General features: G+C 43.0%; 2 protein-coding genes across 2 annotated transcripts; both read right to left on the reverse strand.

The window, feature by feature from the left end:
• Nucleotides 1-10,299: 10,299 nt before the first annotated feature.
• LOC311136168 (fructose-1,6-bisphosphatase 1-like) lies at nucleotides 10,300-28,060 on the reverse strand. The gene is made up of 7 exons (XM_084170260.1): nucleotides 27,805-28,060; nucleotides 25,364-25,526; nucleotides 25,191-25,283; nucleotides 15,141-15,281; nucleotides 14,436-14,573; nucleotides 14,052-14,171; nucleotides 10,300-12,788 (listed from the first exon to the last, which is right to left on the reverse strand). The coding sequence occupies exons 1-7, from the start codon at nucleotides 27,972-27,974 to the stop codon at nucleotides 12,600-12,602; spliced, it is 1,014 nt and encodes a 337-aa protein (XP_084026386.1). The 5' UTR covers nucleotides 27,975-28,060; the 3' UTR covers nucleotides 10,300-12,599.
• A 2,402-nt stretch (nucleotides 28,061-30,462) lies between these two features.
• On the reverse strand, nucleotides 30,463-48,277 carry LOC311135681 (thrombospondin-4-B-like). The gene is made up of 22 exons (XM_084169704.1): nucleotides 47,999-48,277; nucleotides 44,722-44,919; nucleotides 43,972-44,219; nucleotides 43,335-43,434; nucleotides 41,916-41,998; nucleotides 41,764-41,815; nucleotides 41,374-41,525; nucleotides 41,120-41,257; nucleotides 40,299-40,376; nucleotides 39,869-40,021; nucleotides 39,185-39,289; nucleotides 38,818-38,925; nucleotides 38,089-38,248; nucleotides 34,735-34,853; nucleotides 34,526-34,578; nucleotides 33,969-34,162; nucleotides 33,052-33,230; nucleotides 32,901-32,949; nucleotides 32,591-32,787; nucleotides 31,695-31,867; nucleotides 31,432-31,571; nucleotides 30,463-31,256 (listed from the first exon to the last, which is right to left on the reverse strand). The coding sequence occupies exons 1-22, from the start codon at nucleotides 48,075-48,077 to the stop codon at nucleotides 31,195-31,197; spliced, it is 2,820 nt and encodes a 939-aa protein (XP_084025830.1). The 5' UTR covers nucleotides 48,078-48,277; the 3' UTR covers nucleotides 30,463-31,194.
• Between the last annotated feature and the right edge of the window lie 12,067 nt (nucleotides 48,278-60,344).

The raw sequence follows: 60,344 nt of genomic DNA on the forward strand, positions 1-60,344 counted from the left end.
TTAAAAATCATACAATGTGATTTTCTGGATTTTTGTTTTAGATTCCGTCTCTCACAGTTGAAGTGTACCTATGATAAAAATTACAGACCTCTACATGCTTTGTAAGTAGGAAAACCTGCAAAATCGGCAGTGTATCAAATACTTGTTCTCCCCACTGTACATACACTGTCACACTCTGGTTCTAGGACTTTTTGTGTTTAGTCAGGGTGTGTAGATTTCCGTGTGTTGTGTACTGTGGGTAGTGTCTAGGTGTTCGCGTTCTATGTTTGGTCAGTGACTCCCAATCGGAGGTAACGAGTGTCAGCTGTCGGCTCGTTATCTCTGATTGGGAGCCATATTTAAATGTCTGTGTTCACCTTGTGGTTGTGGGTTTTTGTTCATTGTTCAGTAGTTGTCACTGAGGACTTCACGGATCGTGTTTTTGTTTTGTCGTGTGTTTCAAAATTAAAATCATCATGTTCACTCCCAACGCTGCGCTTTGGTCATACTTCATTGGCGATCGTGACAGAAAAACCCACCACAACGAGACCAAGCAGCAGTTGGATAACGAGTGGTGGAGCCAGAAGAGCGAAGGTTGGGAGAGGACTATGGAGGCCTGGTCCACCGAGAGGAGAGACCCCCAGAAAATTTTTAGGGGGGGGCTCACGACGTCGGGGCAGAAGGTGTACGGCCCGGAGGAGTGCAAGAGGTTGGCAGATATGGCCGCCAGTTTAAGGGGGCCACTGGTTACGAAGGGGATGGAAAGTGTGGAGGCACGGCGAGAGGTACTGGGGGGTGTTTCCAGTCCGGTCCGGCCCGTTCCTGATCCCCGTGTAGGGCCAGGGGTGTGTGTCCCCAGTGCGGTTCTGTCTGTCCCTGCTCAACGCACCAAGCCTACGGGGTGCGTCGCCAGCCCAGCTCGGCCTGTTCCTGCGCCCCGCACCAAGTCTGTGGTGCGTTTCGCCAGCCCAGCCCGGCCTGTCCCTGCTCAACGCACCGAGCCTACGGGGTGCGTCGTCAACCCTGTCCAGCCAGAGCCGTCCGCCAGACAGGATCAGCCAGAGCCTTCCGCCAGACAGGATCAGCCAGAGCCTTCCGCCAGCCATGAGCAGCCAGATCCTTCCGCCAGCCATGAGCAGCCAGATCCGTCAGCCAGCCATGAGCAGCCAGATCCGTCAGCCATCCATGAGCAGCCATATCCGTCAGCCAGCCATGAGCAGCCAGATCCGTCAGCCAGCCATGAGCCGTCCAGCCAGGATCCGCCAGAGCCTTCCAGCCAGGATCCGCCAGAGCCGTCCAGCCAGGATCCGCCAGAGCCGTCCAGCCAGGATCCGCCAGAGCCGTCCAGCCGGGATCCGCCAGAGCCGTCCAGCCGGAATCCGCCAGAGCCTTCCAGCCGGGATCCGCCAGAGCCTTCCAGCCAGGATCCGCCAGAGCCGTCCAGCCGGGATCCGCCAGAGCCGTCCAGCCGGGATCCGCCAGAGCCGTCCAGCCGGGATCCGCCAGAGCCGTCCAGCCGGGATCCGCCAGAGCCGTCCAGCCAGGATCCGCCAGAGCCGTCCAGCCGGGATCCGCCAGAGCCGTCCAGCCGGGATCCGCCAGAGCCGGAGCCGCCGCCGAGGAGGAATGCCCACCCAGCCCTCCCCTGTTTGCTTGTAGTTAGGCGCGGTCGCAGTCCGCGCCTTTGGGGGGGGGTACTGTCACATTCTGGTTCTAGGACTTTTTGTGTTTAGTCAGGGTGTGTAGATTTCCGTGTGTTGTGTACTGTGGGTAGTGTCTAGGTGTTCGCGTTCTATGTTTGGTCAGTGACTCCCAATCGGAGGTAACGAGTGTCAGCTGTCGGCTCGTTATCTCTGATTGGGAGCCATATTTAAATGTCTGTGTTCACCTTGTGGTTGTGGGTTTTTGTTCATTGTTCAGTAGTTGTCACTGAGGACTTCACGGATCGTGTTTTTGTTTTGTCGTGTGTTTCAAAATTAAAATCATCATGTTCACTCCCAACGCTGCGCTTTGGTCATACTTCATTGGCGATCGTGACATACACACACACTTTCACACTCATCATATGCTGCTGCTACTCTGTTCTTTATATTTACTCTTATTATTATCTATCCTGTTGCCTGGTCACTTTACCCTGCCTTTATGTACATCTCTATCTCAAATACCTCATATCCCTGCACATTCATATGGTACTGATACTCCCTGTATATAGTTTAATTATTGTGTATTTTATTCCTTGTGTTATTATTTTTATTTTGTAATATTATTTTTTAACTATCCGTCGTTGGGAAGAGCTCATAAGCAAGCATTTTACGGTGAAGGCTACACCTATTGTATTCGGCAAAAGCGACAAATATGATTTGAAATAAAAATAAAGGCTACATTACAATCGTGGAAAGGAAACGTGCTGTGCGAGTGAAAAGCCCAGTTTGTAAGGACAACCATGCTGTAGATGGTTACACAGCCTGCACAAAGTGCAAGCGGGTAGGCCTATTTACTTTAGATAATTCTTATCAATTAATTATTACATTAATTCAGGCATTCGTTCATTAGACCATACGCAGGCCGTATAAAGTGTAAACCGTTGCGGCTGATAAACGTGTGAGTAGCCTACTAAATAAATGTAGCCTATTTTTGCAGCCAATATTAGATTCTGGGAATGGTTTATTTAAGTTTTAATTAGGCCTAAACTATTTGATTATCTAAATAATATTGAATGTAAAGGTATTGTTTTGTTATGTAAACTATACAGGCTTTCATTAGGTAAGAAGGCTAATTAGAAGGCTCTGTTTCTCAAAGCGATTTGAGTGACACATAACATTGTGAAAAACAATCATTCTTAACTCATGGAATGGTTTCCTTTTATCCAAATGTTGAATAGACATGCAGACAAATGAATTCATGCAGGGAAGGGGAATAGTAACAATAGCCTATTAATAATAATAATAATAATAATAATAATAATAATAAAGCCTACTACACTGGAGTCATAAAAACAATTAAATAAATTGATGTGACATGGCGGGTAACTGATCGGCTCTCGGAACAATTCTATGCGGGTGGGTTGGGTTGCGGAGAAAAATCTGTCCTGATGTTGAGTATTAGGTGGGGTTCGGAATTGATGTGGCTGGCGTGGGGCGGGTGCGGCTCCAAAAAACTGACCGGTGCAGGACTCTAGGTAGCTAGCTAGCTATCTGACCTGTTGCTGAATCAGAAGATGTTGCGACAACTGACAAGTAATGCACAGTACACATTCAAATGAGGGCAAAGGATGAAGTATGAACAAAGCATATCATTGGACACATTAATAAGGGTTTACTGTGAACCATCAGATCCTCCTCTCCACCCTCTCCGAGTTGGGCATCTCCGGCGCTGCTCACTCTTGGATTGCGTCCTACCTGACAGGTCGCTCCTACCAGGTGGCGTGGCGAGAATCTGTCTCCGCACCACGTGCTCTCACCACTGGTGTCCCCCAGGGCTCAGTTCTAGGCCCTCTCCTATTCTCTCTATACACCAAGTCACTTGGCTCTGTCATATCCTCACATGGTCTCTCCTATCATTGCTACGCAGACGACACACAATTAATTTTCTCCTTTCCCCCTTCTGATAACCAGGTGGCGAATCGCATCTCTGCATGTCTGGCAGACATATCAGTGTGGATGTCGGATCACCACCTCAAGCTGAACCTCGGCAAGACGGAGCTGCTCTTCCTCCCTGGGAAGGACTGCCACCATGGTGGAGCTGTGAGGGGAACGGCACTTCCTTACCTTCAGGCTCTGATCAGACCCTACACCCAAACGAGGGCACTACGTTCATCCACCTCTGGCCTGCTAGCTCCCCTACCTCTACAGAAGCACAGTTCCCGCTCAGCCCAGTCAAAGCTATTTGCTGCTCTGGCACCCCAATGGTGGAACAAGCTCCCCCACGACGCCAGGACAGCGGAGCCACTGACCACCTTCCGGAGCCACTTGAAACCCTACCTCTTTAAGGAATACCTAGAAGAGTATAAAGTAATCCTTCTACCCCCCCCCCCCCCCTCCCCTCCCCCACCCCCCCATAAAAAAAAGAAGAAAAAAAGTGGTTGTCCCACTTGCTATCATAAGTTTAATGCACCAATTTGTAAGTTGCTCTGGATAAGAGCGTCTGCTAAATGATGTAAATGTAAATGTTTACAGACGCTCCCTTCTAATTTAGTGTACCCTGCGCGCACAATCCATGTGGAATTCCAGGTTTCTGGAAGCGTTTGGAACTGCCGATCTGCGGTCAAGAACGCTGAGTTCATCTCAGCCTATGCTGCCCTTCAGTCCCTTGACTTTTTGGCCTTGACGGAGACATGGATCACCCCAGAGGACACTGCTACTCCAGCTGCTCTTTCTTCATCTGACTATGTTTTCTCTCATAGTCCGAGAGCATCTGGTCGTTGCCGTGGTGGCACAGGTCTACTCATTTCTCCTAAGTGGAGATTTTCTATTTTCTCCCTCTCTCACCTGTCCATCTCCTCATTTTAATTCCATGCTGTCACTGTCACTTGTCCACTCAAGCTTAACGTTATTGTCATCTATCACCCACCAGGTGCCCTTGGAGAGTTCCTCAATGAGCTTGCCACCTTGATAAGCTCATTTCCTGACGATGGCTCACCGCTCTTCGTACTTGGCGACTTCAACCTTCCGACATCTGCCTTTGATTCATTTCTTTCCAACTCTCTCTTTCCCCTCCTTGCCTCTTTTGACCTCACCCTTTCTCAATCCCCTCCAACTCACAAGGCAGGCAATATGCGTGACCTCACCTTTACTAGAGGCTGCTCGCCTACTAATCTCACTGCAACCCCCCTCCAGGTCTCTGATCACGACTTTGTTTCTTTTTCTGTCTCCTTTTCCTCCAACCCTAACCACTCAGCCCCTATCCAGATGGCAATGCGGCGGAGGAGCTATCATCCTTTCACTCCCTCCTCTCTACCTTCTCTTCCTCTGTTCCATTGCTAAAGCCACTTTCTACCACTTGAAATGTAAAGCTTCTGCCTCTAACTTTAGGAAACTATTTTCCACTTTCTCCTCCTTAATCCTCCACCCCTCCCCCTCTCTCCTCCCTCTCTGCGGACAACTTTGTCAACCACTTTGAAAAAAAGGGTTGATGACATCTGCTACTCATTCACTCAGCCTATTGAGTCCACTGGTCTCAGTCACACATAATTATACTACGCCTTGACCTCATTCTCCGCTCTCTCTCCTGAGGACATCCTGCGACTAGTGAGGTCTGGCCGCCCGACTACCTGCCCGCTCGACCCCATCCCCTCCTCCCGTCTCCAGACCATCTCTGGAGACCTTCTCCCATTCCTCACGTCCCTCATCAACTCATCCCTGACCACTGGCTGCGTCCCCGCTGACTTCAAAATGGCCTGAGTTGCTCCCCTCCTCAAGAAACCAACACTCGACTCATCTGACGTCAAAAACTATAGACCTGTATCCCTTCTTTCTTTTCTTTCCAAAACACTTGAGCGTGCTGTCTCTGATCAATTCTCTCGTTATGTCTCTCAGAATGATCTTCTTGACCCTAACCAGTCAGGCTTCAAGACAGGTCACTCAACCGAGACTGCTCTTCTCTGTGTCACGGAGGCTCTCCACACTGCCAAAGCTGACTCTCTCTCCTCTGTTCTCATCCTCCTAGATCTATCTGCTGCCTTTGACACCGTGAACAATCAGATCCTCCTCTCCACCCTCTCAGGGCTGGGCGTCTCAGGCTATGCACACTCTTGGATTGCATCCTACCTGGCAGGCCACTCCTACCAGGTGACGTGGAGAGGATCTGTGTCTGCACTACGTACTCTCACTACTGGTGTCCCCCAGGGCTCGGTTCTAGGCCCTCTCCTCTTCTCTCTATACACCAAATCACTCGGCTCCATCATATCCTCACATGGTCTCTCCTATCATTGCCATGAGGATGACACTCAACTACTTTTCTCCTTCCCCCCTTCTGACACCCAGGTGGCGACACGCATCTCTGCGTGCCTGGCAGATATCTCAACTTGGATGTCAGCCCACCACCTCAAGCTCAACCTCGACAAGACGGAACTGCTCTTCCTCCCGGGGAAGGCCTGTCCGCTCAAAGACCTCTCCATCACGGTTGACAACTCCACGGTGTCCCCTTCCCAGAGTGCAAAGAACCTTGGCGTGACCCTGGACAACACCCTGTCGTTCTCTGCAAACATCAAAGCAGTGACCCGCTCCTGCAGGTTCATGCTCTACAACATCCGTAGAGTACGACCCTACCTCACACAGGAAGCGGCGCAGGTCCTAATCCAGAAACTTGTCCTCTCCCGTCTGGACTACTGCAACTCGCTGTTGGCTGGACTCCCCGCTTGTGCCATCAAACCCCTGAAACTTATCCAGAATGCAGCAGCCCGCCTGGTGTTCAACCTTTCTAAGCTATCTCATGTCACCCCGCTCCTCCGCAGACTCCACTGGCTTCCAGTTGAAGCTCGCATCCACTACAAGACCATGGTGCTTACCTACGGAACAGCAAGTGGAACTGCCCCTCCCTACCTTCAGGCTATGCTCAAACCTTACACCCCAACCCAAGCACTCCAATCTGCCACCTCAGGTCTTCCCCCTGAAGCTAGGACAGCAGAGTCCCTGCCCATCTTCTGAAAACATCTGAAACCCTACCTCTTCAAACAGTATCTTAAATAATCCTCCTCCTCACCTCAACCCCCCCCCCCCAAAAAAAAAGAAAGAAAGAAAAAAAAAATACACTTAACCAGCACTTGTACTTGACCCCCCCCACCCTTCTAGCTCCGACTCTACTGAGCTATGTTATTGAGGAAAAATGTACTTTCTATGCCTGTGATATGTGGTTGTCCCACCTAGCTATCTTAAGATGAATGCACTAACTGTAAGTTGCTCTGGATAAGAGCGTCTGCTAAATGACTAAAATGTCAAATGTAATAATGAATAGCTAGGCTCACATAATCCTAGCTGAGGCAAATCGAATCCGAGTGATTAAGCCTCAAGTCAGGTCATTGGATTTTAAGATACAGCTCAACGAACAGATCAATAATATAGATTTTTCAGACTTTGGTGATACTAATTACATCTGCCTTAGTTCAAATTTGAATTAAATTCGATATAAATCACAGGTTTCACTGTACAACCCCTTTAAACACGTTCCAGGCTGGAATGAAGCACAGCCGTGCAGTAATTTGAAACCTCAACCTGGTACGGCGTACATACTCACCAGGGGCATCATGCCCCCAGTCCTGAAGTTGGATAATTTTCAATTTTTCAAACACCTGAAACAGCTTTTTACTGCAATCTAGAGCCATAATCATTATGCTGAATTCTATGTCAAAAATATGTATATTATTCTGCATATCTAAGCATACCTCGAGCGGCCTGTTTCCTCCTGACTGGTGGTTCTTTTTTTAAATACACAAAGTATTTTTCTCTGCATCTTTGCTAAAATCTTGGTTAAAGATTGTGAGTCTTATTCAGTACATTTAGTTATTGCTTGCTTTTCTAAAGTCTACCAACCTTGCCAGCAGGCATGTCAGTTAAGATAGTTAGACAAGCTAACTACTCTAACTTGATTGATAGCCTGAAATGGCTTCTTTGTAGCTAGTTATGAGGTTGGGAGATTGGGAACCTATCTGGGCTAGCTAAAGCCAATTTCATAAAATTCCTAGGTGGCTATTAGTATTATAGAGAGAAAAATAAATAAAAATAATAATAATAATAATTTAAACAGGAGAAATCTGAGGGGGTATGTGCCCCTGTGCCCCCTATGGGCATGATGCCCCTCATACTCACTACAGTAGCTTGTGTGACTTTGCTCTCACAATCAACAGTATGTTACGAGACCATCATTGTCCATCAGCGTTCAGTTTATTTCAAGCTTTACTTGATGAGATCAAGATCAACAAGACTACATTCTCTGTCAAATAAGAAGGCAGTTTGTGCTTACTGTTTGTATGTTTATTTGTTTACAACACTGTTATAGACACATGTTATATATACCCATGAGGTACAGTCTATTTTTAACTGGAGGCTTATGTGTGAAGCTGAGACCAACAGCCACTGAGAGTGATAAGACATTGAGGAAGACTAGAGCTCTGAAATGTCTGAGTTTGTCAGTGAAAGGCAGCGAAAACATGAGAAAGAGAGAAAGTGACAGCTGGGACTGTTTCCTCTGTACTATTCTTTATCTGCAGCTAGTGTTTGTTGAGTAAAGGTGCTGTACGGTCATGCTGGGACAAGAGCCTTCCAATCTCAGGGTCGTTAGAGGATCTTTAGGACATTCTGTTCAACGACACACACACACAGACACACACACTCACGTTTAACTAACCTTGTCGGGACACACAAATGATTCCCATTCCAAATCCTATTTTCCCTAACCCTAAACCTAAACCTAACCCCAACCTTAAACCCCTAACTCTAATTCTAACCTTAACCCCCTAGAAACAGCCTTTTTCCATGTGGGGACTAACAAAATGTCCCCAGTTGGTCAAATTTGTGTTTGTTTACTATTCTTGTGGGGACTTTTGGTCCCCACAAGTATAGTTAAACATGTCCATACACACACACACATTTATAAGGTTGAGAAAGTCACAAATGTGTAGCAAGGATAATTGAACACTTCATTTTATTAGTTTATTCATTTGGCTCCGGAACATTATGGATCTAGTAAAGTATATTACAGCTAAGAGCCAGAGCAACAGCCTTTGATATACCTGTTTTTTATGCAGGACACTGATACTTATGCAGCCTCTCGTCATACTCATAAAGTAAGCAGCAACCACTCCCCCAAACAGCTCACCATTCAAGATGCACCCACGTTTCCCATTCAATGTATTCTGGGGCTCCATGGGGAGAACACTCCATTCACATGAATGAGAGATTATGCTCTACTGTATTTGAACTGAATACATTCAAGAACAAATGAAAGAGTGAGAGAAATGTAAGACTGTATAATTCAAACTTAAAGTAGTATGTAAATGGTTATGTCATCAAGTAGTTTTGATCACAACATTTATTATGACATCACCTGATTAATACGACTATAATGTTTGTTTGGACGTATTTGTAATAGCAAAACAGAGCTGGTATTTTGTGGTTTTCACGATGTCATGCGATTGACTGACAACGTCTTGTCTAGGGGAAATGACTAAGGGGAAAAGGCTATATGCTATCCTGAATGTTTTTTTTCTTCTTACCCAATACCAATACACTCTCCTTCCTCACCATTTACAGACCTTTTTACGCTAGTCTCGCTTGCCAGAGAATGGCACTTGGTAAATACTAGCCATACCTTTGCAACACAAGGAACATACATGCATTGTAATGTTGTACATGAAAGCACCTGAGAGAAGATAGGATTTTATCTTATCGTCTAGTAAGGTACTAAGTAACTCATAAACCTAATTTGTATAGCAAGATCAACAACACCTTGGTAACAGGGCCCCTATTTGAATACTTTGTCATCATCACACATTCATAGGCTGATAATAGGCTTACATGATGACTACGATAGGCATTGTCCTGACAGGCCTACTTCCTCTGGTCTGGCTTTTCAACAGCGTTGTGATGATCGCTTGTCACAGGGTATGGGTTCTGCTTGTTCAGCTTCATGACTAATCATGCTAAAGAGAACACAAGAGAGCACACGCTGTCCTCCTGAATGCGCTCTTCCCGCTCTTCTACAGTGTCATGGTTCCTCTTACTGGATTAAAGGTTTTCCTCTTTTACCTTGCCAGATGCAGGGCTATATGACCACAACCTCATCACCTGGGCCCCAGGATGACGCGGTTTGGCTTCGGTCAGCTGACGGAGCGTGTAGCATAGTAGAGTTATGTGTGTGTTATATTGTGTAATCTAGAATCATGTGCCAAGCCTCGTCATGGCAAGCCACGTCCAGTTTTAGTCGTCAGTTTCACTTCTTTAAAAAAAAAATGTATTTTTGGCCTTTGTTTAACTTCCCTGAAGAAATTGCTATAATGTACAACATAAACCAATTATAAACAAATTAACATGATAGACAACATACATAGCTGTGGTATAATTGTTATTACCCGAGTAGGCCTACTCTACATTTTTTGTTTTTTTTATAACCTACAGTTTTCTTTTGCACCCACCACAAATGAGTATAGTCTGAGATTATTTTGGGATTGAGAACTGAGAGCAAAGAATTACCACTACACCACCTGGTGTTGATAATATTAGATACCAGTTTCTCATGGTTTGACACACTAATATGCTGTATGCCTATGAAGGAGTAATACGTCCCCCTGCTAGTGGGTCAGCAACACAACATGGACAACAAGTGGAGGGATTTTAACACTGGGTTTTATTCAAAACATATTTTAGGTCCACCAGTGCAAATGACACAACAATCCCACAATATACACTACATAATGAGGCTGAGGTAGGCCTAATATTTGTCCATGAGGGGTCTCTCAGTTTAGGGATCCAAACCAATTTGTAAGTCGCTCTGGATAAGAGCGTCTGCTAAATGACGTAAATAAGATGCTGGGGTGGGGGTTGCATCCCAATCATCTAAATTGGACTCCTCTCCTCTTTCCCCTATCCTGTCTTGCTAGATCAGCACAGTTATAGAAGGAGAAACGAATAGGGAAAGCAACTTTCAACTATTAAGATGTAGGCCCAGGTCATTGAAAGACCCCCCCCCCCCCCCCCTACTCTCTCCCCCTGAAGTATATTTTGTCCCAGATCTGGTTGGTCAGATGGGAGGTAAATTACTACTCTGCTTGTTCACAAGGATCAGCCGGAGAAAAGCACTCCACCATTTATCTGATCAACAAATCACCTCAACTTCTAAACTGGGCATGAGACATACATACATACACACACAAACACTACCGTTCAAAAGTTTGGGGTCACTTAGAAATGTCCTTGTTTTCAAAAGAAAAGTTATTTTAATGGACAGAAAATTACATCAAATTGATCAGAAATACAGTGTAGACATTGTTAAATGTTGTAAATGGCTATTGTAGCTTGAAACGGCTGATTTTTTATGGAATATGTACATAGGCGTACAGAGGCCCATTATCAGCAACCATCAGTCCTGTGTTCCAATGGCACGTTGTGTTTGCGAATCCAAGTTTATCATTTAAAAAAGGCTAATTGATCATTAGAAAACCCTTTTGCAATTATGTTAGCACAGCTGAAGACTGTTGTACTGAGTAAAGAAGCAATATAAAAACTGGCCTTCTTGAGACTAGTTGATTATCTGGAGCATCAGCAATTGTGGGTTCGATTACAGGCTCAAAATGGCCAGAAACAAATAACTTTCTTCTGAAACTCGTCAGTCTATTCTTGTTCTGAGAAATGAAGTCTATTCCTTGCGAGAAATTGCCAAGAAACTGAAGATCTCGTACAACGCTGTGTACTACTCCCGTCACAGAACAGCGCAAACTGGCTCTAACCAGAATAGAAAAGAGGAGTGGGAGGCCCCGGTGCACAACTGAGCAAGAGGACAAATACATTAGAGTGTCTAGTTTGAGAAACAGACGCCTCACAGTTCCTCAACTGACAGCTTCATTAAATAGTACCTGCAAAACATCAGTCTCAACGTCAACAGTGAAGAGGTGACTCCGGGATGCTGACCTTCTAGGCAGAGTTGCAAAGAAAAAGCCATATCTCAGACTGGCCAATAAAAAGAAATGATTAAGATGTGCAAAAGAACACAGACACTGGACAGAGGAAGATTGGAAAAAAGTGTTATGGACAGACGAATCGAAGTTTGAGATGTTCGGATCACAAAGAAGAACATTTGTGAGACGCAGACAAAATGTAAAGATGCTGGAGGAGTGCTTGATGCCATCTCTCAAGCATGGTGGAGGCAATGTGATGGTCTGGGGGTGCTTTGGTGGTGGTAAAGTGGGAGATTTGTACAGGGTAAAAGGGATCTTGAAGTAGGAAGGCTATCACTCCATTTTGCAACGCCATGCCATACCCTGTGGACGGCGCTTGATTGGAGCCAAGTTCCTCCTACAACAGGACAATGACCCAAAGCACAGCTCCAAACTATGCAATAACTATTTAGGGAAGAAGCAGTCAGCTGGTATTCTGTCTATAATGGAGTGGCCAGCACAGTCACCGGATCTCAACCCTATTGAGCTGTTGTGGGAGCAGCTTGACTGTATGGTATGTAAGAAGTGCCCATCAAGCCAATCCAACTTGTGGGAGTTGGTTCAGGAAGCATGGGGTGAAATCTCTTCAGATTACCTCAACAAATTGACAACTAGAATGCCAAAGGTCTGCAAGGCTGTAATTGCTGCAAATGGAGGATTCTTTGACGAAAGCAAAGTTTGAAGGACACAATCATTATTTCTAACCTTGTCAATGACTACATTTCCTATTCATTTTGCTATATTTCCTATTCAAAGTCATTTCATGTATGTTTTCATGGAAAACAAGGACATTTCTAAGTGACCCCAAACTTTTGAACGGTAGTGTGTGACATACATACATAACATACATTACATACACTGTACATCCACAGCTCCATTCATATGATACAAAGATTACTAGCTCAGGGTCAGGTCAAAGGTTGACCTTCGTGGACAAGCAGGTCATGGTGGATCCATAGAAGGCTCCAGCACAGTCTCACATGCGTGTCCTCTTGTAGATGGCGATGTACTCCTGGACGTCTTCAGGGGAGCCCAGGACCACAGGGACTCTCTGGTGGATGTTCTCTGGCTGGATGTCCAGGACATTAACCTCCCCCGTGGTGGCCATGCCTCCAGCCTGCTCGATGATGAAAGACATGGGGTTGCACTCGTACAGTAGCCTCAGCTACACAGGATGGGGTGGAAGAGAGACGATGGTTAGTCACTTCAATATATGGAGAAATGGTCTAGTTCATCCTACCTTTTGTCATTGATTGTTTGGGCACAGCCAGCACTCTACTTCTGGTTACTTCTAACATACATACATGTTCAACAGTTTGGGATCACTTACACATTTTTTGGTCCATTAAAATAACATCAAATTGATCAGAAATACAATGTAGACATTGATAATGTTGTAAATAGCTATTGTAGCTGGAAACGGCTGATTTTTAATGGAATATCTACATAGATGTACAGAGGCCCATTATCAGCAACCATCAGTCCTGTGTTCCAATGGCACGTTGTGTTTTCTTATCCAAGTTTATCATTTTAAAAGGCTAATTGATCATTAGAATCTCAGACTGCCCATCTTAATATTTTATTTTTAGTCAGATATGGCTTTTTCTTTGCAACTCTGCCTAGAAGGTCAGCATCCCGGAGTTGCCTCTTCACTGTTGACGTTGAGACTGGTGTTTTGCGGGTACTATTTAATGAAGCTGCCAGTTGAGGACCTGTGAGGCATCTGTTTCTCAAATTAGACACTCATGTATTTGTCCTCTTGCTCAGTTGTGCACCGGGGCCTCCCACTCCTCTTTCTATTCTGGTTAGAGCCAGTTTGCGCTGTTCTGTGAAGGGAGTAGTACACAGCGTTGTACGAGATCTTCAGTTTCATGGCAATTTCTCGAATGGAATAGCCTTCATTTCTCAGAACAAGAATAGACTGACGAGCTTCAGAAGAAAGTTATTTGTTTCTGGCCATTTTGTCCTGTAATCAAACCCACAATTGCTGATGCTCCAGATACTCAACTAGTCCGAAGAAGGCCAGTTTTATTGCTTCTTTAAATCAGCACAACAGTTTTCAGCAGTGCTAACATAATTGCAAAAGGGTTTTCAAAATGATCAATTAGCCTTTCAAAATGATAAACTTGGATTAGCAAACAACATGGAACACAGGATTGATGGTTGCTGATAATGGGCCTCTGTACGCCTATGTAGATATTCCATTAAAAATCAGCCGTTTCCAGCTACAATAGCCATTTACAACATTTAACAATGTCTACACTGTATTTCTGATCAATTTGATGTTATTTTAAAATTGACAAAAAAATTGCTTTTCTTTCAAAAACAAGGACATTTCTAAGTGACCCCAAACTTTTGAACGGTAATATATAACAAATTCTAAGTAGATATAAAATGTATATGAACTGAAGAGTTCTGCCTCACTCACCTTGCCCTTGGGGCTCTTGACATTGGCAGGGTATAAGAAGATTCCTCCGTACACCAAAGTCCTGTGCACATCAGCCACCATGGAGCCAACATAACGCCCACCATAGGGGACACTCCCATCCTGGAAACAAAAAGCAATATACAGTTAGTAATAATTCAATAACTGAAGTAGTCACAGTTTCAGTCACAGACATGTAATTTCACATTTTAGTCATTTAGCTGACGGTCTTATCCAATGCGACTTACAATAGGTGCATTTAAAAGTAAGTAAGACAACCACATCAGGCATATTTCATTAACTGCATTAGTCACTTCATAGTACCCAAAGAGTAAGTGGTTCAGAATTACAGTGTAAGCCCTTTCAGGTGTTTAGTTAGTAAATTACCTCTGGATATTTCTTCTTCTTCAGGTATTCTGTGATGTCTGGGTAGAAGTGCTGAGCATAGCCTTCGTTCAGACTGTAGATCTTCCCCCTCTTCTTGATCTTCACGTCCTTATCTGTCAGGATAAACTCCCCAATCGACTAAACAAACAGAACAGGGACCTGACTCAGCAACTTCATTGACTTTTTTTCCACTACATGAGAGTGCCTTGATTACTTCTGGAAGTTTGTTTGCATAAAGGCTTTGTTTACTATCCAGCATCGACTTATTTTTGTTCTATAGTAATTCATCCCATGATGGAAGAGCACCTCATGGATTAACTATAAGTCAATGAAGTGCACCTCTCCTGTGTCTCTGCTTTGGCTTTAGTGGATTTAGACGTTTGTGTTTATGTTCTTTTATTCACCTATTTTATTGCCGTTTCTTGTTTGTTTATCTATTCCATTTATAGTTTTACTGTAGTGCGTTGCCATTTTTAAATGCACTTTTAAAGTTTGATTTGGAACTTACAGGGTTGAGCATGATGCAGTTGACCCCTAAGTTTGATTTGATTTGGAACTTACAGGGTTGAGCATGAAGCAGTTGACCCCTAAGTTTGATTTGGAACTTACAGGGTTGAGCATGAAGCAGTTGACCCCTAAGTTTGATTTGGAACTTACAGGGTTGAGCATGAAGCAGTTGACCCCTAAGTTTGATATGGAACTTACAGGGTCGAGCATGAAGCAGTTGACCCCTTGACCTGTGGAGAGCACCATCATGGTGGCGCTGCCGTAGAGGGCATAACCGGCAGCAACGATGTGACGTCCAGACTGCAGCGCGTCCTTCTCATTGGGCTCATCATCTGTTGTCTGGGAGACAAACATGTGGATAGTTTTTACCAAAAATAACAGAAGAACAGTGAAACAGTAAAGTTCATATTTCAGCATAACTACAGTAGAAACTGGCACACTGGTGTGACAGACTGAAACAAAGTGTCTAAGAATGAAACAAGTGTGGAACAGTTACGGAACATCCGAGAGAGAATATAGAATGCCTTCGGAAAGTATTCAGACCCCTTGACTTTTTCCACATTTTGTTACATTACAGCCTTATTCTAAAATGGATTTAAAAAATAATAAAAAAAACATAATGACAAAGCAAAAACAGGTTTAGAAGTTTTTGCAAATGTATTAAAATTAAAAAACAAAAATACCTTATTTACATAAGTATTCAGACCCTTTGCTATGAGACTCGAAATTGAGCTCAGGTGCAACCTGTTTCCATTGATCATCCTTGAGATGCTTCTACAACTTGATTGGAGTAAACCTGTGGTAAATTCAATTGATTGGACATGATTTGGAAAGGCACACACCTGCCTATATAAAGGTCCCACAGTTGCCAGTGCATGTCAGAGCAAAAACCAAGCCATGAGGTCGAAGGAATTGTCCGTAGAGCTCCGAGACAGGATTGTGTAGAGGCACAGATCTGGGTAAGGGTAGCAAAATATTTCTGCAGCATTGAAGGTCCCCAAGAACACAGTGGCCTCCATCATTCTTAAATGGAAGAAGTTTGGAACCACCAAGACTCCTCCTAGAGCTGGACGCCCGGCCAAACTGAGCAATCGGGGGACAAGGGCCTTGGGAGGTCACCAAGAACCCGATGGTCCCTCTGACAGAGCTCCAGAGTTCCTCTGTGGAGATGGGAGAACCTTCCAGAAGGACAACCATCTCTGCAGCACTCCACCAAGCAGGCCTTTATGGTAGAGTGGCACGACAGCCCGCTCTGAGTTTGCCAAAAGGCACCTAAAGACTCTCAGACCATGAGAAATAAGATTCTCTGGTCTGATGAAACCAAGATTGAACTCTTTGGCCTGAATGCCAAGCGTCACGTCTGGAGGAAACCTGGCACCATTCCTACGGTGAAGCATGGTGGTGGCAGCATCATGCTGTGGGGATGTTTTTCAGCGGCTTGATGAAAACCTGCTCCAGAGCGCACAGGACCTCGGACTGGGGCGAAGGTTCACCTTCCAACAGGACAACAACCCTAAGCACACAGCCAAGACAACGCAGGAGTGGCTTCGGGACAAGTCTCTGAATGTCCTTGAGTGGCCAAAGCCAGAGCCCGGACTTGAAACCGATCCAACATCTCTGGAGAGACCAGAAAATAGCTGTGCAGCAACGCTCCCTATCCAACCTGACAGAGCTTGAGAGGATCTGCAGAGAAGAATGGGAGAAACTCCCCAAATACAGATGTGCCAAGCTTGTAGCTTCATACCCAAGAAGACTCAATGCTGTAATCGCTGCCAAAGGTCCTTCAACAAAGTACTGAGTAAAGGGTCTGAATACTTATGTTAATTTATGTTTATTTTATAAATTAGCAAACATTTCAAAAAACCTGGTTTTGCTTTGTCATTATGGGGTATTGTGTGTAGATTGTTTTTTTCCTCCTCATCAATCTAATCAATTTTAGAATAAGGCTGTAACGTAACAAAATCTGAAAAAAGTCAAGGCTAACCTTGCAGATAGCATTACTGGGTGATCTGAAAAGTCATAGTCAATCGATCAATAATATAATAATACTTTTAGCAAAAATGTTTATTTTTAATTCACAATCTGTAGAAGCAATGAGAATAGAAAGGTTCAGAACTTTTGTAAAACATCACAGTTGAAATATATATGGCAAATAGAAATCCTATATGGATGGTGTTAACAGATAGATGGGAGGTGTTGAATGGAGTTGAAGGATGGGACTAATAACAAATAACAATAAATAATAACAAGATAACTAATAATGTAAGCATACTGTGAGTGGCGCAGTGGTCTAAGGCACTGCATCGCAGTGCTAACTGTGCCACTAGAGATCCTGGTTCGAATCCAGGCTCTGTCGCCGCCGGCCGCGACCGGGAGACTCATGGGCGGCGCACAATTGGCCCAGTGTCGTCCAGGGTAGGGGAGGGAATGGCCGGCAGGGATGTAGCTCAGTTGATAGAGCATGGCGTTTGCAACGCCAGGGTTGTGGGTTCGATTCCCACGGGGGGCCAGTATTAAAAAATATGTATTCACTAACTGTAAGTCGCTCTGGATAAGAGCGTCTGCTAAATGACTAAAATGTAAATGTAAATGTATAATAAGTATATAGGTTGTATGTTGGGAGCTTTTGGGAAAGAGCACAGTTAGAAAGATATGGCATATAGAAGCAAACCGGATGGACATCATGAAAATGATCGGAGAGGTTGAGAGTAGAAGAAGTTCAGGAGCAAAAACAAATAAAATTGAATTATTGTAAAATTGACTGTGTCCATAAAATGTAGATAGTACGTATAAGCTGGAAGTAGAGGCCTAAGCATTGTTGTTCACTAATTTACCCCAAGTAGGGAAAGGATGGCGGGGTTGAAAAGTAATAAAGGGGAGTATACAGTGGAGAGAACAAGTATTTGATACACTGCCGATTTTGCAGGTTTTCCTACTTACAAAGCATGTAGAGGTCTGTAATTTTTATCATAGGTACACTTCAACTGTGAAAATCCAGAAAATCACATTGTATGATTTTTAAGTAATTAATTTGCATTTTATTGCATAAGTATTTGATCACCTACCAACCAGTAAGAATTCCGGCTCTCACAGACCTGTTAGTTTTTCTTTAAGAAGCCCTCCTGTTCTCCACTCATTACCTGTATTAACTGCACCTGTTTGAACTCGTTACCTGTATAAAAGACACCTGTCCACACACTCAATCAAACAGATTCCAACCTCTCCACAATGGCCAAGACCAGAGAGCTGTGTAAGGACATCAGGGATAAAATTGTAGACCTGCACAAGGCTGGGATGGGCTACAGAACAATAAGCAAGCAGCTTGGTGAGAAGGCAACAACTGTTGGCGCAATTATTAGAAAATGGAAGAAGTTCAAGATGACGGTCAATCACCCTCGGTCTGGGGTTCCATGCAAGATCTCACCTCGTGGGGCATCAATGATCATGAGGAAGGTGAGGGATCTGAAGAGAGCTGGGACCACAGTCTCAAAGAAAACCATTAGTAACACACTAAGCCGTCATGGATTAAAATCCTGCAGCGCACGCAAGGTCCCCCTGCTCAAGCCAGCGCATGTCCAGGCCCGTCTGAAGTTTGCCAATGACCATCTGGATGATCCAGAGGAGGAATGGGAGAAGGTCATGTGGTCTGATGAGACAAAAATATAGCTTTTTGGTCTAAACTCCACTCGGAGTGTTTGGAGGAAGAAGAAGGATGAGTACAACCCCAAGAACACCATCCCAACCATGAAGCATGGAGGTGGAAACATCATTCTTTGGGGATGCTTTTCTGCAAAGGGGACAGGACGACTGCACCGTATTGAGGGGAGGATGGATGGGGCCATGTATCGCGAGATCTTGGCCAACAACCTCCTTCCCTCAGTAAGAGCATTGAAGATGGGTCGTGGCTGGGTCTTCCAGCATGACAACGACCCGAAACACACAGCCAGAGCAACTAAGGAGTGGCTCCGTAAGAAGCATCTCAAGGTCCTGGAGTGGCCTAGCCAGTCTCCAGACCTGAACCCAATAGAAAACCTTTGGAGGGAGCTGAAAGTCCGTATTGCCCAGCGACAGCCCCGAAACCTGAAGGATCTGGAGAAGGTCTGTATGGAGGAGTGGGCCAAAATCCCTGCTGCAGTGTGTGCAAACCTGGTCAAGACCTACAGGAAACGTATGATCTCTGTAATTGCAAACAAAGGTTTCTGTACAATGTGATTTTCTGGATTTTTGTTTTAGATTCCGTCTCTCACAGTTGAAGTGTACCTATGATAAAAATTACAGACCTCTACATGCTTTGTAAGTAGGAAAACCTGCAAAATCGGCAGTGTATCAAATACTTGTTCTCCCCACTGTATATGGCATAACTATAGCATCAGGCGATGCAAAATGAACTCGCCCATTGTCAGACTCCTTTTACCGGTCTGGATACATGAACGTTCGGCTGCCCAGAGGTGGAATGCAGCAAGACACAGACACGCAGTCTAATTAGTGATTGAATGTTCTTTTTTCATCTTCATTACAAACATTGGCTAAGCTGCACAGGAGACAGACATGCAGTCAAGTAGTGTTCTTTTATCAAGAACTAAGATTCGGCAGCAACTATAATGATTAGCCTACATCACACAAAATGTGCCCAAAGTGTAGGGACTGCGTCCTGCTTGTGCAACTGCAATATCCGTTACAACAGACAGAGAAGGTTGTAGCCTTCATAATATACAGTGCCTTCAGAAAGTATTCATACCCCTTGACTTATTCCACATATTGTTGTGTTATAGCCAGAATTCAAAATTGATTAAATTGACACAAAATGTACTAAATTGAAAATTAAATACAGAAATCTCATTTACATAAGGATACACACCCCTGAGTCAATACATGTTAGAATCATCTTTGGCAGCGATTACAGCTGAGAGTCTTTCTGGGTAAGTCTAAGAGCTTTGCACACCTGGATTGTACAATATTTGCATATTATTCTTTTTTTATTCTTCATGCTCGGTCAAGTTGGTTGTTGATCATTGCTAGACAGCCATTTTCCAGTTTTGCCATAGATTTTCAAGCCAATTTAAGTCAACTCTAACTAGGCCACTCAGGAACATTCAATGTCGTCTTGGGGCCTTGTGTTTTAGGTTATTGCTGAAAGGTTAATTTTTCTCCCAGTGTCTGTTAGAAAGCAGACTGAACCAGGTTTTCCTCTAGGATTTTGCCTGTGCTTAACTCTATTCCGTTTCTTTTTATCCTAAAATAAACTCTAGTCCTTGCCGATGACAAGCATACCCATAACATGATGCAGCCACCACCATGCTTGAAAATATGAAGAGTGGTACTCAGTGATGTGTTGCGTTTGCCCCAAACTTAATGCTTTGTATTCAGGACATAATTTATTTCTTAGCCAAATGTTTAGCAGTTTTAATTTAGTGCCTTATTGCAAACAGGATGCATGTTTTGGAATATTTTTATGCTGTACAGGCTTCCTTCTTTTCACTGTCATTTAGGTTAGTGTTGTGGAGTAACTCCAATGTTGTTGATTCATCCTCAGTTCTCCTATCACAGCCATTCAACTCTGTAACTGTTTTAAAGTCACCATTGGCCTCATGGTGAAATCCCCGAGCGGTTTCCTTGAGCGGTTTCCTTCCTCTCCGGCAACTGAGTTAGGAAGGACGCCTGTATCTTTGTACTGACTGGGTGTATTGATACACCATCCAAAGTAATTCATAACTTTTTATTTATCTATCTAGCAATAGGTGCCCTTCTTTGTGAGGCATTGGAAAACCTCCCTGGTCTGTGGTTGAATCTGTGTTTGAAATTCACTGCTCGACTGAGGGACCTTACAGATAATTGTATGTGTGGGGTACAGTGATGAGGTAGTCATTCAAAAATAAAGTTAACACTATTATTGCACACAGAGTGAGTCCATGCAACTTATGTTCCGTGCTAAGAAAATGTTTACTCCTGAACTTATTTAGACTTGCCATAACAAAGGAATTGAATACTTTTTGACGCAAGACATTTCAGCTTTCAATTTTAATTAATTTGTAAAAATGTCTACAAACATAATTCCACTTTTACATTATGGGGTACTGTGTGTAGGCCTGTGACACAAAATCTCAATTTAATATTTTAAATTTAGGTTGTAACACACCAAAATGTAGAAAAAGACAAGGGGTGTGAATACTTTTGGAATGTTCGTTCAAATCGCTGCTGGGTTTTTATTTCAGCTTTTCAGAAATATGAGGCAGAGACATAGGCTACATCACAGTTCAGAATAGGGTGAGTAAAGAGCGAAACGTGAAGGGAGCGGGAATGTAAGCAGCGGCTACGTTAGAAAAACAAATGTATGCATAAAATAAATGCGTAGGACGTGATCCGGATCCTTAGCTTTAAGAAATAGGTTTCCGGAGGGGTGGGCTGGGGCGGACATGGATGAAAACTCCATATCCGTAGCAAAGGCCTTTAAAAAAAATGGTGTTGGCCTTCTCTCCCGCTCCAATTTCGCTCTGGTACTGCTCAGCCACAAGCTCTGGGCATGCTCTGCCTAGTATTTGTGTTGCGTTTATATTTTTGTTCTGTATAGTTTATATTGTACTTTCTAACATTAGGATATGTCGTTTATTTTGAAGGACTTCAAATGTATTAATGGATGTTTTAGGTAAGCAATACATAGGCTACTGTAAAATGAATATTCTTTGAATAGAAACACCATAAAATAAATCAATATAATTAAACTAAAATATCATAAATCATCTTGAATAATAAAGGCCAGTATCAGCTTATTTTCATAAATAAAAGGGAATAACTCATCTCAAACTGCAGCCAAATGATTTGCGCACAGAAGCAGGCAACAACAAGTTTCACATGTGCATTGAGTGTGGGAAATGCGCTCTAAACATGTTTTTATTATTATAATAAAAAGACACGTAAAAGCTTAATTACATAAAAGGGATATTAATGGGAATATAGCCATAATATAAACAATAGAAAGGAATATTTGAAAAGCCTAAAATTGAAAAATACATTGAACTGCTCCCGTGTGTCGATGCAACTGTATTTCTCAACAGTTTTGATATTTCTTAGTGTCTATTGTGCAAATTGTTTTGTAGGCGGCCAGTACGGTGCAATAAACTTTAGTGAACTGTTTACAGAAAATATATACAAAATAATACATATTAGGCGCAAATCAGACTGACTATCAAGTCACCAAAAGTACAAAAATGTTGTATGCATGGAAAGGGTACACCCTGGTGGTCGTCGTAATGTAATCCATTTATTTTCCATACACATTTAATATGACATTACCTTGAATGCATCTCTCTCTCGTTTCCAATGGGAACAATTTTAATGTGTGTGTTATTTCCGCAAAGTGAGGTACTACTCAAAACCGATCAAACCAGACAGACACATCTGCTTTCAAGTGGCAAAGTCACGTCATGTGATCTTCTAGTGGGCAAACTCGAAATCAGACAAGATCTGATTACATCAGTGAAAAGGTTACGACTTCAGCTTTCTCCTCATATGTACCTATATCATTCCTGTAAGACAGAAAATAAAGGCTGTGTTCAAGCACTACGCTTTTAAAATGGCTGTGTTCATACAGGAATTTGAGCATGTTTAGAGCGCCACCATTAGGTAAAAGATATGTCCAAAAAAATTCCCTACAACAACAAAAAAATACGATTCCTTTTGGAATGGCAATTGGTGACATATGCCGAGTTATTCGAGGAAGGAAAGGAAGGCTCCACTTGAGTATCTTACGTAGTTATTTTCTGATCTCATTTTGCTCTTTTGTAGCTTTGGCAACTATGTGCATGTTTTCTATCCATGTTCACTCCCCACCCCTTGGCTGCAACCCTTCTAATTTAGTGTACCAGGCATGCACAACCCATGTGGAATTCCTGGTCTCCAGCAGCATTTGGAACTGCCGATCTGCGGTCAAGAACGCAGAGTTCATCTCAGCCTATGCTGCCCTGACGGACACCTGGATCACCCCAGAGGACACTGCTACTCCAGCTGCTCTCTTTTCACCTGCCTATGTTTTCTCTCATAGTCTGAGAGCATCTGGTCGTTGCCATGGTGGCACAGTGCTGCTCACTTCTCCTAAGTGGAGATTTTCTCTTTACTCCCTTACCTGTCCATCTCCTCATTTGAATTCCATGCTGTCACGGTCACTTGTCCACTCAAGCTTAACATTGTTGTCATCTATCGCCCACAAGGTGCCCTTCGAGAGTTTGTCAATGAGCTTCATTTAAAAAAATGTTTAGTCATTTAGCAGACGCTCTTATCCAGAGCGACTTACAGTTAGTGAGTGCATACATTTTCATACTGGCCCCCCGTGGGAAACGAACCCACAACCCTGGCGTTGCAAGCGCCATGCTCTACCAACTGAGCTACAGGGGACTTCACACCTTAATAAGCTCATTTCCTGACGATGCACACCGCTCTTCGTACTGGGCAACTTCAACCTCCTGACATCTGCCTTCGATTAATTTATTTCCATTTCTTTCCCCTCCTTGCCTCTTTTGACCTCACCCTTTCCACTCACAAGGCAGGCAATACACTTGACCTCATCTTTACTAGAGGCTGTTCGCCTACTAATCTCATGCGCCGTCGCAATCTTCGCTCTCTCCCACTATTCTCACTTCTTCTATCCTATTATCTCTCCCTTCTGCTAAATCCCTCCCTTCTGATTCTGCCTCTTCGACCCTACCAACCTCCCATTCCGCATCCTATGACTCGCACTGCCCCCTTTCCTCCCGGCCGGCTCTCCCCTCCTGCTCCTTGGCTGAGTGACTCATTGCGAGCTTAAAGAACAGGGCTGCGGTCAGCTGAGGAAAACTAAACTTCCGGAAGACCTATCATCCTTTCATTCCCTCCTCTCTACCTTCTCTTCCTCTGTATCCGCTGCTAAAGCCACTTTCTATCACTCTAGATGTCAAGCTTCTGCCTCTAACCCTAAGAAACTATTTTCCACCTTCTCCTCCCTCCTTAAGCCTCCACCCACTTTGAAAAGAAGGTTGATGACAGCCGCTCCTCATTCACTTAGCCTATTGAATGTACCGGTCTCACTCACACAGATCTACCCTACGCCTTGACCTCTTTCTCCCTTCTCTCTCCAGATGAAGTCCTTTGACTAGTGAGGTTCGGCTGCCCGACAACCTGCACGCTTGACCCCATCCCCTCCTTCAGACCATCTCTGGAGACCTTCTATTCCTCATATCCCTCATCAACTCATCCCTGACCACTGGCTGCATCCCCTCTGACTTCAAAATGGCCCAGTTGCTCCCCTCCTCAAGAAACCAACACTCTACCCCTCTGTCAAAAACGACAACCCCCCCCGAAAAAAAGCCTTTTGTGAACTAACACTCGTACTTGACTCTTTTCCCTCTTACTAGCTCTGACTTTGCTGATAGTTACTTTATTGAGAGAGAAAAATGTATACTATGACATGTGGTTGAAGCCATCTTAAGACGATTGCAAGTCGCTCTGGATAAGAGCGTCTGCTAAATGACTCCAATGTAAATCTATTTCTGATATTTTAGCTTAATTAAATTGATTGATATTATGGTGATTCTATTCCAAGAAAAACTCAAATACATTTGACAGTCGCCTATGTATTGCCTACTTAAAACATCTGTTTATACATTTGAAGTCCTTCAAAATAGAAACGACATATCCGAATGTTAGAAAGTAGAATATAAACTTGATATAGGCTACTGTGGATAGGGTCACTGTAATTAAAAGAATAGTGATAAAGGAAATGAAAAATGCTAGGCAGAACATACCCAGACCTTGTGGTTGAGCAGTACCTCAGCGAAATTGGAGCAGGATCTGCTCGATTTACGCTCTGCTCCTCACTCCACACTTGCCCACTTACATGTTCTGGCATTCAGAAGCAGCCCTGCTTTAGGCTATCAAAGAACCGTCAATGAATAATCATGGAATCAGTGATGTGTTGTGAAATCTGTTGTGAATGTATTATGTTTTTAAAATTGTATAACTGCCTTAATTTTGCTGGACCCCAGGAAGAGTAGCTGCTGCCATGGCAGAAGCTAATGGGGATCCATAATAAATACAAATGGATGGCTGCAGCAACCATTACACGGTCTGACAAGCTGCATAACAAATTATGCTTAATTAGACAAAATACCAATTAAGTCATTCAAACAAGATAATAACTTGTTCAAACGGACTTAGTATTTTGTTTGAACAACTTCCGTAGAGGAATAATAAAACACCAGCAACAAAATAATTACCAACCTTTCTGTAGATGGCAAAAATGGTTCCAATTGATACAAGACAGTCAATGTTTGACGAGCCATCCAGTGGGTCGAAGCACACAATATATTTTCCCTGTAAAAAATAAAAGGACATTGTCACATTGATGTCACAAGACATACCTCAACTTCAATCTGAGCCACACACACACATACCTGTTTCTCTGGCTCCACAATGACGGCCCTCTCGTTCTCCTCTGACACCAGGACACAGGAGGTGAAAGAGGACTTGATCATGTTGATGACCAGGTCATTGGACAGAACATCCAGTTTCTTCACCTGGTCACCGGTCACATTGGTGCTCCCAGCAATGCCATAGCTGGAGGGGAGGGAGAGAGGAGGAGAGAGAAAGAGAGAGAAGGAAGAGAAGGAGGGAGAGAGAGATGGGCAGGGGGCAGACATGTGAGTAGTAATATCACTACAGTAGGCCTATTTCTGTAACAATTGGAAGGAGGGAGAGACGGACAAGGGTAAAGTTTTTCTATGATGGAGGGTGGCATTGAAGAGGCCACTGCTCTGTGTCAGTGGGCATGAAGTCTCTGGTAGAACTCACAGGGCACAGAAAGTGATCCCATCTTTAGGCCTTCACTGATTGTCAGTCATCAAGGAAATTCCAGACAATGGAGGACTATCAACAAATTCCTGATAAACAGGTAATAGGCCTATACTTCCTCCTAATGAGGACAATGGACATGTCTCAAGAGGAAATAAATGCAAGATTTGTGAGTAGCCTACTGCATTGCAATAGCCCTGGCTTGCATTTATGAAAATAACAACATCTCGTGTCCAAAGATAGATAAACTGGTGGACATTGACCCGAGTCGAAGTTGACAACAGTATTACCTGATTAGATGGACTGTCAGACTCAGGCATAATATCCGACTAGGTAAATATTTGAATTAGTCTCCCTACCCGGCATGTGGTTGGACGGTCCATGCTATTTATTTAATCATTCACCTCTTGCCAGTGCTTTGTGGTAACCATATAGTACAGTGGGGATAAGAATCCACAACATCACTTTGTTGATCAGACAATCAGTATCGTCTTACTGCGCTCAGTTGATAAATGTGACACATGATGCGACAAAAACGTTCACTGACTGACTATACCACTAGCTAGTTTTCCATCCAATTTGCGACAGATTTTTATGTGAATTCAAAAATCTGCATAAAACATGCACATTTTCAAACTGACTGTGTTTAAAATGACAATGCACATAAAATAACTTTGCCTTTAAATTCCCATGTACCAAATGAAAAATACAAGTTAAATGGGTTTCCATCACATTTTAAACTCTGATGGTTGTCACAAAAACTGTTGCATTATATAGAAAATGTGCCCACTCTGGTCTTGGCACATGCGCTTTAACCAACAGCTCGCTGATTCAGTGCAGGTAGGCTACCTAAATTATGAGATTATTATAGATAAGATCAATATTATTTTTATTTCTCAAACAGCAGCCAAGCATTGACGGAAAGGAGCATCAAGCTCATCACCTTGCACATTCACCACCCTGTGAAGTTAATCATAATTGATTTAATCTTAAAATGTAATAAAACGGCATGCTTTCTCGAGTTGTAGTGGGAGGATCACAACATATCATCGCGTGACTCCAAATGTATTTCGATATGATGGTTATTATATAAATATTTGCACATTAAGGAGTATCCCCCGCCATTTCTTCCATAATTAATTGTAGCAACCTACACAAAAACATCCCACCATGTCAAACGAACAAATAGTCTCTCTGCATTTATAAAATTGTACCGGCATTTAATGTTTCCATCTGCCTGGTCTTAACTTGTTTCATGCGTCACTTACGCAAATTCATCCGCATGAAATGGTTGGATGGAAACGTGGTTAGTAATCATGTTTCCATCCAACATTTTTATGCAAGTAAAGTACGTTACATGGCGGCTAAAAAATGCAATGACAGGTCTGATGGAAACAGTACATTTTCCAGTAAACTTTCCAAAGGTCGACAGAACAAAATACACCAGACAAGGTGGGATCTTTTTGTGTCGGCATGATAATCGATGCTCGACAAAAACATTATCATCTCGCTCTTTTGTCCATACTACTACTAATAATTATAATATCATCATATGCGCGCTGTTGGCTAGAGCGCACGTGCCAATACCAGTGGGCACACTCAGCTATATATATATATATATTAGTGAGAAAACCATCAGTAGAATTGAAAATGCAATGGAAACCCATTTAACTTTTATTTTTCATTGGGTAGCCTACATGAGAATTCAACAGCAAAATGTATTTTTTATGTGCATGACGTCATCACGCACCGACTTTTATCCGCAACATGTCAATTTGATGGAAACACATCTCTGGTGGGAAAATAAACATTGTTCTTAATGCGGATTTTTGAATATTTGCATGAAAATCTGACGCCATTTTACGCTCTTATCCAGAGCGATTTACAGTAGTGAGTGCACACATTTCCGAACTTTTCCCTGTCCTGGTCCCCTGTGTGAATCAAACCCACAACCCTTGCCTTGCAGGCGCCATGCTCTACCAACTGAGCCACACGGGAACAATTGGATAAACACCTAGCTACTTTCGGATGCACAAAAACTTACAGGTTGGCAATCCCAGCTTTCCTGACAGCAGTGGAGATAGCTTTGACGGCCGTGCAGATAGAGTTGAGGAGGGTTGTCAGTTCTCCCGTTCCCTTCGCCTTCCTTCCCTCCTCCTGCACGAATCTCGTGAGGGTAACGACATTAGTATCGAATGCGCCCCGGTCGGACATGGTGACGTACTCTACTGGTTCTTTGAGCAGGTTTGCCGCGTGATGTGGTCCTGCTGCTTGAGAAGGGACCGGGACAGGTGAGTTCCTCAAAGACTCACCCTAAAGTTTAAATAGAACTGAAGAGCCGAGAGAGGCGGGGTTGTGCAGGTGTTTGAACCAATCACAGTTGGCCTTTCACCGGGAGGGGCGTGGTTGAACACTGGCTGAGAGGTTAGTGAGGGCAAAGTTCACTGATAATAAACAGGTTAGCAAAAATGTTGACCCGGTTCCAAACTGTCCATTTTACCCCCCCTTCTCTCTCTAACCCATTTGGGGATTTCACATCTGAAAGGACTGGGAAGCAATATGTTGATGGCTGCACCTGGCCAATGGCCATTCAATATGGTTGCTTTCACCTATCCACATGTCCTTTGGCTTTCAGACAAGTTAAAAAATTAAGTAGTAAAGGGATAGTAGGGGGGTGGTGCTGGCTGAAATGGAAGGAGACAGGAGGCCCTAATCTTGTTTTGAAGAGCACTCTCCCCAAAACGTATTTTGTCAGCATGATATATAGGCCATCCATTGGATATGCCTACATGACCAATAAATAGATAAAATGGAGAATGCAGATAGTGTGCAGTTAGAGCCATTTTGAATGAGATATCTAGTTTTAGTGCAAGCCGTGAATTACATTTACGTGGGAGTGCAAGCCATGAATTACATTTATGTGGGAATATGTACTGTAGGCCTGGCCTATCCTACAATGCAATGGGAGGCTATGACTCCAATACTTGAATGAGTGTTATGAGTGAAACCATTCTGCAGCTGGTTTCAGATATTCAGTGTCTGGTGGCTGGTTGGCTCTTATATGTCCTTTAGTGTTGGGAAACCAGTCTGACAAGGGATGAAACATACCAGAGATACTCCACAGAAACCAGTTGCAAAATCTGTCATGATGAAATTACGTACAGGTCAGCACATTGGTATAATAGCCTAGATGATCATAAATCATTCATTATTGAAAATCTAAATCAATCAATTTCCATACAACTCTTTTATGAGCTGCTGGCTATCAGCCCTGTAAAGTAAGCATGCATTCTGTGCATGCTGCTGAGAATAGCTGAGTCTAAAGTACAGATCATAGGTCAATCCATTGTGTTCTGTTTGTCGCTGCTCCACTTTTTATAGAGGTTTATCCTGTGTGTCTGAAACTGTACCCTAATCCCTACATAGTGCACTACTTTTGACCAGCGCCGTATTGGCCATATTGGCCTCCCGAGTGGCGCAGTGGTCTAAGGCGCTGCATCGCAGTGCTAGCTGTGCCACTAGAGATCCTGGTTCGAATCCAGGCTCTGTCGTAGCCGGCCGCGACCGGGAGACCCATGGGGCGGCGCACAATTCGTCCAGGGTAGGGGAGGGGAGGGAATGGCCTGCAGGGGATGTTGGTAGAGCATGGCGTTTGCAACGCCAGGGTTGTGGGTTCGATTCCCACGGGGGGGGGCCAGTATGAAAAAATATATATATATATATAATGTACTAACTGTAAGTCGCTCTGGATAAGAGCGTCTGGTAAATGTAATAGGATGCCATTTCATTCAGACACAAACCCTGTGTGTGAAATCCAATGATGAAAGCTAAAGACCAACACAGTCAGGTAAGATCAGTTCATTTGGCTGGGGTTACATTGTTTTATTACGCAAGTTTGGACAAAATGTATGAGAGGGGGTTTCACAGCAAGAGTTTAATTTGAACTTTGTGATGGAGCCGCAGGTGACGGCTGAGAGACAATAGCGTGCAAGGATCAAAGACCAAATTCTAGAGGAGTATCTGAACTGTTTTCAAACCTGCTTTGTGTTGCTTTTTCTGTTGTTGATAGAGCCTTCAGAAGAAATATTTTCTCGTGTAGTTTTGAGTCTTATGAAAAGGGTTATACAGCAAGAGCAAGAATGTAAGAGCAGCAATGCTGGGGTGAAACTTTTTTTCAACGATAGAAAGTTAATCTGTGAAATAAACCTTAAAAATACAATCTTAAATCCATTTAAAACTCTTTCCTGAATAGTAGTTTTAGGATCTTAAGTGACACATTTGGTGAAGGCCTATCAAAATGCACTCCCACATTAAGCCACATAATGTTGCTCAGAACTTTGTTATCACTGAAGTTCCATAGCCTAATAACTTGTCATACCCCCTCGCCCCTACCAACTCGCTCGGAGGGCCCTCCGTTGTCACGTGTTGCTGACCAAAATACGAGGGTGACTATGGAATGAGATTAGATTCGTTTTTAAAAAATATATTAGCATACCTTATGGATGCCCGTGCCACACGGTCACCGCCAATAATAATAATACTAGGTCAACAGGTCAATATCCTTGTTTCCTCACTTCTCTTTATGTATAACAACGTGGTCAAATTCTTTCGGCCACTTGAACTGAGAAACTGGCTGATGAAAATCTGGAGAAACACATGCAATAAGGCTGATAAATAAGACCAAAACAAACACGATACAATATCTCTTATAACATTTCTGTTTATTTGAAATTCTCTTGTCGATAACATTATACTTATAAAAGAATCAACATGAATTTTAAACTTACAAACACCTACGTCTAAGACTTAAACCGGGCAGAGGAGTAGAGTTTATTTGGGAAACATTTTCAAATCGCTCTCCATTGGCCTCTAGAGAGTTTTGTTAAGGAGCCATGATAACCACTGATAACAAAACTCTTGGTCAAGACTAGGCCTCCGGTGAGGCTGAGGTCACAGGGTCAAGAAAGTTGGCCTGGCCCCGGATCTGTTTGTGCTGTCTTTGAGCTCAAAAAATGAAGGAAATTTTAAGTTTGAAATGTAATATGCATGAAATTTGAAAGTTTTTGATATGGATTATAATCGACTTCCTAAAAAAATCTATAATTGTATTTTACTCCAGTAGTCCTCATTTAGAGCACTGAGGACACTGATTATAACACTCATGAAGACAAGTTGATTCAATTTTTGACGGGGAAGGATGTAGACATGGAAACAGATCACATACATACTCTAGTAGTCCTCATTTAGAGCACTGAGGACACTGATTATAACACTCATGAAGACAAGTTGATTCCATTTTTGACGGGGAAGGATGTAGACATGGAAACAGATCACATACATACAGTATTGCCACTGTGTACACACACACACCACGTACAGTACATTCCAAACACATCTGGAGAAACGGTCTCTCTTTCAGTCTTTCTCTGTATACTTAGAGACCGTCGACGACGCCGTGCTGCATGCTGAACTCCTGGAAGTCCCCAGGGATGGTATCTGTGTAGTTTAGAGGTCAGAGGTTAAGGGTCAAGGTCAAGTTCTACCGAGAGTCAGTTAAATTAAGGATGCCACTTTGGTTGATGAATTTGACTAATTTGAGTTCAAAACAAATAGTGTGAGTAAAGACAAAAGAGCGTCTCAAATGACCCGTTTCAACTAGCCTGTTGCTTACCATTGCAGCGGTACTTTAGGTTGGACCAGATTATGTTTTCCTGAGAGAAACAGAACACTCCCAGTCGGCCTCCTCTCATGGTGGTGTCGATGGTCACGCCAGAGTCAGCCACCAGCTCTGTCCCCTCATAGAAACGGGCCCTGTCCAAACACCCAACAGACATTAGCCATTGTTGTACACCATTGTGTATTAGATGTAACGATGACATCACATCAGACTCACACAAACTCTCTCTCTCTCAATTTTTCTCTCAGCTGTCTCACCTGATGTATCCGACCTGGGGTCGGTGCTGCAGGTACCAACGGTAGGAAACCTTGTCCTTCCAGCCCACGTTCCTGGGGTCCTTCCACAGCAGACGCACCTGGTCGTTTGTATCCCCTGTGTGCCACAGGGAGTTCCTCAGGTGCTCCCCTGGACCCGACTTAGACTTCACAGCCTGGGGACGGGGAGGGAGAGAGAGATGGAGAGAGGAGATAGTGAGGGAGAGAATGTAAGAAATAAGTAAGTACAAAGAGACAAAGCCAGATTTGAGGACGGCTCATAATACTGTCTGGAATGGAGCAAATGGAATGGCATCAAACACATGGAAACCATGTGTTTAATGTATTTGATACCATTCCACCTATTCCGCTCCAGCCATTACCATGAGCCGTCCTACCCAATTAAGGTGCTACCAACCTCCTGTGCTCTCCACAGTACACGTGTTTGTGTTGAATTGCACAGAGCCACCCTAAACACAATCCATCTTTGTTTTTTCGTACTCACTTCAAAAACACAATCCCACACACAATCACACACACACACACACCTTGAGCTGGATGCCAGGCTCGGCCACTGCTTTGTGGCCTGGCAGTAGTTCTTTCAAGACAGATTGTGTTTAGGGTGGCTCTCCATACTACACGTGTGTGTGTGTTGAATTGTACAATCAACAGCCACCCTAAACCAAATCTGTCTTTGTCTTTTTGTACTAACTTCACACACACACACACACACACACACACACACACACACACACACACACACACACACACACACACACACACACACACACACACACACACACACACATACACACATACACACACACACACACACACACACACACACACACACACACACACACACACACACACACACACACACACACACACACACACACCTTGAGCTGGATGCCAGGCTCGGCCACTGCTCTGAAGGGTGTCGCCTGCCAGTAGGTCTGCTCAGTCTGTTTCCACATGACCACGTAGAAGGAGGAAGAGTCCTGGTAGCCGAAGATGAAGCCTGCGTAGTCATCGTCAGTCACCGTGTTCACATGGAACGTCCCCTCAAAGTCCACCCCACTGAATGCAGTGTAACCTTGGGAGCACAACACAACAAAAATGTCACGATAAAATAGGATACGACTTGATACAATACCATATAAGATAACATGGTACGATACCTGATAACGATTTAGAAGTCTTTCTTACCCACAGCAAGTCCAGGGTCACTGTTCATGGTCTGCACAATCTCCATTCCCTGTTTGAGAGATTAAATGTCAATCATGTTGACAAAGTCAAAGCATTTCTGCCATGTTGAACTTATTGTTTTGTAAGTCCATCCAGTAAATGACCATCTGACCTGATTAAGTACCACCCAGTTGGGGTCAATCTGGGCGTCGCCCTCCGGGTCCAGCACCACCGTCTGATAGGCTCTGAAGTCTGTCAGAGTGACCTCAGCGTTCTCTGGGCAGTTGTCTATCCTGTCAATCACCTTGTCCTGGTCAAAGTCTGACTCACACACATCTCCAACACCGTCATCTGGGAGGAGAGAATACACAAACGCTTAGAAATGATGGCCAGTAAGGTTCTAAGCATAGACAATACACTGGTAAAGTGGAGAGTTTCAGGTTGGTTACATTTTTAAATTTTAGCAGACGCTCTTATCCAGAGTGACATACAGGTGCAATTAGGGTTAAGTACCTTGCTCAAGGGCACATCGACAGATTATTCACCTAGTTGGCTCAGAGATTTGAACCAGCAACCTTTAGATTACTGGCCCAACACTCTTAACCACTAGGCTACCTGCCGCAAACTGGTTGAATGTCAATGGTCAATGGTGATGAATGGTACAGTAGTAGACCAATTAAGCAACTTTTTTTTTTTTTTTGCAGGTGTCAAAGCTGAATGTGAAGTAAGAATTTTCACTGTTAGTCTACACCTGTTGCTTACGAAGCATGTGACAAATAACATTACATTTTATTTGATGGAAAACCTTGTTAGTGCATAGGTGTTCACTTTCTTGTGTTTTACTTCCACTTAAAATGCAGTCTGGTCCCATACTCTTCTACAGTTGTCACACCATTTACTGTCTGTTTGTCAGGACACAAACTAACACAGAGAGGAGTTGGCCAAAGCACAAACAGACTGGATCACCAGGCTTTTAGGTGATAACTCAAGAATTCACATTCAGATTCAGAAAAGCATTATTGTCCCATTGCTGGGCAATTTGGTTGAAGCGGGAAAGTAAATCGTGTGAAATAAATATTAAAGACTGACTGTTCTCATCCAGCTGGTCGAGGTTGGGCACCAGTCTGCAGTTGTCGGGTCCCGGTGGCAGGAAGTCAGGGATGCTGTCGTTGTCATCGTCATCGTCACACTCATCCCCCAGGCCGTCTTTGTCTGTGTCCAGCTGGGAGCTGTTGATCACGTTGGGACAGTTGTCCTTGGTGTCCTGGTGACCGTCACCATCACTACAGAACAGGGGGTGACACACAGGGAGGAGGGACAGAAAAGATCACATGTATGGATTTAGTCTGAGTCCCAGATCTGTTTGTGCTGTCTTGTCGACAGCAAGGAGTTGACAAGACAGCATAAACAGATCTGGAACTCAGGCTAGTAGGGAATGGCTGGCAGTTAAATAACATTGGACTGGAAACCTAGTTTATGCACAGTATACTAAAATATACAGTAAAATATTAATATTCGTCAAAATAAATGGAAATATTGACCACTGCAATCATGAATTGACTAAATCAATGAAATCATGAAGTGGATATTTTAAGAGCATACTTTTTCTCAAGTCAGATAATTTTAAAAGATGTTTCCTCTTGTACCTGTCTTGGTTTGTGTCACAAGAATCCCCAACCAGGTCATGGTCGATGTCGGACTAAAATTAGAGCACAGATTTGTTAAAACACTTTTTGACCACTCAGTATAATATTTAAGACAGGGTAGGACAGTTCAGTTGCTCCATATCCAATTTTATATCTGTAAACTGAACAGGTCTCAGTGCCCTAATGGAGGCCTGTGGAGGCAGTCTGACCTGGTTAGGATTAGGGATATCAGGGCAGCTGTCACAGGCATCTCCCACTCCGTCTCCATCCCGGTCTAACTGGTCCCGGTTCACCACCCGCTGGCAGTTATCCAGGAAGTTCTTCAAGCCTGGAGACCAATTCAATTACAAAGATTGAGTTTGTAAAGTTATCTGACCAATAGTATCCCACCACTTTGCAGAAGTGTTGGTGAAATACATGAGAGTGCTTCAGCTTCAAGTGGACTCTTTCAGGAGCACTGCTTTGTGACGTATGAACGGATATTTCAAATTTAGAACATCTGTGAATCTCCAAGGGATACATTCAAAAAGTGAAGTATGGCCCATGAGAAAATCATAAAACATGATTTATATGATTTGAAGGCTTAACCACTGACGTTGAATCAATGCATTGGGATTTAAAAGCAAACTGCATGATTCTGTTTCCATTGATATGCTGTTTCTAATAGTTCACTAGTTGTGCCACTGGGAGGCACTGTTGCATTTGGCATCTGTGTGAACTGTTGAAATCAAATCAAATCAAATCAAATTATATTTGTCAAATGCGCTGAATACAACAGGTGTAGACCTTACTGTGAAATGCTTACTTACAAGCCCTTAACCAACAATGCAGTTTTTAGAAAGAATACCAAAACAAATCACACAAAAAAATACAATATAAAATTATATGAAATAAAAGTAACAAATAATTAAAGAGCAGCAGTACAAATAACAATAGCGAGGCTATATACAGGGGGTACCGGTACCGAGTCAATGTGCGGGGGCACCGGTTAGTCGAGGTAATTGAGGTAATATGTACATGTAGGTAGAGTTATTAAAGTGACTATGCATAGATAGTAAACAGAGAGTAGCAGCAGCGTAAAATATGGAGGGGGGGGGGGGGCAATGCAAATAGTCTGGGTAGCCATTTCATTAGATGTTCAGGAGTCTTATGGCTTGGGGGTAGAAGCTGTTTAGAAGCCTCTTGGACCTAGACTTGGCGCTCCGGTACCGCTCACGCTCCGGTAGCAGAGAGAACAGTCTATGACTAGGGTGGCTGGAGTCTTTGACAATCTTTAGGGCCTTACTCTGACACCACCTGGTATAGAGGTCCTGGATGGCAGGAAGCTTGGCCCCAGTGATGTACTGGGCCGTACGCACTACCCTCTGTAGTGCCTTGCTGTCGGAAGCCGAGCAATTGCCATACCAGGCGGTGATGCAACCAGTCATGATGCTCTCGATGGTGGAGCTGTAGAACCTTTTGAGGATCTGAGGACCCATGCCAAATATTTTCAGTCTCCTTAGGGGGAATAGGTTTTGTCGTGCCCTCTTCATGACTGTCTTGGTGTGTTTGGACCATGATAGTTTGTTGGTGATGTGGACTTGAAGCTCTCAACCTGCTCCACTACAGCCCCGTCGATGAGAATGGGGGCGTGCTCAGTCCTCTTCTTTTCCTGTAGTCCACAATCATCTCCTTTGTCTTGATCACGTTGAGGGAGAGGTTGTTGTCCTGGCACCACACGGCCAGGTCTCTGACCTCCTCCCTATAGGCTGTCTCGTCATTGTCTGTGATCAGGCCTACCACTCTTGTGTCATCGGCAAACTTAATGATGGCGTTAGAGTCGTGCCTGGCCATGCAGTCATGAGTGAACAGGGAGCACAGGAGGGGACTGAGCACGCACCCCTGAGGGGCCCCCGTGTTGAGGATCAGCGTGGCGGATGTGTTGTTACCTACCCTTACCACCTTGGGACGGCCCGTCAGGAAATCCAGGATCCAGTTGCAGAGGGAGGTGTTTAGTCCCAAGGTCCTTAGCTTAGTGATGAGCTTTGAGGGCACTATGGTGTTGAATGCTGAGCTGTAGTCAATTAATAGCATTCTCACATAGGTGTGAAAGGGCAGTGTGGAGCGCAATAGAGATTGCATCATCTGTGGATATTTTGGGGCGGTATGCAAATTGGAGTGGGTCTAAGGTTTCTGGGATAATGGTGTTGATGTGAGCCATGACCAGCTACCTTAGTGTTCTTGGGCGCAGGGACTATGGTGGTCTGCTTGAAACATGTTGGTATTACAGACTCAGATAGGGAGAGGTTGAAAATGTCAGTGAAGACACCTGCTAGTTGGTCAGCGCATGCTCGGAGTACACGTCATGGTAATCCGTAGGGCCCTGCGGCCTTGGGAATGTTGACCTGTTTAAAGGTCTTACTCACATCGGCTACGGAGAGCGTGATCACACTCGTCTGGTAGGCTCGTGTCACTGGGCAGCTCGCGGCTGTGCTTCCCTTTGTAGTCTGTAATAGTTTGCAAGGCCTGGCACATCCGACGAGCGTCGGAGCCGGTGTAGTACGATTCGATTTTAGTCCTGTATTGATGCTTTGCCTGTTTGATGGTTCGTTGGAGGTTATAGCGGGATTTCTTATAAGCTTCCGGGTTAGAGTCCCGCTCCTTGAAAGCGGCAGCTCTACCCTTTAGCTCAGTGCTGATGTTGCCTGTAATCCATGGCTCATCGATGCACTTATTGATGAAGCCAGTGGCTGATGTGGTGTACTCCTCAATGCCATCGGAAGAATCCCGGAACGTATTCCAGTCTGTGCTAGCGAATACAGTAGGCCCTGTGTGTGTCATTTCTCATTTATCTCAGGGAAGCAACAGTACTGTGGTCGTAGCATAAAGGTCAAGCCGTCTGTAGACAGGGTCTATAAAAAGAAACCCAGACAGTCATCTACAGTATTAAAGAGTAAGGAGGATAAAGGCATACTGTATGTTTGTGTTAACTTAAGAGGTGATTTTAGTAATGGGGTCGGGGCAATGATGTATATAAACCCTGGATTGCTGATGCTATGTGTTGGTCAGTGAGAGGCTTTGAAGCCTTCGGTCGGCCATATTGGCACTCCCCAGAAGGAGCAGTCCTCCATATCAATGAGTAGAATTCTACAGTATTTCAATTAAATAAAGGACAAAAGTACATGTATTTAAGTTTTGTTTTGTAGTGGGGAATGTAACAATATAATGTTTTGTATTTTTTTTTTTAAATATATATAATTTTTTATGTTTAGCTCAAATAATATATTTTAAAAGTATGCATTAAGGTGTCTGTAATATAATTAACGTGGAAAGAATGAATGTAGATATTAATTAATGCATTTCTATAGCTTCCAAAATATTTTTTACAATATTGGGGGAATGCCAAGATGGAGGCGCTGTGGCTTCAAAACAACACCCCCTCCACTCCTCTAGTATATAAATCATTGGGTCATTGTAGGGTAGGTGTTTGGTGGCACTGTATGTTCAAGGATTCTAGACAAGCGGCTGTTGGAACAGACTACTGTGACAGACTGTAGCTAGGTGGTAGTGATGTGTCGCTGTACCGTCTCCATCCATGTCATCATCGCAGGCGTCTCCTTTCCCGTCACTGTCAGTGTCCCTCTGATCAGGGTTCTCCACCGTACGACAGTTGTCACAGGCGTCACCATGGCTGTCCTTGTCACTGTTCCTCTGGTCCACGTTAGGCTTCAGCCAGCAGTTATCCTGCATGGGAGAGGGGCACAGAGGGGCTAGGGTCAGTCTGTCCTATCTGGTGAAATTCTCCTGTCTTAACCGGTGTCCTCTAATTCTCCTCTCTCTCTCTCTCTCTCTCTCTCTCTCTCTCTCTCTCTCTCTCTCTCTCTCTCTCTCTCTCTCTCTCTCTCCTGAGGTGCTGACCTGTTGCACCCTCTACAACCACTGTGATTATTATTTGACCCTGCTGGTCATCTATGAACGTTTGAACATCTTGAAGAATGATCTGGCCTTAATGGCCATGTACTCTTATAACCTCCACCCGGCACTGGCCACCCCGCAAAGCCTGGTTCCTCTCTAGGTTTCTTCCTAGGTTCCTGCCTTTCTAGGGAGTTTTCCTAGCCACCGTGCTTCTACATCTGCATTGCTTGCTGTTTGGGGTTTTAGGCTGGGTTTCTGTATAAGCACTTTGTGACATCTGCTGATGTAAAAAGGGCTTTCTAAATACATTTGATTCAATTTTATTTGAGAGAGTGTGGGTGAGGGGGCTGTGTGTGTGTGTGTAAAGATGTAAGGTCTACCTGCATATAAAGTTCTACCTGTTCATTCAGAATACCGTCTCCATCAGCGTCGTCGTCACAAGCGTCTCCTTGTCCGTCCTTGTCAGCATCCTCTTGGCCAGAGTTGGGAACGCGCATGCAGTTATCCTGACAACAGACAGATTTATTTATTGACAGATTTATGGTTATCCCTTTAACAGACACACCATCAAAAGAAGATGGAGGGAGGGAAAAGGGAGAGGAGGGGAAGAGGGAGTGAGAGAGGGGAGAAGGGACAGTTGGGGATGCAGAGAGAGAGAGACAGAGAGAGAGAGAGAGAGAGAGAGAGAGAGAGAGAGGAAGGCATGCAAAGAGAGACGTGCCGTTTATCCCAGGATAGTTGTATTTGTTGTGTTGTCATGGTTACCTTTTTACAAAGCATATCCTTGCACTTGAGTTTCTCATCAGGGTATCCATCAATGTCTGTGTCCTTTCCACATAGGTAGCCATTACCAGCCCAGCCAATCCCACACTGACAGGAGAAAGAAGAGAGAACACTTAAGAGACAGTGTGTGTGTGCGTGTTTGCGTGTTTGCGTGTGTGCATGTTTGCGTGTGTGCATGTTTGTGTTTGTGTTTTGCTTGTGTGTGTGTGTGTGTGTGTTTGCGTGTGTGTAGAAGGCAGTTTGTGTAAGTCTGGCCTATTTTTTTTTTTTTATGTTGGGTGTGTATGTGTGCATGTGTGTATCATTCGTTTGTGTGTGTGTGCACGCGTGTGTGTGTTTGCGTGTGTGTGTGTTTGTGTGTGTGTGTGTGTTTGTGTGTGTGTGTGTTTGTGTGTGTGAGTGTTTGCGTGAGTGCGTGTGTGTGTGTGTGTTTGCATTTCTGTGTGTGTGCGTGTATTTGCATGTGTGCGTGTGTGTGTGTGTGTGTTTGCGTGAGTTTGCGTGTGTGTGTGTGTAGAAGGCAGTTTGTGTAAGTCTGGCCTATTTTTTAATTTTTATGTTGGGTGTGTATGCGTGCATGTGTGTATCATTCGTTTGTGTGCGCGTGTGTGTGTGTGAGAGAGAGTTCTGTCAATGGAGGCCAGTTTGTGATCCATAGGACCCCACCTGACAGGTGATGGAGCCGTCTCTTTCTTGGAAACACTGGGCGTTGACATCACAGGGGTTGGTCAGACTGTTACCACAGCTCCTCTCTGGCTTACAGCCCTTCACCTGGTCTCCTGTGTATCCTGTCTTACACCCCCCACAGACATATGAACCCTATAGGGAGAATGTAGGGGAACAGGCAATGAGAGAGAGTTCTGTCAATGGAGGCCAGTTTGTGATCCATAGGACCCCACCTGACATATTTGGAATCCAGTTAACATTGTTCCCTCCTTGCACTATTGTTTAAATGAGTGATATTCCGTTTTTATTCCAGGCTATCAGATACTAGCCTGGTGCCTGATCTGTTTGTGCTTTTTCTGTTGTATGATAACAAAGGTCAGGAATTGGCTGAAGAAACAAAACGATCTGGCGACAGACACTCAGTCCTTACCGCAGAGTTGTGACAGAGAGAGTTAGCGGTGCACCGTCCGTTGTTGGCTTCTTTGCACTCGTCGATGTCATCACAGACCTAAGAGACCGTATAAAATACAAAACCGGAGATGATTATTATGATACATATCTTGAAAAGGTGTTCCATGGGTGGGTAGGGGTACATTTCATTTAAATTAATCTTCTTGAATTGTCCATTGACTGAATTGAAATGGAGGAAGACAGCTTCCTGTCGAAACGTTGGTGAATAAATTATTACAACAGACCTACTAGAGTGTGCAGCTTTTTCTTTTACCAAATTAAAATGGAGACCTTGACTGTATTTGGTGATGTTGACTGACCTGGAGACCTTGACTGTATTTGGTGATGTTGACTGACCTGGAGAATTTGACTGTATTTGGTGATGTTGACTGACATGGAGACCTTGACTGTATTTGGTGATGTTGACTGATCTGGAGTCCTTGACTGTATTTGGTGATGTTGACTGACCTGGAGACCTTGAGTATATTTGGTGATGTTGACTGACCTGGAGACCTTGACTGTATTTGGTGAGGTTGACTGACCTGGAGACTTTGACTGTATTTGGTGATGTTGACTGACCTGGAGACCTTGAGTGTATTTGGTGATGTTGACTGACCTGGAGACCTTGACTGTATTTGGTGATGTTGACTGACCTGGAGACCTTGACTGTATTGGGTAATGTTGACTGACCTGGAGACCTTGAGTGTATTTGGTGATGTTGACTGACCTGGAGACCTTGACTGTATTTAGTGATGTTGACTGACCTGGAGACCTTGAGTGTATTTGGTGATGTTGACAGACCTGTTTGTTTGTCTGTGCGTAGACCACTCCCACCCCTTCCACAGCCAGACCAGAGTAGCCCAGAGGACAGGCTTCACAGCGGAACCCTGGAGCCGTGTTCACACACTTCACCCCGGGGAAGCAAGGGTTAAGCTGACACTGGAGAGAGAGACGGAAGACGACGCTTGGTTAGTATTTCAGAATTATTACAGCCATACAAATACATATAGTGAACACACATGCACCTGCACATAACACACACACACACACCCTACCTCATCCACATCATCACAGCTGAAGCCGTCCCCTGTGTATCCATCAGGACAGGGTCCACACTCAACCCCGTCCTCCGTCTCAATACACATGTCGCCACGGAAACAAACGCCAGGGGCACACTTTGGCTTCATGACTTCGCTTCCTCCCAGTCCTTCAAAGACACCCAGAGGAAATATATTTTTATAACAGTCGTTTCCACAATACCAGTGGCTTCTCATGTATTAGTAATGAATGTGTTATAAGTGAACATGCTTCAAACTAGTTTTATTACTTGGGCCCAGGGATTTTCCTCATGGTCAGGAAAAAGCTATTGGCCCAATCTATAAACAACATATAACAGAACTTTAATACATAATTTGTAATATAATGGTGGTGGTGGATGTTCTTACCACAAGCCTGGCACTCAGAGATGGTGTTTCTGAGAAAAGATGTCTCTTTGACCTTTAGAAAGCAACAAAAACATGTTTTTAGTTTTTATGGTCTCAGTGAGTCAGGAGGTACAGTTTAATAGCTCCCAGATGAGCTTGAACACTATAGTTACCTGCTGAATGAGGACATCTTTTAGCTCATTTATCACCTTGGTGAGATCAAGCATTTGATTAGACAGCTGCTTTGTGTTGACCCCTGCAAAGGAGAGCAGCATTGGAAAAGAACATTGGTCATACCAACAGACTCGAGAGGGGGTTCTTGTTTAAACTACCCTCAATCTACAGTAACTGTTGTTTTTGTGTGAATTTGACAGTAGAGACATACAGTACCAGTCAAAAGTTTGGACAAACCTACCCATTCAATGGTTTTTCTTTATTTTTACTATTTTTTACACTGTAGAATAATAGTGAAGACATCAAAACTATGAAATAACACATATGGAATCATGTAGTAACCAAAAAAGTGTTAAACAAATCTAAATATATTTTATATTTGAGATTCTTCAAATAGCCACCCTTTGCCTTGATGACAGCTTTGCACACTCTTGGCATTCTCTCAACCAGCTTCACCTAGAATGCTTTTCCAACAGTCTCGAAGGAGTTCCCACATATGCTTGTGTTTCTTGGCCCAAGCAGGTCTCTTCTTATTATTGGTGTCCTTTAGTAGTGGTTTCTTTGCAGCAATTCGACCATGATGTTGAGATGTGTCTGTTACTTGAACTCTGTGAAGTATTTATTTGGGCTGCAATTTCTGAGGCTGGTAACTCTAATGAACTTATCCTCTGCAGCAGAGGTAATCCATTCCTGTGGCGGTCCTCATGAGAGCCAATTTCATCATAGCGCTTGATGGTTTTTACGACTGCAGTTGATGAAACTTTCAAAGTTCTTGAAATGTTCCATATTGACTGATCTTCATGTCTTAATGTAATGATGGACTGTCGTTTCTCTTTGCTTATTTGAGCTGTTCTTGCCATAATATGGACTTGGTCTTTTACCAAATAGGGCTATCTTCTGTATACCCCCCCCCCCCCCCCCTACCTTGTCACAACACAACTGATTGGCTCAATCGCATTAAGAAGGAAAGAAATTCCACAAATTAACTTTTAAGAAGGCACACCTGTTAATTGAAATGCATTCCAGGTGACTACCTCATGAAGCTGGTTGAGAGAATGCCAGGAGTGTGCAAAGCTGTCATCAAGGCAAAGGGTGGCTACTTTTGAAGAATCTCAAATATAAAATATATTTTGATTTGTTTAACACTCTTCTGGTTACTACATGATTCCATATGTGTTATTTCATAGTTTTGATGTCTTCACTATTGTTCTACAATGTAAACAATTGTAAAAAATAAAGAAAAACCCTTGAATGAGTAGGTGTGTCCAAACTTTTGACTGGTAGTGTATATATGAGCATTCTATCACCATTTATTTGCATGAAAAACAGTTTTTAAAAAAACAAGAAGAAAAAGCCTTTCCTCTAAAAGTTTTTGTCTGTGTAAACTAGACAGTACTAGAGACTAAATCAACTCTTACCCAGAGTCTGCACTGAGTCTCCTTGTTGGTGGCAGTTTTGAAGAGAGGCTACGTTCTCAAACGTGTCTCCCACCACTAGTTTCAGCTCCTCCAGCTCTTCCTGTTTGTGAAGAAGTCCAACAACAGGGACGCATTAGTTGGAATAATAATATAGTAATATGCCATTTAGCAGACGCTTTTATCCAAAGCGACTTACAGTCATGCGTGCATACATTTTTGTGTATGGGTGGTCCCAGGGATCGAATCCACTACCCTGGCGTTACAAGCGCCGTGCTCTACCAGCTGAGCTACAGAGAATCAGTGCTGAATGCTGATGGATGGGTTTGTTTGGATTAGGATAAGGTGGTTACCAAATTTGTTTCCTGGTTTCCAGATTTGTACCTGCTGTAGCCAACTCTAATTTTCGAGGGACAAGGATTTGACCAAAGCAGAATCAGACTATCTGGCACCCAGGCTAGGGGGTTTGGGTCATTTGAATTTGGAAGGAGGATCTAGGAGTAAATAAGTGACATCACTCATGGTTTCCCTGAGTACAAAGTCAACAAAAGCAATGGTCTGGGTACCTGTGGTCAATGGTCAAAATAAGTGCTCTATAAAAGGAATATGGTGTTATTTGAGATACATCCATTAACATCACCTCTGCTTTGCCCTGCATGCTCTTCAGCTCCACCACACCGTAGCCTGCAGGCAGGCCCTGAAACACGGAGGGGAGGTCCCGGACTGTCTCCACCAGCCTGCAGTCCAGGTGTAGCTCCACCCCCCCGGGTCCCTGCTGCAAGCCCTTCAGGTGGAAAAGGAGGTGGTGGCGCTGACCATCCGCCAGCAGGATGTTGTTGAAGGTCACAGAGCTCATCCTCCGATCACTCCTCAGGTAACGCAGCACAGCTGGGAGGGAGGGAGGGAGGGAGGGAGGGAGGGAGGGAGAGAGAGAGAGAGAGAGAGAGAGAGAGAGAGAGAGAGAGAGAGAGGTGGTAGTTAAGGGAAAAGGACGTGAGATGGAGAGGGAATCACAGCAAATGTGTCAATGAAGTGAATTCATGAATAATGTAGAAGCAGAGAGAGAAAATAATGATTTTTAAACACAAATTAAATGAAAAGAGAGAGAGAGAGAACTAAGAGTCTTTTCACTGTTAGTCTACACCTGTTGTTTACAAAGCATGTGACAATTAAAATGTTATTTAATTTGACATAGTACAGAAAAGTGCATTCAGACCAATATATTATGCATCCTTCTCCCCTGAGGCGTTGTGCACCTAATTTCTTTGAGGGGCACTGGTGCCCAAAAATCGATATCTTTGAATTAATAATGAGTAAAAGAAACAATATCTTCTATATTTTCAGTGTTTCAATGGGCATGACGCCCCTGCCTCTCCTTCCTACCCGTTACCTCTGTTGAGTTTCCCCAGCACGGTAAACTCAAAGTACTTGCTGTTGTCCCGGGGGTTGTACAGGCCGAACACTGTGGTGCCAGTCTTGGGCTGCAGCTTGAAGGTGGTGAGGATGAAAGCCTCATTCACCCCCTGCTCCACCAGGCCACCCTGCAGCAGGTCTGGCAGACAGTCCGGGGAATTGAGGAGATCATACACTACAGAGGAAAAAATTACGTAAAATAACTGTAAAGGGAATTGTAAAGTAAAATAACTGTAAAGGGAAACGTAAAGTAAAATAAAGGTAAAGGGAAATGGAAATGTCAAGTACAATAACTGTAAAGGGAACTGTAAAATAAAATAACTGTAAAGGGAAACATAAAGTCAAGTAAAATAACTGTAAAGGGAAACATAAAGTCAAGTAAAATAACTGTAAAGGGAAACATAAAGTCAAGTAAAATAAAGTAATCTTTGAGGGGAAATAAAGTAAAGTAACAAAGTAAAGTTCTGCTGCTCAGTACAGTGAGAATAAAGACGCCTGAGTAGATTAATAGGATTGTTATTGAGCAAGGTGTTTTGGATGTATCGTGGGGAAAGTGCACGTCAATACTTTATAGACTAAACTGGGCTGGAACATCACAATGAGTTTGGCTAGCTGGGGAGAAATGTTACATTGCCTGCCCTGCAGAATCCACTTGACCACTTTGACCTGAATGTTGATGATTGCTGAGCTAGAGGTTTTAAAGTGCTGAGAATATGCTGGTCGTCATGAGAGAGTAGGCTTGTTGTTGATGAGGCAGAATATGAGTTTGGGGTAAAACATTTTCACTTTTATCAGAATGTATGGTATTTTGATCGTTCTTGAGCTACTAGATTTGATGTCCCGAGGGGATACTTTATGTCAGTAGACTAGGATGGGCTGGAAGATCAAGATCAGAATGAGTTTGTCTCAGTGGAAATAACCCTGTGGGTCTTTTGCTTGACGATTTTACCACAAAAATAGCATTAGATAAATATGGATAGACTGTACTGTACTGAGTGCTCAGGGAGTGGAAAGTAGAAGCCACTGAAGAGTTAAGCTCAAGGTTACAATTCTAGTCCAATAAAGTCACTCCGGGACACAGCAGACCTCAGGAGGATGTATCTTGAATCCCTCCCCGCCAGTCTGAGACCCTACATGAATACACAAGTGCCCTAGCAGCCGTCTACAAGGCACACTGTCGTGAAGGCACGCACCAAATTGCTCCCAAATGCTTCCAGAAAATTGCTCTCATCTCCCTTCTTCTCAGTGTGTGTGCGTGCGTGGGCTTCCATCTGTGTCTGTCAGCTTCAGACATCTTTCTTCTTTCCTCCCGTTCCCCCTGCCTAGCCTGGCCTCAATCTGTTCCAGCTCACCAGGGAGCAGCACGGGGGGATTTTAAAGGTGTGTGGTTAAACGTGACTGGAGGCTCCTTTTCCTTTCCTGCACTCAATCTCACCTTTACAAACACACTGACAGGACTGGCTTGTGGAAGGCTTCAGCATCACCATTGTCCCCCTCACCTGAGGAGGGAGGTTAGCCAAACACTAACATATAGATGTCTGTATGGTTCAGTGTGACTTGGCCTGCACGCTGGGATTGGGGGGTGCACCAACACAACAATCTAAACAAACCAACTCGTTTTCTATCCTCATCTGTCTGTTTAGACACAGTATACACACACTCTCTCTTCCATCTATGTTTCAGACTCAGGGCCATGTGTGTGTCAGGATTTCCTCATGAAACCAAATCCACCTTAAATTCGCCTGAACGGCTCACATACAGTATCACACACATGACTAAAAGTGACATTAACAACCACAAAAAGTCGCATAAAGTCATAAAGTGACAATAAAATCACCTTGATGCAGTAGATAATAATAAAAAAACGGTGTCATTGTAGTCTGATATATATATATTGTGCCTTGATAGGTTGACAATCCATTTAAGTCCTGTATGGCTCAGTTGGTAGAGCATGGTAATTGCACCACCAGGATTGTGGGTTCGATTCCCGGGGCCACCCACATGAAAAATGTATGCATGCATGACTGTAAGTCACTTTGGATAAAAGCGTCTGCTAAATGGCATATATTATAGGTCAGAACAAAGGTTTACTGTAAACACAAGGCAGGTGATTGACAATTTACTCAATAAATCCAACCTTTTTCTTGTTTATAGTAAAACCTCATGCAATAATTGCCAATAATGTATATTTGTATGAACTGCTAGTGAGTAAAATGTTTACTATTTATCAATGGAGACAACTGTGTGCAGTGCAGCTGTGAATATATTTGTAAAATAATATCTCTCACAATCAGTGACAGTTATGGCCTGTACCTCAGTGCAGATGCCATTTTAAAAGCCCTGTGTGTTGTGGTGCATGTGTGTGTGTGTGTGTGTTTTCAGATTCCAGTATTGCATGCAGACCATTAGTGATTATTCCCATGTGTGTGTTGTAGCTGGGTTTTTAAATCAGATCCAGACTCCAGACCCCCCCCCCCCCCTCCCCCTCCCCCTCCCCCCCACCTCCCTCTCAGAGTCACAGAGATACCAGTGAACCAAGTCAACCAGTTCAGGCAGTACACTAAACACACACGCACACGCACACACACTCAATTACTACAGCGGTCACATCTCAGTCATCACCTCTTACTCTCCCTCACTCTAAAGTCAGTACACAACATTCTTATGAAGCATGTCTTTTCAATCTTCTCAACACACAGGACACAGAGGACTATTTATCAGAACATTTATTCTTACCCAACCGAGTATCAAATGTCATGTCTAGGCCTTTGTGTATATTGGCTTGAGTGCGAATTAATATGATATTCTCATTTTGCAAAATAAAAAATAAAAAAACAGGTACAATGGTGATTGCAATGTAAAGAAGAGCAATATTGATTTTGTGTTGACAGATTTTGTTACCTATGATATTCTCAATCACAGTGTCTGTTAGATCAATCATTACCTCAGAGCTTCATGGTTCTCGATTGGAATCCTCTGAGGTAGAGTGCTGAGAGCTTTAGTAGACTGATAAGAGGCATCTGAAGATGACATCACAGTCGGTCTGTGTGTCAAATTAAACTGTCTGTCTTTGGCTAAGATCAAATTGTCGAATTGTAACTTTTAGCTGTTGTATCCTGTGATTACAAAGCGATAACTTAAAAGTACTTTGTGGTGCAATTGTATGGTTTCAATAGACTTCAATGACCACATTAAGATCATATAGGCATCACATTCAGTAATAATAAAAAAAAATCATTATCGGCTACACTCACCTGAGCCCTGGGCTCCCACCTCTGAACACAGGTTCAAGATCAGCTGCGAAGCCACGATCAGCGTCGTCCACAGTCCCATTCTGTCCTCTCACTGTTCCCAGACCTGTTTCTCTGGAGAGACTGATCCTTATCAGGCAGAGTGGTGCTCTTGGTCCTCCTGTACTGTTTGTTGCCTGGGATGTGTGTGTGTGGTGTGTGTGTGGTGTGTGTGGCTCACAGTAGAGATAGAGGTGAGGCTAGGCTAGGCTGTCATAGTGAGGCACGGAACAGCTGCTGTCTGTGTGTGTGGCTGACTGGGTGGACGGGTAGGCTGACTGAGGAGGAGGAGCAGGGCCAGAGATGGTTTAAGCTTTCTTCAGACAGCCACATGCAGAGGAGTGACCAAGACATTCTCCACCGTATTGGCTCCCATGGATGTGTGTGTGCGTTTGTGTTTGTGTTTGTGGGTGTGTGTGTTTCCGTGTCTGTGTCTGTGTCTCTGTGTGTGTGTGTGTGTGTATGCATGCAGTGGTTCTTCCATGGTTCAGGACCTCGTTATGGGCAGCGAACAAGCCAGACAAAAGAAATGGTGACTTTTTGATCTGTGCCACTCTTCAGACTTTAGAGAAAAACGTGTGTTAATAGTACAGCAATAAAGTCTGACTCCTGGCAGTCAGGAGGCTTTTTATTGGCACACACCTCCTCCTCCCAAACACTGTTAGGGATTCTTTCAGGTTTTCAGGGGTTCAGATGCAACACCTTTCCCCTACGTCCCGGCTTCCTTTTTAATCTACAGGCTTTCGACAGGAAATGAGCGATCTGGAAACCCAAATTAAAGCCACAATCCAAAATTCTTGGTTTTGCTATAAAGCTCAGGGATGGGACTGGAGAAATGTAATGAGTTATATCAATGCAAGGACTAACAATCCATGAGATCAAGATGGTAGTTTTAGTAGTACATTTTGAAGACATTGTTACAAACAATGGAGTAAAACAACCTTATATTTTGGGACTTGATGGGATAAGACAGTTTTACTGAGCTCATGAAGCATTTATAAGTTCTTTCTTCAATAATCAATGTTTATACAGTTGAAGTTGGAAGTTTACATACACTTAGGTTGGAGTCATTAAAACTCGTTTTTCAACCACTCCACAAATGTATTGTTAACAAACTATAGTTTTGGCAAGTCGGTTAGGACATCTACTTTGTGCATGACACAAGTAATTTTTCCAACAATTGTTTACAGACGGATTATTTCACTTATAATTCACTGTATCACAATTCCAGTGGGTCAGAAGTTTACATACACTAAGTTGACTGTGCCTTTAAACAGCTTGGAAAATTCCAGAAAATGATGTCATGGCTTTAGAAGCTTCTGATAGGCTAATTGACATCATTTGAGTCAATTGGAGGTGTACCTGTGGATGTATTTCAAGGCCTACCTTCAAACTCAGTGCCTCTTTGCTTGACATCATGGGAAAATCAAAAGAAATCAGCCAAGACCTCAGAAAAAAAATTGTAGACCTCCACAAGTCTGGGTCAACCTTGGGAGCAATTTCCAAATGCCTGAAGGTACCACGTTCATCTGTACAAACAATAGTATGCAAGTATAAACACCATGGGACCACGCAGCCGTCATACCGCTCAGGAAAGAGACGTGTTCTGTCTCCTAGAGATGAACGTACTTTGGTGCAAAAAGTGCAAATCAATCCCAGAAAAACAGCAAAGGACCTTGTGAAGATGCTGGAGGAAACAGGTACAAAAGTATCTATATCCACAGTAAAACAAGTCCTATATCGACATAACCTGAAAGGCCGCTCAGCAAGGAAGAAGCCACTGCTCCAAAACCGCCATAAAAAAGCCAGACTACGGTTTGCAACAGCACATGGGGACAAAGATCGTACTTTTTGGAGAAATGTCCTCTGGTCTGATGAAACAAAAATAGAACTGTTTGGCCATAATGACCATCGTTATGTTTGGAGGAAAAAGGGGGTTCTTGCAAGCCAAAGAACACCATCCCAACCGTGAAGTACGGGGGTGGCAGCATCATGCTGTGGGGGTGCTTTGCTGCAGGAGGGACTAGTGCACTTCACAAAATTGATGGCATCATGAGGAAGGAAAATTATGTGGGTATATTGAAGCAACATCTCAAGACATCAGTCAGGAAGTTAAAGCTTGGTCGCAAATGGGTCTTCCAAATGGACAATGACCCCAAGCATACTTCCAAAGTTGTGGCAAAATGCCTTAAGGACAACAAAGTCAAGGTATTGGAGTGGCCATCACAAAGTCCTGACCTCAATCCTATAGAACATTTGTGGGCAGAACTGAAAAAGTGTGTGTGAGCAAGGAGGCCTACAAACCTGACTCAGTTACACCAGCTCTGTCAGGAGGAATGGGCCAAAATTCACCCAACATATTGTGGGAAACTTGTGGAAGGCTACCTGAAACGTTTGACCCAAGTTAAACAATTTAAAGGCAATGCTACCAAATACTAATTGAGTGTATATAAAAGCTGAAATAAATAATTCTCTCTACTATTATTCTGACATTTCACATTCTTAAAATAAAGTGGTGATCTTAACTGACCTAAGACAGGGAATTTTTACTAGGATTAAATGTCAGGAATTGTGAAAAACTGAGTTTAAATGTATTTGGCTAAGATGTATGTAAACTTCCGACTTCAACTGTATATCATTCATTGAAATGACCATTGATTAGATTCCCAGATCTCAGACTGTAGCTTTAACAAACCCAGCACGGTCACCGGGGCCAACACAGTCACCGGTGCCAACACACCTCGAGACAATCCAGAACACACGGCCGGAGGTCATCAACATGTCTGGCACCAAACTACTCGTCACATTTGGCAGAGATGAACAAACAGGAGGCTTAATAATGTTTGGTTTTCTCTTTTTTATTGTTCTTTGTGGCTTTTAAGAGCGTGAAGTTGTCACAACTTCCGCCGAAGTTGTCACAACTTCCGCCACTGCCGCTCCATATATCATCATTCCATTTATCTTGTCTTGTCAATTACACACACCTGGTTCATATTCCCCTCATTAGTCCGTTTATAAGTGTTCCCTCTGCCCCCCTTGTCCTTGTGGGTGATTGTTATTTGTGAGAGTAGTGTAGCTCGGTGGAGCTACTCTCCGTTTGTATTGCCGGGGTAGATATTTCCCCTGTGCCTGTATATTGTTGTAGTATCCCATACCGTGTATTGCCAGGGTAGATAGTTTCCCCTGTGCCTGTTTCCATGTGTCGCTATCCAGCGCATTTGTGTACGACGGAATAAACTCTGTATTCAGTGATTTACCCTCCTGTGCCTGACTCCTTCTATCACACTCATCACAGAAGGCTTGTTCCATTTGGAGATTTCAAAGCATTTGTGGTTTCCAAGTACTCCGCTAGTCCAGACTCCCGCAGTGAACACCTAGCTAGCCACTGAAGAAACTCCTGACTAAGAGTTGTACCACAGATGGAGACAGGGAAACCAGGAAATGTATCTATAAAACTTTTTTGCTTGTACTGCTGCTGTGTTGCATAACAAGCAGCTAGACGTGCGGTCAGGAGTGCATTCTTCATCGATTCAGTCTTAAACTCAAGTCTACTCAAGATGGCTGCAGCAGTGCAAAGCTGCTCCTTACATGGACAAACAGAAGGATCTAGTTAGAAGCTTCATCAACAGACAGCAGTGAGAAAGTGAGACATCGTTTCTGTACCCAGATACCACAGGTGTTCTGTGTGGTCACTTGCATGTCTCTTCAGTCTTTTGGTGTTTTCTGGTGTGTACTCCATTCAAGTAGTTGACAGAGATACTGTAGGACACCCACAGACTAAACTCTCTTCTGATTGGTCGAGTTATCACAAAGGCCTTCCACAGAAGTGAGGTTCTGGATCAGCGAAAGGCACCAGTGTGATAGGCTAAGCATAGAAGTAATACTTGGACAGCCCACATCCGTTTGCTGGAGACCCTGGACTGAGTCACATAATAGTGTGGTTGGTGAGCTCAGACTGAACCCTGTAACTGGGTTTGTATCAACCCAAACCCCAACCCCAGAGACAGACAGGCTGCTGCTATTCTTAGACTGGAGACAGATGTGAAATTGTGCAGCTCAAGTTTTCTCATCCCTAAACCCCTTTTCTTATCCCTACAGTATGTCCCTTTTTATCAAGAGGTAGCCTACACACACACACACACACACACACACACACACACACACACACACACACACACACACACACACACACACACATTGTACAGTACGTCCTGCTGCTATTGTACTGTATAGTGTCATTACCCTGTGTTGTGTTGTGTTGTGTTGTGATGTGTTTTGTTGTGCTATGTTGTGATGTGTTTTGTTGTGATGTGTTGTGTTGTGTTGTGATGTGCTGTGTTGTGATGTGTTGTGCTGGGATGTGTTGTGCCGTGATAGGGATGTTCTCAAATTAATGAAGTTGCACAATTCTATTCAGTAGCAGTGAGGAGAGTTTATTCAACTACTAATTAGACCAAGACATCTGTCAGAGCTCAGGCTGGTCCAGTGGAGGGAAGGCAACTCCAAACCCCAAATTATAGCCTCCACATTGGGCTTTTCTCTGTCATTAGACTCAGCTCTAGAGCCAAAGGCTTAATAATCCTCCCACATCCAGTGGGATTGTGGGTATTTGTCTGTAAACATATGAGCCAATTTGTTTCTAGAATGATCTTCTAAGGCAGTGCAGGTGAGAATAGAAGTTGACTTACTTGAGTTTAGCCCCTACGTGCTATGGTGAAGAGGATCTCATCCATCTTACTCTGTCTGTTTAGGTTCCAAGTCTTTCCAGATCGTACCAATCGAAAGTATGAATTATACCAAGCTTAATTTTTTGGAGGGTCTAAAGAGGACTGGAAAATATATTCTCAGTCAATGTATGTAAATTAGGATTTTAAAATGTAATGCATTCAGTATTACTGATGCAGATTTATTCCATCTTTTGCTGTAATTTTAGGAAGCTGTCTGAGAAAAAGGCTAGTATAACCTGAGAATAAACCTACCTAACCTGAGGCAGGTCTGCTCTTAGCCAAGGATAGGACACGTTTCCGACATAACATAGGTACAGCAAATCCCCTTATTGTATGGGACACCTTTAAATGTGCCTTTAGAGGCCATGGAATTCAGTACTCATCTCGAAAACAAAAACAATTTAGGTCAAAAGAGTTTATACTAACAAAGGAAATAGGAAGTCTAACAGAACAGATAAAAACTGTAACATAGAGGCTCAGAATAAATTAGAAGAAAAACAAAAAGAAACGGAGAAACTTATTCAAAAAAGATCAAGTGTAATATATTATAAAAATAAAGCAAACTGGATGGAATATGGGGAAAAATGCACAAAATTATTTTTTTATCTTCAACATGGGAATGCTACCAAAAATAATTTTATGAAACTGGTTACAATTGACGGAGTCACCCATGATTCACCAAATGATATTTGAAGGAGGAAACAAAGTACTTTAAGCATATGTTTTCTTTTCAGTCGCCTCCATCTCCTCTAACAGAAGCTAATTGTAGAGATTTTTTTTCTATTGATAATGTAAAATTAACAGCCATACAGAAAGACTCATGTGAAGGTGAAATTACAGAGGAGGAACTTCTGGATGCAATTAAAGACTTTAAGTCCGGGAAAACTCCAGGGTTGGATGGCATACCAGTCGAGGTATACCAAACCTTTTGTGATATACTAAGAGGACCGTTATTAGCATGTTTTAATCACTCCTATGTAAATGGTAGATTATCTGACACTCAAGAAGAAGATCTCATTATTACTGAAACAGGATACAAGTGGAAAATATAAAGATCCAGTCCATTAAAAAAATTGGAGGCCCCTTACACTTCAGTGTTGTGATGCAAAAATTCTAGCAAAATGTATAGCGCATAGAATTAAAAAAGTATTGTCGGATATTATTCATTCTAATCAGACAGGTTTTTTACATGGAAGATACAATGGAGATAATATAAGGCAAGTATTGGAAACAATAGAACACTATGGAAAATATGGGAAACCAGACCTGCTATTCATAGCAGACTTCGAATAGGAATTTGATAAAGTACGACTGGGGTTTATATATAAATGCCTGGAGCATTTCAATTTTGGAGAATCTCTTATAAAATGGGTCAAAATCATGTATAGTAACCCTAGGTGTAAAATAGTCAATAATGGCTATTTCTCAGAAAGTTTAAAACTGTCAAGAGGAGTGAAACAAGGTTGTCCACTATCGGTATATCTATTTATTGTGGCCATCGAGATGTTAGCTATTAAAATCAGATCCAATAATAATATCAGAGGATTAGAAATCCAGGGCTTAAAATCAAAGGTGTCATTGTATGCTGATGATTCATGTTTTCTTTTAAATCCACAACTAGAGTCCCTCCACAGTCTCATAGAGGATCTAGATACATTTTCTAATCTCTCTGGATTACAACCAAATTATGACAAATGTAATATATTACGTATTGGATCACTAAAAAATACAAGTTTTACATTACCATGTAGTTTACCAATAAAATGGTCTGATGGTGATGTGGATATACTCGGAATACATATCCCAAAGGAAATAAATGATCTCACTTCAATACATTTTAATAGAAAGTTAGCAAAAATAGATAAGATCTTGCTACCATGGAAAGGTAAATACCTGTCAATTTGTGGAAAAATCACCCTGATTAACTCTTTAGTATTATCCCAGTTTACCTATTTGGTTATGGTCTTGCCTACGCCTAGCGAACAGTTTTTTAAATTATATGAGAAACAAATATTCCATTTTATTTGGAACGGCAAGCCAGACAAAATTAAAAGGGCCTATTTAAATAATGAATATGAATTCGGAGGACAGAAATTATTAAATATTAAAGCATTAGACCTATCACTAAAAGCTTCAGTCATACAAAAGTTATACTTACAGTGGGGGGAAAAAGTATTTAGTCAGCCACCAATTGTGCAAGTTCTCCCACTTAAAAAGATGAGAGAGGCCTGTAATTTTCATCATAGGTACACGTCAACTATGACAGACAAATTGAGACATTTTTTTCCAGAAAATCACATTGTAGGATTTTTTATGAATTTATTTGCAAATTATGGTGGAAAATAAGTATTTGGTCACCTACAAACAAGCAAGATTTCTGGCTCTCACAGACCTGTAACTTCTTCTTTAAGAGGCTCTTCTGTCCTCCACTCATTACCTGTATTAATGGCACCTGTTTGAACTTGTTATCAGTATAAAAGACACCTGTCCACAACCTCAAACAGTCACACTCCAAACTCCACTATGGCCAAGACCAAAGAGCTGTCAAAGGACACCAGAAACAAAATTGTAGACCTGCACCAGGCTGGGAAGACTGAATCTGCAATAGGTAAGCAGCTTGGTTTGAAGAAATCAACTGTGGGAGCAATTATTAGGAAATGGAAGACATACAAGACCACTGATAATCTCCCTCGATCTGGGGCTCCACGCAAGATCTCACCCTGTGGGGTCAAAATGATCACAAGAACGGTGAGCAAAAATCCCAGAACCACACGGGGGACATAGTGAATGACCTGCAGAGAGCTGGGACCAAAGTAACAAAGCCTACCATCAGTAACACACTACGCCGCCAGGGACTCAAATCCTGCAGTGCGAGACGTGTCCCCCTGCTTAAGCCAGTACATGTCCAGGCCCGTCTGAAGTTTGCTAGAGTGCATTTTGATGATCCAGAAGAGGATTGGGAGAATGTCAAATGGTCAGATGAAACCAAAATATAACTTTTTGGTAAAAACTCAACTCGTCGTGTTTGGAGGACAAAGAATGCTGAGTTGCATCCAAAGAACACCATACCTACTGTGAAGCATGGGGGTGGAAACATCATGCTTTGGGGCTTTTTTTCTGCAAAAGGACCAGGACGACTGATCCGTGTAAAGGAAAGAATGAATGGGGCCATGTATTGTGAGATTTTGAGTGAAAACCTCCTTCCATCAGCAAGGGCATTGAAGATGAAATGTGGCTGGGTCTTTCAGCATGACAATGATCCCAAACACACCGCCCGGGCAACGAAGGAGTGGCTTCGTAAGAAGCATTTCAAGGTCCTGGAGTGGCCTAGCCAGTCTCCAGATCTCAACCCCATAGAAAATCTTTGGAGGGAGTTGAAAGTCCGTATTGCACAGCGACAGCCCCAAAACATCACTGCTCTAGAGGAGATCTGCATGGAGGAATGGGCCAAAATACCAGCAACAGTGTGTGAAAACCTTGTGAAGACTTACAGAAAACGTTTGACCTGTGTCATTGCAAACAAAGGGTATATAACAAAGTATTGAGAAACTTTTGTTATTGACCAAATACTTATTTTCCACCATAATTTGCAAATAAATTCATTAAAAATCCTACAATGTGATTTTTGGATTTTTTTTTCTCATTTTGTCTGTCATAGTTGACGTGTACCTATGATGAAAATGACAGGCCTCTCTCATCTTTTTAAGTGGGAGAACTTGCACAATTGGTGGCTGACTAAATACTTTTTTTTCCCCACTGTAAATCCAAACTGGTTCTCAAGCAAATTAGTAAGATTGTCTCACCCAATGTTCAAGAATGGCCTTTTTCCCTTTATTCAGATTACAACCACTCATTTTCAGTTATTTGAAAAGGAAATCATCTCCCAAATATCACTATTTCTAAAACAAGCCATAGCATGTTGGTTGCAATTTCAATTTAATCCTCCAGAAACGACAGAACAAATAATGCAACAAATATTGTGGTTAAATTCAAATATACTAGTTGACAAAAAACCTTTATTTTTTGACAAAATATTTAAAAAAGGTATAATCTTCGTAAATGATATCATCGGTAGGACTGGTGGAGTTATGTCGCACATGCAGCTAACAAAAACATATGGAAATGTCTGCTCTACCCAAAATTACAACCAAATAATTGCAGCCTTACCGCAAAAATGGAAGAGGAAAGTGGAAGGGGAAGAAAGTAAGGAACTTGTCTGTCGGCCTTGCATTAAAGAACATAATTGGTTAAGGAAAACTGTGATAAATAAAAAAGTATATCAGTTTCATTTAAGGACCAAAGGATTGACAGCCGTCCCATATAGATTGCAAAATAGTTGGGAAGAGATTTTTGACGTACCGATCCCATGGCATAGTGTTTATGAACTGACATGCAAATCAACACCGGATTCAAAAATTTGAATCTTTCAATTTAAACTATTATATAAAATTCTTGCTACCAATATAATGTTATTTATATGGGGGATACAATCTTCCCAGCTCTGCAGATTTTGCTGTGAAGAGACAGAATCATTAGATAATTTGTTTTGGTTCTGTCCATTTGTAGCTTGCTTTTGGACACAGGTCCAGGAATGGCTAAAGGATTGCAATATTTACTTGGAGCTAACCTTACAGATAGCATTACTGGGTGATCTGAAAAGTCATAGTCAATCGATCAATAATATAATAATACTATTAGCAAAAATGTTTATTTTTAATTTACAATCTGTAGAAGCAATGAGAATAGAAAGGTTCAGAACTTGTGTAAAACATCACAGTACAGTTGAAATATATATGGCAAATAGAAATCCTATATGGATGGTTTTAAGAGATAGATGGGAGGTGTTGAATGGAGTTGAAGGATGGGACTAATAACAAATAACAATAAATAATAACAAGATAACTAATAATGTAAGCATACTGTGTCCATAATAAGTATATAGGTTGTATGTTGGGAGCTTTTGGGAAAGAGCACAGTTAGAAAGATATGGCATATAGAAGCAAACCGGATGGACATCATGAAAATGATCGGAGAGGTTGAGAGTAGAAGAAGTTCAGGAGCAAAAACAAATAAAATATAATTATTGTAAAATTGACTGTGTCCATAAAATGTAGATAGTACGTATAAGCTGGAAGTAGAGGCCTAAGCATTGTTGTTCACTAATTTACCCCAAGTAGGGAAAGGGATGGCGGGGTTGAAAAGTAATAAAGGGGAGTATACAGTATATATAAAAAACATGGGGGATTGGAAGTGATGCAGACAATTACATTGATGGAAGTTACAATCTATCTGCAATATTAAGCTGATCTACCCCCCCCCCCCCAAAAAAAATAAAATAAAAAAAAGGATAGGACACGTTCCAGACAGATCATTTATCTGCTGTAGCCGGCCGCAACCGGGAGACCCATGGGGCGGCGCACAATTGGCCCAGCGTCGTCCAGGGTAGGGGAGGGAATGGCCGGCAGGTAGGTAGCTCAGTTGGTTGAGCATGGCGTTTGCAACGCCAGGGTTGTGGGTTCGATTCCCACGGGGGGCCAGTATGAAAATAAAAAAGAATAATGTATGCACTAACTGTAAGTCGCTCTGGATAAGAGCGTCTGCTAAATGACGTAAATGTAAATGTAAATGTAAATAATTTATCCTTTACATGTAGGTGACCTGACCAGGAAAAACTCTGGAAAAACCCTGGGTCTTAGTTATAGCCTAGAGTTTTTCCTGCACTGATTACATGGTCAGGAAAAATGTCTGGTCCAACATGGTTGCTTTATGTCCTAAAAGAGACCAATAGGACTCTGTTTAGAGAATTAGTATGCTGTCATACCCACACCATTTCCATTTGCTTGGCCATAAAGTCTATCTACCAATCAATGAAGTTGTCTGTGAAAAGTGGAAAAAGTATACTTTTCCTGGAAGCGTAATTATTACACAAGGTGTACCTACCAAGGTATTCTCAAAACAACTACAGTACATGTGGGGGGAAACGTATAATTTCTAAAACAACATGGCCTTTTAGTGCCCACTGCAATTCTCAGTAAGGATTGTCCAAGACTAACTAATGGAGGCCCCCTCAGTGGTAAGAGGACCCAGGTAATGCTCTTACCAGATGGACCGATCCAGTGAGTCAGCCCACAGACTAGCTAGCAGCTGTTCCACTAACTGCACACTGGCACCATTCAGCACGTACATCACCTTTCACCTCCACCCTCGACCCACTCACACACTCTCTCTCTCTTTCTCTCTCTCTCTCTTTCTGTGTTATCCTACCATCTTGTTTTCTAACTGTGTATTTCTCTCACTTGGCCATCTCTCTCTCTCTCTCTCTCTCTCTCTCTCTCTCTCTCTCTCTCTCTCTCTCTCTCTCTCTCTCTCTCTCTCTCTCTCTCTCTGTTATAATGATGTGCAAATAGTTAAAGTACAAAAGGGAAAATAAATAAACATAAATATGTATTGTATTTATGGGTTGTATTTATGGGTTGTATTTACAATGGTGTTTGTTCTTCACTGGTTGCCCTTTTCTTGTGGCAACAGGTCACAAATATTGCTGCTGTGATTGCACACTGTGGTATTTCACCCAATAGATACGGGAGTTTCTCAAAATTGGATTTGTTTTCAAATTCTTTGTGAGTCTGTGTAATCTGATGGAAATATGTGTTTCTAATATGGTCATACATTTGGCAGGAGGTTAGGAAGTGCAGCTCAGTTTCCACCTCATTTTGTGGGCTGTGTGCACACAGCCTGTCTTCTCTTGAGAGCCAGGTCTGCCTACGGCGACCTCTCTCAATAGCAAGGCTATGCTCACTGAGTCTGTACATAGTCAAAGCTTTCCTTAAGTTTGGGTCAATCACAGTGGTCAGGTATTATGCTACTGTGTACTCTCTGTTTAGGGCCAAATAACATTCTAGTTTGCTCAGTTTTTTTGTTAATTCTTTCCAATGTGTCAAGTAATTCTCTTTTTGTTTTCTCATGATTCGGTTGGGTCTAATTGTGTTGCTGTCCTGGGGCTCTGTGGGGTCTGTTTGTGTTTGTGAACAGAGCCCCAGGACCAGCTTGCTTAGGGGACTCTTCTCCAGGTTAACCTCTCTGTAGGTGATGGCTTTGTTATGGAAGGTTTGGGAATCGCTTCCTTTTAGGTGGTTGTAGAATTTAACGGCTCTTTTCTGGATTTTGATAATTAGCTGGTATCGGCCTAATTCTGCTCTGCCTGCATTATTTGGTGTTTTATGTTGTACACTAAGGATATTTTTGCAGAATTCTGCATGCAGAGTCTCAAGTTGGTGTTTGTCCCATTTTGTGAATTCTTGTTGGTGAGCGGACCCCAGACCTCACAACCATAAAGGGCAATGGGTTCTATAACAGATTCAAGTATTTTTAGCCAGATCCTAATTGGGATGTCGAATTTTATGTTTATTTTGATGGCATAGAAGGCCTTTCTTGCCTCTCAGATCGTTCACAGCTTTGTGGAAGTTAACTGTGGCGCTGATGTTTAGGCTGAAGTATGTATATTTTTTTGTGTGCTCTAGGGAAACGGTGTCTAGATGGAATTTGTATTTGTGGTCCTGGCAACATTATTTTTGTCTTACTGA

This window comes from Coregonus lavaretus (assembly GCF_964263955.1).
Source record: "Coregonus lavaretus genome assembly, chromosome: 10".
Classification (NCBI taxonomy): domain Eukaryota; kingdom Metazoa; phylum Chordata; class Actinopteri; order Salmoniformes; family Salmonidae; genus Coregonus; species Coregonus lavaretus.

What these genes read in the sequence shown, in the direction of transcription:
- LOC311136168 (XM_084170260.1), bottom strand. Translation starts at nt 27,974, where the DNA reads ATGTCCGACCGGGGCGCATTCGATACTAATGTCGTTACCCTCACGAGA. An exon ending in TTGTGGAGCCAGAGAAACAG is followed by an intron (nt 25,284 to 25,363) that starts GTATGTGTGTGT and finishes TATTTTTTACAG; the next exon opens with GGAAAATATATTGTGTGCTT. An exon ending in ACTGCTTCATGCTCGACCCT is followed by an intron (nt 14,574 to 15,140) that starts GTAAGTTCCATA and finishes CTGTTTGTTTAG; the next exon opens with TCGATTGGGGAGTTTATCCT.
- LOC311135681 (XM_084169704.1), bottom strand. Translation starts at nt 48,077, where the DNA reads ATGGGACTGTGGACGACGCTGATCGTGGCTTCGCAGCTGATCTTGAAC. An exon ending in AAGATGTCCTCATTCAGCAG is followed by an intron (nt 41,816 to 41,915) that starts GTAACTATAGTG and finishes TGCTTTCTAAAG; the next exon opens with GTCAAAGAGACATCTTTTCT. An exon ending in CCTAAAGTACCGCTGCAATG is followed by an intron (nt 31,257 to 31,431) that starts GTAAGCAACAGG and finishes TAAACTACACAG; the next exon opens with ATACCATCCCTGGGGACTTC.